At 38.7% G+C, this 72089-nt stretch overlaps 4 protein-coding genes, 1 long non-coding RNA gene and 1 pseudogene across 14 annotated transcripts in view; 1 reads left to right on the forward strand and 5 right to left on the reverse strand.

Moving 5' to 3' along the window:
* Nucleotides 1-226: 226 nt before the first annotated feature.
* Nucleotides 227-4049, reverse strand: LOC103716876 (uncharacterized). The gene is made up of 3 exons (XM_039122730.3): nt 3066-4049; nt 1395-1539; nt 227-966 (listed from the first exon to the last, which is right to left on the reverse strand). The coding sequence occupies exons 1-3, from the start codon at nt 3702-3704 to the stop codon at nt 458-460; spliced, it is 1293 nt and encodes a 430-aa protein (XP_038978658.2). The 5' UTR covers nt 3705-4049; the 3' UTR covers nt 227-457.
* A 10066-nt stretch (nt 4050-14115) lies between these two features.
* On the forward strand, nt 14116-21035 carry LOC103716858 (uncharacterized). 3 transcript variants are annotated; one of them, XR_005510087.3, is made up of 5 exons: nt 14116-14328; nt 17555-17628; nt 17783-18112; nt 20074-20170; nt 20340-21035. It is a non-coding gene; the product is annotated as an uncharacterized LOC103716858 (long non-coding RNA). The 3 variants fall into 3 exon arrangements; XR_005510086.3 differs by having other exon boundaries at nt 14120-14328; nt 20074-21035; XR_015976418.2 differs by lacking the exons at nt 20074-20170; nt 20340-21035 and having other exon boundaries at nt 14121-14328; nt 17783-18358.
* A 910-nt stretch (nt 21036-21945) lies between these two features.
* On the reverse strand, nt 21946-23917 carry LOC103716859 (dehydration-responsive element-binding protein 1G). 2 transcript variants are annotated; one of them, XM_008805035.6, is made up of 2 exons: nt 23146-23917; nt 21946-22842 (listed from the first exon to the last, which is right to left on the reverse strand). In XM_008805035.6, the coding sequence occupies exon 1, from the start codon at nt 23822-23824 to the stop codon at nt 23192-23194; it is 633 nt and encodes a 210-aa protein (XP_008803257.2). In that variant the 5' UTR covers nt 23825-23917; the 3' UTR covers nt 21946-22842; nt 23146-23191. The 2 variants fall into 2 exon arrangements, with proteins under 2 accessions (XP_008803257.2, XP_088574633.2); XM_088718507.2 differs by having other exon boundaries at nt 21946-22886.
* Nucleotides 23918-46823: 22906 nt separating this feature from the next.
* On the reverse strand, nt 46824-48004 carry LOC103716877 (ethylene-responsive transcription factor ERF027 pseudogene; annotated as a pseudogene).
* Nucleotides 48005-58330: 10326 nt separating this feature from the next.
* LOC103716861 (protein-ribulosamine 3-kinase, chloroplastic-like) lies at nt 58331-67926 on the reverse strand. 7 transcript variants are annotated; one of them, XM_088718508.2, is made up of 10 exons: nt 67742-67926; nt 66130-66283; nt 64092-64182; nt 63915-63989; nt 63749-63837; nt 63272-63390; nt 60492-60551; nt 60248-60388; nt 59701-59777; nt 58331-58675 (listed from the first exon to the last, which is right to left on the reverse strand). In XM_088718508.2, exons 1-10 carry the CDS (start codon nt 67884-67886, stop codon nt 58529-58531), a joined length of 1098 nt encoding a protein of 365 aa, XP_088574634.1. In that variant the 5' UTR covers nt 67887-67926; the 3' UTR covers nt 58331-58528. The 7 variants fall into 7 exon arrangements, with proteins under 7 accessions (XP_088574634.1, XP_088574636.1, XP_088574635.1 ...); XM_088718510.2 differs by having other exon boundaries at nt 64092-64223; XM_088718509.1 differs by lacking the exon at nt 67742-67926 and adding an exon at nt 65987-66065 and having other exon boundaries at nt 66155-66283.
* A 4074-nt stretch (nt 67927-72000) lies between these two features.
* Nucleotides 72001-72089, reverse strand: part of LOC120109018 (E3 ubiquitin-protein ligase ATL42-like) — a 3731-nt gene continuing 3642 nt past the window's right edge. Inside the window, exon 3 of the mRNA XM_039122751.2 lies at nt 72001-72089. This exon is cut by the window's right edge and continues 620 nt beyond it. The gene's annotated coding sequence lies outside the window, so the exon portion shown is untranslated.

Below are 72089 nucleotides of genomic sequence, written 5' to 3' on the forward strand. Positions count from 1 at the left end.
CCTGCAGTCCATCTTGTACATGGCCTTAGGCCTCTTATGCAGCTCATTCTTAGATCGTTCAATCCTACTCCTATAGTAGTCGAAACTCAAACACATCTGAAACAAAGATGAACTGGTCATTTGTTCCAATGTAATACAAGCCATGTATGCCGAGGGTTTTATTTGGGATTGATGGCAATCGCCATGTTTCCTTTTGATGTGAATAAAATTGTGCGAGGCGATCAGATTTTCAGAATTCAGTACCTGCGACATCTTCCTCTCATGGAGATCAGGGATAGTAGAACCATTTGAAGATAATTTTACTACAGAACTCGCCATTCAAAATTTGATGGTCTTATCAAAAAAAAAAATGGTGGATGTTACTCCTACTACTGTAAATCCCACAACATATACAGACGCTTCCACATTTCTAAATTAATTTAATTAACGAAGATCGTTAATTATAATACCAAGATACTTAATCTAGCACCAGCTCCCCTACCAACGACCCGAATATCACATCCACCAAATCCACGGCCAACTCCTCCTCTTCCTCGTGGAAGCATCTCCACCGTCCGTTCACCTCCATCTCCTTAATCTCCGCCTCTCCATCGATCCACTCCCTTGCGGCCTTCAATATCTCCACCGGCTCGCGTGCACCTGATGTTATTCTCACGTGCGTCCTGCATCGCGATGGACGGTCGTGATCGACACTATCGGAGGAGGACAGCCGTTCGATGAAGAAGTCCACCAGAAGCTTCTCGATGAGTGGGCCCACCCGAGCTCTAGCTTCGAGGTCCCAGAGTAGGTCCCATGCCCTCATCTCCACGGTGTCTATGTGACCGTCTTCTCCTTCGTCCGATGCCACGTGGTCGCTGGATTCCAGCTGGTCCTCAAAGGACGACAAACGATCTTCGAGGTCCATTGGTTCCAGCTCAGCAAGGCCCTCGAACCGTCGGATCTTCTGCAGCAAATGCAGCTTTGTTCCTGTACCAGATCGGAGAGATATTATTTTAGTATAATTACTTCCGACGCCGATTAAAGGTTAAACAAAAGCTAGGGAGGGCTTTTTACCCAGCACAAGGCTACAGATACGGTTTGTTTTTATCGGACGTCCTGACTTGAAGAGGAACAACGCGTGAAGCAAAGGTCTGATATTAACTTTTTTTTTTAATTTACTGAATGAAGACATAGGTTTCATTAGAATGTTGAATAGAAGGGGCCCAACTGTTAAATTAATGACTATTTGTGCCTCGATAGTCGATGTCGATGAATAGAAGCCAAGGTTTTTGATTTCTTTTTCCTTTTTTCATTTTTCAAGTGTTCTACAGGTGGCTAGTGTCTTCTGTGGTTATTACGTCTTCTTCAATGGTATGGCCGGAGACAATGGGGAGAAGATTGCAGAGATCACTTACTCTCGATATTGGCGAGGCTTTGCTGGAAGGAAGGAGAGGGGGAGGGCTCCTCTTCTTCCTCCTCATATGGAAAGTCCATCACAGACACCGGGCTTAGTTGCTCCTTCTCCTCAGACTGGCATCCTGGGCACTCCATCCTTTCGCTCTGTCCAAAAAATTAATTTGTTAATCACTGAATTTAAAGTTTCAACTTTCAAAATGTTTTGGAAATTCCAGAAAAGAATTAACTTTATTTTCTCCTATATATTTGTTTCTCAATCATTTCAAGCTTGCTGGACCATTATGTCCCTACATTCAAGATGGTGCACTGTTGTTGCTGATGAATGTATGTACGCTACAAGTTGATGCACCTAAATATCTTTATACAAAATAACGCAAAAGTTCACTTGAGTTTTAATTTGATTTTCTAGAAATACAAAAGCGTTAGCGTGCTATTGTGCACCAGAATACTAGCTCTATTTCCAAACGTAGCACGCGTGGCGGAAGCTTCCGGTTTTACGGGATTGAGATCTAACTTTGGACAACGAATCCACGTAGAAGTCCAAGAAAAGATTAGGCTACCGGCTAATTAAGCCCTTAGCGGTTACAGGCGCATCATTGGGGAAGATCTACAGCTTAAACTAATCCCTCGTGACCCGTACCCTGTCTCACCCACCGACCGGCTCGGTGGAGCGCAAAATAATTATAGCTTTTGCACTGCCCGACAAAATATACTAGCACCAAGAGACTGCGAATTTGCATCACCCACTTTCACTTTTATATGCCATACACGTACGCCCACTGCCTGTATGTCTCTCACTTCACCATCTTGTGGGCTTGCGCCTAGCTCTCCTCAAGGCAATTAACAATAATTGGCATGTACTGCTACTATAGTCCTACTAATCTAGTACTCTAGTACATTTTTAATAGTCTTGATCATTGAACAATCAATTAATTATGTAAAGCGGATTCATACTGAAATTCCCTTCATAAATGGCTTAAGATTTATTCTTTTTTGGCACTTGCATTTGCTCTTTATTGAAGTTATTGGACGGCAGAGAAGGATGGAGGACCAGGAGAGCACGGCATCGGTTAGTTCAGCAGTCTCATTTCAAAACAGCACCTAACTCGAAAAATTATCATGTGGATCAAATCCAGTGGTTCAGTTCAAATCCTGAGCCATACGTAAGGTAGAGGACAGACACATTTTTATTTGGCCTTGAATTGTTTAAATATAAAGGGTAATATGGCGAGGGACTATTGGGCTGATCCGGTGCATGTGGTCCACCGAATAACTAGACGTCTAACTTTCCTTAACGCCGTTTCCCTGCAGCTGGCACTCCCCTATTTGTCCACAATTAATGGCCCCATCTCACCAAATTTGAGCCGGAAACGCCACGGAGCAGAAAGGAACGCCGTTCGAGGCGGAAAAGCTGAGCCCGCGCCACGCCCGATGAACACCGTACTGACGGCGTGGAGAGCCCAGACGGGTTATCAAGAAAAGGGAACGGAACGAAACAGAAATGACGCAGCGAACAGGCGTGGCCCTGACGCTTCAGAATAGGGACCGCCCCCCCCCCCCCCCCCCCAGTGGTCCGAAATCCAAATAGTATTAGGCTTGAATTAAAAATTCAGGAAAAAATGCACCTAACTGTAGAGCCAAAAATTATTGAAGCATTAATTCGAGCTCACCTTGGGGGCTCGGTGGCCGGTGGGCGTCTCGACGGAAACGGAATCCCCACCGACAGCCATTCTCCCCGTCGGGCTACGCGGCGGCGGAGAGCCGTTTTTGTCGTTGCCGGTAACGTCGCCGGCAGCGTCGATCTCGCCGAGGCACTCGGAGCTACCGATAGACGACCGCAGGAAGGCCAACTCCCACCAACTGCTACGGCTACCGACAAGGGGGGAGGCCAACTCGAACGACTTCCTTTCCTCTCCTTCCTCCTCGAACGAACTTAGCCGTACAATGTCTTTGACCCTCACTCTAGTCTCGTTTTCTTCCTCCTTCCCTCTCTTCTTCCGGAAGCTTCCTCTAAACCGCTTCGATAGACTTCTGGTGAGGAATCGGTCGTGGCAGGACCGACACCTGGAGGAGGAGGCGCCGAAGGGGAGGAGCCTGAGGGCGTGGATGACGGCGGAGAGCCTCGTGAGGGTACCCTTGGATCGGGCGCGCACCAGCCTTCCCTCGCCACGGCGGAGCTCCGCCTCGAGGAGGAACCGCATAGTGGTCGAGTCGCCCCGCCGCAGCGTGCACCCTGACCCAGAGCAGGACTCCAAATCCGAGTCCAGCTCAAGGTACTCCTTGAGCATTAATGGCTTCTGTCCCGTCATCACCTTTAGTAACTAAAGAAATATCTAACCAGAGACTAAGAGAAGGGATCTAAAAGACCTGGACAGGGGGAAGGGTAGAGCCGGAAGTGGGTGGATGGGGCAGTGGCAACGGTATTTAAAGGGGGAGAAGGAATGAGGACGAAGTGAAGAGGTAGCTTCGGAGGCGGAGATATCTATCCAGACAAAGAACCTGCGAGGTAGGGGCAGTAAAATAGTCGGGAGCAATCCATGCTAACAGGAAGGCTCAGAGAGAAGAGGAGGAAGAGAAGAGAGGAAGAGGGGGGGAAAAATGAGAGAAGTGCGCGAGCGCGTGATGGATGGTTCTCTCTTAAACCCAGGGTGGCCGTTTTTAATACCGACGAGGTAGGAGCTGTTTGTAATTTTTTTTTTTCTTTGTTTGTTAGGTAGGAAATATTTAGGGCAGCCACGTCTGATAAATGGTGATTTGTAGTTTTGGACTGAATGGAGCCGGGCAGGGAGACGTCTTGCGAGCGCTTGACCCTCCCCACGCGAGCAGTTATTTTCCGAATGGAGCAAAGAGAAAAGCGGTAAAAAACAAGAAAACGTGGGAGAGGGGGTGAACGGGTGAAATTGTTTGGAGGATTCGAAAATCCGAACCCTGAAGTTGACATGTAGAGGGGACGCGTGGAGGGTGGTGGTAGGGGAAGGGCACGTGCGGATTGGGCGAAGCAAGCGGAAGTGGAGTCCGTGATCAGGATCCGATGTTCGAGCATTGTGAGGAGCAGAGGAACGTGGAGTCCGTGCGCGCGTGTCGGCTTCCGTCCTCCGCTTCCGGACGAAACGGGTTCGGGCCAGTGTTGCTTGCTTCGATGGACGATCCGCTGGTCCACTTGATCTAGGTATTAGCGAGTCCAAACAAACCAGATTTACAGGCCGTGATTATTTCTTTATTAATTTTATTTGAAATACATCCATATGGGAATGGGTGTTTTGTTTCCGCAAAGCTCTAGAATTAATCTCAATGAGTGAGGGAGGTTGGGGACCAACACCATCGCTCAAGGCTGCTTGCTGAAATGACTAGTCCCAAAGAGTGATATAACGATACGATTATGGTGCTTTTTGGTGCTCCAAATAAGATCACTATCTTGATCTTAGATCATTGATAATCTTTATTTCAAAATAATTTGATCCTTGATGATGTAAAACTACCGTATTTAAAGATCATTAGATATCCACAAGCAACTTGTTTAGTACGCCATGGAAACTCAAAATTAATAACTATATAATATCAAAACTATTCCTGATATATTCCATAAAATATATTTATTAATCATGTAAAATAATTTTGTAATATAAATATAAAGTGCAATAATATGTTTCTATTGTAATTTTAAAATTTAATCGAATAATAATATTATAATAATATATTATCATATAATATATCATAAATATAATATATGTAATATCAATATATTATATATTATATATATAGTATATTAGATATATTGATATGCTAATTTTTTATAATGGAGTGAGGGGCATTTTTGTTCCTAAATTTTGTCATAAGATCATTATCCTATAATGATCTTGGATATCCAACCTTAAGAACAGATTTTCTATCACTGAGCTGGATGGTGATTTGAGAAGTTGGGGTGATTTTGGATCACTTCTATATAGAATCATCACATTGCAACCAAATGTGGTGATCTGGCCACCTCCATTCACATTACTCTTGATCTTGGGATGATTACTCTATACCAAACACCCCTTATGGGAGCAGATTAGACTGCGAGACAACATAATCGTGAAGTTTAAGAAACAAATATTGTATCCAAAGCATCTTGTACTTCTTTTGATGAATTCGTGTAATCTCTCCAAGTGCTAGAGGGTTTTGATGAAACGTTGGTTGGTAAATTAGTATGATATGATGGAATAAGAGAGTTTTGCATCCATGTTTGGTGAGGTTAATTGGTGCAATCCCAAAAATGTGCATATAATGGCATAGGTGCTCCAATCAAAATCTTCTTCCTTTGTGTTCCAAGTTGAAATTGAGTGCAAAATTAATATTTTGGTTTCGGCAGCTCACCTGTCCATGCACCCAAAATCTACTTCTCCACTTTCTACCATAACTTGATTTGCATATCAACTCCCGCTGTCGCTTTACGAAGACTCATAAGCAATCATTGGACTCTCCCCCTCCAGTAACTTTTCATAACATAAAAAGGACTTTGCTGATTACTATATATTTGCAGTTGTGTGGATTAAACTATTATTCATACGTTACATATGCAGGCAATGAACAAAGAACAAGATAATCTCGCATCAAGAACAAGATACGTGCTTCTCGTCCGGCCCCCGAATATAAAGTTGGTGGCAAAGAAGAAACTGCCAGAATAGTGACCCTCCAAATGGCCAATAGAGAACAAAGATACGACGAAGAAAATAATGGACGCCCTGATGAGTGGGGCACCAAGATATATGCTTACTGGCTAAAGGGTAAAAGTTTTTGCTGCATATAGATGCTGCACGAGTGCATCAAGACATACGTGCAAGCGTTTTTTATGAGCAACGAGGCATCCATGGCCTACAGAAACACATCATAGAATACCACACAAAGACGTTATTGCTAGGCTGCTAGCTGGGTGGCAGTCTATACGTGTAGCCCTCTCACGGGTCCATAGCACTGTTGGGCGCCAACAACGCGTCCAAAACTAAAGCCTTTAAACCACACGGCTACGTCAAGATTGGAAGGCATAATAATTCGCATGATTGAGAGGAAAAAATTAAGAATTTTTTTTTATGAATATTCTTCGAAATATCGAATTTTATATGAATATTTTTTCAAAATTGATATTTGCATGTATATCTTTGAAAAAACTTTGTTATTGTTCAAATGCCCCTAATATAATGGTTGTTCTAATGGTGTTAAGAAAAATCAATTTTATATTAATTAAATTTAAAATAAAATTTTAAAATTATACTATTGCTCCTGTTTTCTTTTCTGTTATCGGGATCGTGATCTATTTGCATGTCTACCCACTAAAAGTATTTTAGTCATTTTAGTTTGAAACCATAAATTTTTTAACGTCGTTAGATAGCATTGGTACATATGTAAAAATAAAAATTTTAAAAAAAAGTAGGATAGCAAAACAAGTGTTTTACGAAGGTATATATGTAAATATTATTTTTGAAAAGATATTCATGCAAAATTTAATACTTAGAAGAATAATCATGCAAAAAAATCTAAAAATCAATTGGATTATTCCGTGGCCCCACGGTTTGTTGGTGCCTGATCAAGCCTAACGCTAGCTTCTCCCTCCTAGAGTACCAGGATAGGGGATTAATTCAATGCTAGTTGTCATGCTCTGTGCAGATACATGCACTGACTTGCACCATGCATGGTACTTAGATTCTTCCATTATGTTTATTTCTTTATTTATTTTCTAGTAGGATTATGTATGTTCTTTCCTCCATAAGAAATCAAGGCAGTGAAACGACCCCCTATCCTTCGTCAACTACAAACATTTACGTCATAAAGCTCGTATTATTTAAGTTTAGCACGTCGGCAAGTGGGACGGCGGGGCTTTACCAAGGGGATTGATCTGGAGTTGACTACAAACTTTACTCATGGTTAAAACTGAGATGTCAGTCACATCAATCAGTGATCAATATAAAGATTTCATTTGATCCTAGCCAATGTGGAAGGTGGCATGATTTTGAAAAACAAAATCTATTTTTTTTCCAGGTTTAGATATCAAGATCTTGAATTTCAAAATAAATATAAAGGGGTAGAAGATTTTGATCAATATATTGATTAATGTTAGATAGTCTTGATTTTTATCGATTTATAGTAAGGGTCAAGATTTTATATATTAACTAGTTAAATGCCCAATGGAGACAAAAATCTTGACGTTGGCCAAGTTGGAAAAATTGATGATAATTTTGTATTCTAATTTGAACAAGAAAATCATTTAAAGGAATCCGATGATATTATTTTATTAACTCCATGCTTTAATTCTTCACCTATCAAAGCCTAATTTGGCTATACCAGCCATATATCATACACATCTATTCTTTAGTAACAAAGGAAAGCAATGGTCTAATAACAATTTGTGAGAATCTGTGCGGGCATATGTTCAATTCTAAATCGGCTATGCACTTGATAGATATTGAGATATTTATATAGAATCAAAAAATTTAAATAATATTTTTTGGTTAGTCTTTTTGAGTAAGGTCATAAATTGTTATAAATGGTATAAGAGCATATCCGACCCATGGCCTATATAGATGAGGAATACTGCAACACGGATCTATTTAGGCTAACCACATGCTGATCGAGATGTTTATGATTAGATTTGAATTAATTTAAATTTTTGGTCTAATGAGGTCACTAAGGCTTAAATATAAGGACAAATATTTGCATACTTGAATTAACTTATACAGGTGACGGCTGACATATATCCAGATGCCATATGGCATGCACTGAATTTGGCATTGAAATGTGGCATGAGGCTACTATGCCATTCATGGATGGTTGTGAATTGGGAGCCAGCTCTTTCTAGGTTACGTGAGAACTCGAGCTCTACAAAGTTTTGGGGTATAATTCATATCCTATATTCTAGAGGCTAGGCAATATCTTCCCCGGGAGGAGCCCCTAATTTTTACTTCGCTCACCTTTTCTCGTTCCAGATACATATTTCATTGTGCTTCCAGCTCTCAGATAACGAACGCAAGTGAAGGTTGGTCAGCGTTGAGAGAAACCCATTGATTACCGAACCTTGCTCTTTCTCCTCGCCCAGATTCATTTGGATACGGTGGTGTCCGGTCTCGAAGTCTCCTTGTCTTCAATAGTGGTCCAAATCCTGCCCAGGTTGGAATGCTATTTTTGTTCAGGATTCGAGTACTGCTGCAAGATAATGGCAATGTTTTAAATGGTCTACCTGCCATGACGGGATTTTAAAGTATCAGTTCGCTGTCTTTGAACAGACTCTGTGCCCTTTCATGGGCCATTTTGACTAGCTGAACTGGTTAGACAATGGGTCAAGCCAGGTTCAAGTCAGGCATTTGGGGTCTAATCTATCCAAAATTGAACCATGAGCTCTACGTGCCAGTTCCGATATGAAGTCTGCGGAGGCTCGTCCACAAGAATCCTAAAGCTGACTCGCTTATTATCAGCCGTGCTTAATATTATCTGAACATTGAATCGAGTATTTTAATTCTGCTGGTTATTAGGAAGCCAGTCTTGATACAAGCCAATCACTTATTCCGAACGCATTGTTTGATTACATACCTAAACTCCTGGCTTCTTAAACGTGGTTTTATTAAAGACAACAGAAACTTCAATCAATCATATTGAAAAAAAAAAAAAACAAAAACAAAAACTTCAATCAAGTTATTGATCCAAAACCTACCTTTTTTAGAGCTATGAGAAGAAGTTTTGAAGGGAAGCAGGAAGAAAATTAGTAGGAAACATGTATAGGTTTAAATTATTTAGTGGTAGCCTTCCCTTTGATTAACCATTTAATCCATGGTTCAGTAACTTCAGTATGGCTAGCTTTGTTGATGGTTTTCTTGGTCTAGAGATGTGTCAGGGTGAACTTCCATACTGTTGGAGTATTTCAAAATTCCAAGCCTATCCTTCTTTTGTCGTGTATACTTTCTTTAGCCCAACATTGGAAAAAGATGAAACTCAAATGGTCTCTATATAGTCTTCAACCTTTTTAACCTGGTGAAGCAAAAAAAGTAAGTAGCCCATGCGTGCACAAGCCTGGTGGAGGTCCAAGGCAAAATTGGCAGATCCGATCCGGAAATAGGTTAACTAGGCACATCGCGCATAGGGAGGGACCCCCCTTGCCTTTTTTAAAGAAAATACCTCTTCCTTCTCTTTGTGAACTCTATAATCTTTCTCTTCCTCTCTGTCTTCCTGAGTGATTGTGGGCTGTTCGCTAGTGTCACTATATCTGCGAGTATACGCTTGGAGTGATCCGGTTGTTGTATCCTGGAGGATAGGCCGCCATGATCTGCTACATCGAGATTCATTCTCCGAGGGGCGCGATCTACTCTTAAGGACAGTAATAACACGCCTCAACCGATAAGTTGTTTCTTACAGCAATACAAAAACATGTGCAGGAAACCTTGCATGTTGGCTAGCCAGTTCTTCGCAGCTTCGTCATGCATATTCCAGAGATCTCGTTTGGCTTCGGATGTCACCTTCCAGTCAACTGGGTATGGATGAGCTGCCTCACGGGCAACCCGAGGGACTTATCACGCTACAGAACAATTGCATTGACCCTAAGGCTTCGTGATTTTTCCCGTTTAACCCTGGAATAAGTAACAAAATCCATTGAGCTATCCGGCACATTAGTTTAGCCCATTTATCCGGTCAGTGGCTCAAAATCTAACATCCTCAACCTGAAGGTTGAGACCGGAACACCAAGATAAGTCCAAACCCCACTTCAATAGGAACTCCCAGCACGTTGGCAAACTCATGGTTGTTAGCTTAATACGTCTTCAGACTGAATTGCACCAAGGACTTCGACAGATTTAACACTTTGTTCCGAGGGAAAGCAGTACTCTTTAAAAGCTCTGTTCATTGCAGCACAGTACTTCTAGGAGTTGCTTTAGAAACCATTATACAGTCATCAGTGAACCTTAATATTGGTTCAGCTATGTGAGTTTAAAGCGTTTGATTTGTTGCTGAGATGCTGCATTCTTAAAAGATCTGGACAAGGACTCAACACATAAGACGAACGAGTACGGTGACAACGAATACCTTGCCTTGCCGCAACCGAAGATTGGAACCATGAAGTAGAGCGGAATTGTAAGCCAAGGCTTCCATCACAATGTCTATTTACATCCCATCTCAAATACTTGACAGGAGGCTACGAGTAAGGGCAATGTAAACAAGATTAGATAAAATAAAGGCAAATGAAAATCATCTGATACTTCTTTGGTAGGATTGGGTTCGGCCACAAAAAGTCCCATTCGCAGGGATACATGTCGAAGAAGTAAAATTCAGCCATGATGTTGAAAGATCAACACTTGGCTATGAGATCAACCATAATACAAGGTACATAAAAATTGGATGGCTAGTAGTAGACTGAGGCAACCAGATTAGTTTCAAAGATATTCTCCAAGGTGCAAGAATCGTATTATAAGCAGAAGTAAAGAGTCCAATTCATAAATCCAAGTCGTAAATATCAGGTTCAACTCAACAGCCTTAACTACGACGATATTATCCATGTGGCAAGGCTTATAGTATTGCATTTAACCCTTATGAAATAGGTACATAGTACCTCACTTAATCTCTGCGAAGTAGGTCAATAATACCGTACTTAACTCCTGCGGAGTAGGTCCATAATACCTTAGTTAATTTCTGTGGAGTTGGTCCATTTTAATCAAGTTTAGGAACAATCAAAGGGCCAACTTTTAACCCTCACACGCAGGGTCAATAACATAGGCTAAGAGTCCAAATTCAATCGTATCAAATATCTTTCATAGAATAAGATATATCATATTCCAATCAATAAACATATATATATATATATATATATATATATATATATATATATATTAAGATCAATATAAAAATATTACCTCCAAGTTATGAATCTATTTTCTATTCAAAACACAGTTTAATGAAATTCATAAATCGCATGTAAATCATTTCATAATCTATTATTTGATGTTAAAAATTTATATTAATTAATTAAAAAATCTAGGTGTTTATACCACATCTAGATCGATTGTGATCTAAAGACAGATGTAGTAAAAGAGGTACGGGCCAAAATACCAAGGGCATAGGTTGAATAAATATAGTACAAATCCAAAGGAGCGAGAGTTATCCGCCTATGATGGTTACACCTATCTTTCCACTATTTATAAAATGGAAGGAGTGGGTAGTTACACCTATCTTTCTACCACTCATGATGTGAGAGGAGTAATACTAATTATTATGCATGGTAGTAGTGGGTGATGTAGCAAATAATAACAAGAAGGAGCATCCATGAGGGGTAGTAGCACCCATCTTACTAGCTACAAGGATGAAGGAGCCATATATAAATATTAGATCACAATGTTGAAAAAGGAGGATCTTGGATACATCAATCAATCTAATTTTATATTAATTATCTTTGCTTTATTTTGTACTTTGATTACTAGTAGAACTCTACCGTAGGAGCAGTTGTAACATTGTTTTCCTCTATTATAGCCCCAACTACACCCAATCCAACCTTGTCTATTTTCTGAATGGTTGTGCAATGGTAGCGAAAGTTCTTAAAGATTACAGTATTTGGAACTATGCTACTTTCTTTATCCTTTTTTTGATTATTCTCTTTCCAGCTACTCAAATGCCGATAGTACTCATGTGCATCCACCAATCTTGCATTGACTTGTGACCCCTCTTGACGAAAAAAGTTGTCAAGACTATGAGAGGTGGATCATTACTTACCTTGTGAGTATATAGATAAATCCAAATAAATTCTAAATTTCTTTTCTTAAATCTTGATTGATGAATTATATATAGTATAATACCCCTTCGCTAGACTTCTTGTCCAGAAGACTGCACCCCTTTACAAACTTAAGTCCCACAATTATAAAAGGTACGAGCAACTGCAGAAAAAATAGGAGTGGAGTGGGGTTGGCATCCGGTAGCCCGGGTTGGTCTAATCAGATAATGTAATTGGTGAAGTCGTGAAATGAAAGTCTGACCAAAATAATGATAATACAATAAAGGTTGATGGTGATGGAGTCAAATAGCGCCTCACGAGAAACATGGTGTGGGACGATTCTAAGTGGCCACTAGGGCGATTCAAGATCCCTTTACAAGGATTTGACCAAGATCATAGAGAAAGACCCTCTACTAGGATCTACCCAACCCAACAGAGAGTGTGTGTGAGAGAAAGAGAGTAGAGAGAGAAGAAGAGAAGAAGAAAATAAGAGAGGAAAGAAGAAGAAAGAGAATATGAGATAGAGGGCAACCAACTAGGGCTGCCTCTCTTAGGAAAACGAATGAGGTCGGTGGTGGCTGGTGGCTGCACTAGTGGGTCGCTAGAAGACTGGCGACAACAATCCCTGCGGCGGCTAGAAAGGAAAGAAAGAAAACATGGGAACAACAAAGCTTGGTATAACGGATATTCGATGACTGAGGCTCCATTGGGCAATCACAAATTCCAAGAGGCTTCTATTGCAGATTCGACGTGGCTGGATTCAGTACATAATAAAGCAAAAATTCGGTGAATATCTAAAACAAGGGAGGTGGTCTGGACTCGATTTTTGGCGAACCTTCACAGGAATCTAGGTTGATGGCTACGCTTCTCAACGGAAAATGTGGGGAGGGAGAAAATCAGAGGGGTGGAGGTGAGTTCCACCTTGCCTCCAACAAGGATTGGTCATGGTTGATGGGAGGCAGAATGGATCGTCCTGCTCTGGAGCCACCCAATTCCGGCCGAACAGACTTTAGAGTCAAGCAGGCTAAACTTCGGTCCCGCTAAGAGCCAGGCCGACCTCAAATCCCGTCGAAGCCCAAGACGACCTCGATCAGAGGCCAGGCCAACCTTAGCCCCTGTCGAAGGCCGAGCCGACCTCGCCTATAGCTGCACTCGCACGTGCACCCACGTTCGCACATGTAGCCGAACATCCCAGCCATGCTTGCTGCAAGAGCCATAACCTGCCGCACCTGCCAAGAGCCATAACCTACCGCACCTGCCAAGAGCCATAACCTGCCGCACCTGCCAAGAGCCATAACCTGCCGCACCAGCCAGCACCATGCCGTGCACAAGGACTGCCCAAACCGTGTGCTTCAAGCGAGCCCTTACCTTGGCCACACGCCACCTGGCCAAGACCATTTCCTTTCATGATGAGGATGGACCATACCTCAGCCACCTGGGCATCCTTGTGAGGACTATAAATAAGCCATATAAAAAATACTGAGGGACTTTTTTCCAAAAAGGTTGGATCAACTCTAACTTAGCCATCGGAGGCTCTTTGCTAGAATCTCCAGCCAAAACTTTGTATAGGTACACCAGAGCGTCGGAAGTGGCTTCCTTTCTCCGTTCTGGCCGGCATCTTCTCGGCTTCCTCCGGCGTGGTCACCCTCAGGCCAAATTTCAACCCCAACAATGGCCATAATAACGACGGCGAACGGTGACGAAAGCTTGAAGAAAAAGATAGGTGAGGAAGGAGAAGGAAGGGGGGTTTGAGCATGGCGGAGTCCTCCTTGGAGTTTGAGAAAGAGGTGCAGTCCACCTTTGTCTTGAACATGGGCTCTACCCCCTGAATAAATTTGGGAACGGGCTATTATAGGCATGCTCTAGTGCCAGTCTGGGCTAATAGGTCAGGCCTAGCTAGGGGATTATAGACCCATGGAAAAAAGGTGTATTGTGATCTCCATGCTGAAGCCAGGAGATACCGAATTTCTCTATAGTCTCGGTACCAAGCTAATAACAAAAATGGTCTTTAATCCACGCCGGCTTTGTCTATAGTCTCTAGCCCACCCATCTCTGAAGGCCCCAATCCCCTCTCTTAAGTGGCCCTCAAGTACGCCATTGTCTCTCGGCGGAGGCCTCCTCACCCTTTGGGGTCTGGACGACCCGTTTGCTCGTCGTCATTTGGTTGAAGTCTTGGAGAGTTGGCCGCCCGAGAGAACGAAGAGGGTGATGGCCTGGTAATCTCCGAAACCAGACGAAAAATATTCATTTTTTGATTGCTCCGATAAATTTAATTTCCTATTCCGTTCATTCTTTTGTTCTGTTATGTGATTGTCAGAAACCTATTGATTTTAAATGAATCGAAATCTTTGTCTCGTTTTTGTAAGGGAAGTTTCATAGAAGAGTGTTATTTTGAGGCCTATTGGATTTTTTTTTTCTTTTAAATTAGTGTTGGCCTTGCTTCCGATCTTGATTTGGAAGAGGAATAAGCATTTACCTCGGAGCATGGCATTCGGTTGCGTTCGTTGCAGCGCTTTCGGCTGCAACATATGGTAAAACTGATGAGCAGTTGTTTATGCCAGGAAAGCTTGTGGCAACATAATGTGTTTAATAGAGAACTGAAGGCATAAATGCAGAGTAATTAGAATTCGGTAATTATAAGCTCTACATCCTGGGTATTTTGAGTATTTATACAATTATGGCTATACGCCTGGATATAGGAGTTTCAATTTAGGCAATTGATCAACCTTTTGCAGGAATAATGTTTAAATATTGTCCTATTTGCTTTTCTTTTTTTAATGGCTTAATTGATGTCAAATTGTCGACTTCATCAGACCGATATTATTGTAATGTAGTGATGATAGCTGCTGATCTTTCATACCTCACTCTTGAATGCTTTTCTAGTCGGGGCTAATTGGCATTGGGAGATTGCTCTGCACGTTCTCAACCATCATCTAGATAGGCTTCATCACCTTTGGTTGTCTTTATCTAGTTACCGATCTTTTTTGACTAGTCGGTACATGCTTATGCTAATTAGGATGTTGAAGTTATTGAAAGGACCACAGCAATTTCAAAGGGACAAAATGATATATGTCTCAGGAGCTTGATATGACTGAATGCACTTCCGTGTAGGTTCTTGGTCTATTTGAAGCCCTAAAGTTTCTTATCTCTTGCGAATGGGTGTTTAAGATCAAAATATGGTAGGTTCTTTGGTCTTGTAGTGCAAAAACACAACTTGACATTGATTATGTAAAGATTCTTCATTCTGTTACCAAAAGCAAATTTAGCTCCAGTGCCCTCTTGAAGAAAGAAGGTTAGCATGCAAAGAACATATTAAGATGTTGTTGGGACTGAGGAGAGAGATAAACCACATAGCATTAAGAATTAACAAAGAAAATAGCATTAACATTGGAAGATAAGTATTGCAAAACAAAAGATAAACTTGGGGGTAAAAAGAAGGCATGAAGGAAATCAATAGATGAGCTAAAGAGAGGAGAGGTGAAAGCAGATATTAATTTGAGTATCTAGAGGTTTAGGTTGAGAACATTTTGGTGAATGATAATGAGATTATGGGAGGCAAAAAGTAATTTCTACAAATATTGACTAGGTTTATTTTTAGACAAATATATTTAGATCTCAACTTGGAGTTCAGTGATAGCTACAAAAAGGTTGTCGAATGGCAAGGTAGTGAGGTTAGCTAAAATGTCGATTGATGTCTAATAAATTGTGGGAAGAGAGACTAAATTTGGTAATGAAAATGAGGAACTGCCAAACAATTGAAGAAATATCATGTTACCCACTCATCATGAGTGGGTAACATGTGCAACATAAATAAAGAAAGAGAATCGACTCTTGATGTTCAAACATGTACCGATTATCATGCCATTTAGACTATAACAAGCACTGTGAAATTATGGGAAAGGTGGTGGAGCATAAAATAGGAAAATTGAGAATCATTTCTTCAAATTATTTTGTTTATGTGCCTTAATGTCTAACATGGAGGCCGGCTTCTTGCAGAGTCAACTGAATTGGATGCTTGATTGGAAGTTATAACCTATATGAGACGATCATGAATTATTTCCTCATTAACTGAATCATACACATTTGCGCACACACTTCCCATATTCTTCTATGAATTCCTTTTACTTAATCTCTTGTAGTGCCCTATGTATCTTTTGACAAGACTCTGTTACAGCAAATGTGTTTTGATCTGTAATCTTCCTATTTATATTTGCTTCCGCTGTCTATTTTTTGCATTGTATTGACAAAGTCTTCAATAATTCATTTCAGCATTGCTGACAATGTCTACAAATAAATCATGCAATTGATTTTATTTTCCTGAGACACTAGTGCAGTCTAAAAGATCGATTTCACATATAATGACCATGTTTGATCATATTTTGGGCTGCATCAGACAAGGGACAAAAGTCTAAAGAGGTCGAAATGATGGATATAAGAAGTAAAATGGAAGTAGAATAAGGGAAGAGAATAAATGGACTTTTGCACTTAAATCCAGACTTTTCACTCTATATCCCTTCCCTTATAAAATCAATTTTATGTATCTTGAAACTGGCCCAAAATTTTAATACCATACAGATTATTTCAAAAAATAAGCATGTTAATATCTAGGGTGATGCTTGAGATAACTCTCATCCTTTTGCCGTATAGTTCAATTCCTTTCTATATATTACGACCTAACCTAGTAACCATAACAAGGTGTTTATCAGCCACATATTGAGTCCATCTAAGTCTCATACATGTCTTATTTCCCAGAAAAACTAGCAACCTAGTATTAAGCTCAGCAGCCGACTAGAATAGAATAACCCACAGCCAACTCAGGCATTTTTTTGGCCCATTGTAAAGGAAATCTGAGTACAGAAATGTTTCCTCAGAAACCTTGATGCCCTAAAATTGTCTTTGGCCATGTTAATCACGTAGATAGGTTCTCCTAGCTCAAGGAATGACCATTGCTTATAATTCATCTTCAAATTTTAATGCAAAACCTGCATCATTTTCCTAATAGTTTCCCAAATTCTACTTAAAAATATGCTGCTCAAGTTTTTCCCTCTTCTTTTCTGGTTTTTGTTTTGTGTTTTCAGAAGATCTTGGAAAAGATTCCAACCCTTTTTATCCCTAATCTACTTCCATGAGAGATCTACACAATAAATTTTGGCCATAAGCTTCAGTCTCCACTTCTTTTTTGCACTTCAAGAAAAGGGCCTTCTTCCGCCATTCAATTTGGATTCCAGTATTGATGCGCGTCACGTTTAAATAAAATGTAGTACCATAATTCTTGGTGTTCTTTTTTTTTTCCTAATATATTTATTGGTTTTTCTTTACCACTTTTAAACCTAAATATATTTGCTTATTATTTTATTTCCTTCTTGTGATTCCTTGAATGAACTTTTTATAGCCTTTAAGATATTCCTTTATAATGCTCTTGTGCATATGGTTATTCTGCAGGCTGGTTTCTTTTCAAGTTTGAAATTAAAAATGTGGGAGAATATCATTACAGTTTGGTCACCCTCACAATCCAGGTATATAGTTCTGCAGTATGATGGTCAATGGGAAACTGAAACAAGTTGTTAATTTGTAACTTAGTTTGATTACTTCACCTGAAGATAGATATTTCATCAAAGTAGGATAAAGCCTGAGTAGCAGATAATACTTGTTATGCTTTGGTGTGCTTAGGCGGTGCTTTTGTGTGCATCTGAAGTGTAAGAGTCAACCATGGACTGACCTAATAAAAGGCAAAAGTGCAACAAGCACGACACAAGGCAATGAGGCAACATCCAGGTTGGCTCCTAAAGAAGTGAAAACAGTTTTGATGCTAATAAAAAATGTGAAGGCTACAGACAATTAATGATCTGGAAAGGGTGCAAGAAGGCAGTGGACAATGCAAAACCTTACTAAATGATGTGGCCATGGTGGTGACAGTAACCTGATACGTGATGTTATTGGAGTCATAATGCATACATCCTTGATGCCTATGTAGCTGCAGCTGCATCTATATTTACATAGGTAACGTCAATGCATGTGCTCCTAGGTTTTTTCTAGACTCTTTTTATTTTGTAAGAACATGAATCTTTTTTAGATGTTAAAGGTTTTAGATTTTTAAGGCAAATTGATATTGCTGTTCTGGGCAGAATATTCTGGGATGCTAAATTCTAGCAAAATAACTTATCTAGTGCTTTATATATCATCTGATTTCGGTAGAATGTAGGTGTTTCTTATGAGCTCAGCCTTGTAATATGAATGTACTATAAATCAGTGTCATCTTGTTCTTTGAGTAATAATTATAATCAGCCACGAACTATGTGCAGGTGATTGCACATAGCTATCAAGTGGGATTCCCCACAAATTGGTTGTCTCTGTTTTCCATGAATTAGCATCCCTAAGAGACGAAGCCATCCTACATACCTCCAAAACTAGGTGGCATTTCATGTAGAACTAGATGAGCAAGGTGACAAAATCGGTTGTGGAAAGAGAATAGATCTAGAGACAGAAAACAAGCAAAGAAAGAGGACACACAGAATTACATGGTCTGGCCCACAGTTTATGTCCACGGCCTGAGATGATTGGGAAATCTTCACTAATGGTGGAGAAAGTACAAAGAGGAGAGGAGAAAACCGCAATACAAAAGCCCTTAAATCTCATGAGCACATGGAAGCCCCATGATACCCTCAATGATGCAAAGCTGTAATCCCAAAAACCCTATGATAGGTGAATCCTATCCTTGTATGAGCACCTCAAAATTCAGATTGTTCTACACTGTGGGCCGAAGCCCCCATGGACTGAGGGCCTGAGTGGAGAGGCCCTTTTGGCAGTACCTCTAAATAAAAGCACCATAACAAAATCCATTACCCTACATAAGTGGGATGTTTTTTATTGGTTATGTCAGCTTTTATTGCAAGAGAGGGTTATTGCGGTACTTCATGTTGGTTGCTTGTTTGCTTAGGAAAATCTTTGATGTGCTTTATTGTGTGTTTCTTGTCCGGTTTTGCTTTTATGATTGCTCTTATTTTCAAAAAGTTTATTTGAAGCCTGATAAGGGTTCATTAGTAGCAGAAGGAAATTTTTTCCCTTGTTTATGCTGATCCAAAACCTTTATTTTATTATGAGATGGTATGGATCTTGCAGGTTCCCTTGGTTATAAATATGTTATTCAAACCATATATGCCTCATGGTTCATTTATATTTACTTTCCTGTTGAATTGTTAACTAGATGTGTGTTGCTTCACGACCTGCAACCTAAATTTCGCAAGGCTTGGATAAGGGTTCTGTAATACTTGAAAATTGCTGCCTCCTATCCACTTTGATGATCCTTCAGAACTGTGAGGTATTGGTTTGTCTCTATTGCAGAGTAGTTACTTGGATATGGACATTAGTGGAGACGTTTATAGGTGGTGTTGTTTGCTCTATACTGGTTTAGGTAGTGGTCTCTTGGAGAAAAATGGCTTGTTGGTACAGGATTGGAATCTAGTACTTGAGACTCGTAAAACAGAACTTAAATATTGAAAGAATAAATTATGGGGTCGAAATTACGAAGCTGAATCTTAATTTTACATGTTTAAGTTTGCAATCAAAGTTATATGGTCTCACTCAGGGAGGAAGAAAATAGGCCTGGCTGGGCAGCTGACAGTGGTAGATGTGATTGATACTGTTATTAAAGGGCATAAAAGCTTTATTTAAATGGTAAAGCTCGGGCCCGCAGGATCTTCCTTCTACACACCCACCAACAACCCTCTTCTTGAGACTTACTGACATGCATTTAAGTTAATTGTAAAAATGTTATGGCTGTTGTATGTTTTGATTGCTAACTTGCAGTCATTGTAATTTACCATGTTTGTATGGATCCATCGATAACTATGTTCACGATACAATAAATATATTTCAAATGACTAATATGCAAAGTTTCAGGATCTAAATTCTGTTATCATCTTATATTTACTTTTTGCATTGCTTGTTACTTAATTGTTTAGGTCACGTACCTTTTAGTTTTTCGGCAGCTGTACTGCAATCCAGGTTTCTGGCACAGAAATTGACCATCGACTTTTTCTATTGTTGAGGAACCATCAGGTAATCCTGCTTCTATTGTGGATAATTCACATACTTAATATGTTAATATATGTATACATGGATCTAGACATAGCTTCTTGTTGAATTTGTGGGAACTCTGGCACCAAAGTTTTATTCATTTTTCTGGTTTTCTATTGCTGATGAGCTTCTGGGCCTTTTGCTCTCTCAGCCTTTACAAACTGATACAAGGTTATCAAATAAAATCTGGGAACAAACCAGTTCTGTTGGTTCATTTATATTGGTTGCGATTCACCATCCTTGAAAGCTCTACTGAAACTAAGAAGATTAGCATTGAGACAAAAGGAAATCTAGACTAGGATGTGATAAGGCCAAGATCAGGACCGTTGACTAGTTGAATCTCATAGAACTAGTGCATTTGAACTGAGATCGCTACTAGTTCTATCGAGCTACTGAAGTACCAAATCGAGTAGAGCTGTGTCAGGAACGAGGATCAATGGGAGAATTTCCATAGCCACATGTCAGCTGATTTTAGCACTCCAAGAGAAGATTCACTGCGCTAGATCAGACTTTATTTCATGATGAAAATTGTGTCAAATAGGGAGTCCTAATATATGTTTTTATCTCTAGATTTCTTTTCTAAGTAAAAATTGTACCAAATATTTTTTGATACTAACTTCCATGCTGTGCTTTTTGCTTGTTTTATATCCCGATACATGTTGAGAGAATTTACCTGTTGGCTGCAACCTGTCCCTGCTTCACACTATAACAAGATAATTTTTTCTCTAAGATAGTGTTTTAACATTAACATTATCTGGGTCTCAGGGTGCTCCATACAACTGTTTATTTGTTCGTATTAAATCTTATTTGAGACCTTTCAGTCTTCTGCTTTCTTTTCCTTTTTGAAATGGTTAGATCTACCGCTTACGTTGAGGATACTGTATAGAGATGTCTCACAAATATGTTTGTAAGGATGAAGAAATGAGTTGTATCCAGCCTTCTCTTTAGTAAACTTAACCAGCATTTTGACTGAAGAAAGAATAGGGAAACGTGGAAATCAATACTCAGTCACGTATGAAATTGTTATTTTGAAAAAGTTGGCATCTCGGCTCCCCCGGTCCATGTTCTCCTAGAAAATTTTCTTAGTAGACGCGCAGTATACTCTTGTCTTGTTCCTTCAAAACAACGCCACCACGGCAAGCTGACTCAGCAGTTATCTTTCCGGAGAAATGATTTTCATCAATTACAGCCACTCGTTTCGTGAGCTTCAAGCGTTAAGCATGCATCATGCATCTTAATGCACTGCTATAAAAAAGAACGGTTGTGATTGATGGTGCCCATGCTTTTCGTGAATTAGCAGACCTCAAGAGATAATTTTTCACCATGAATTATGATGCAATTAACTATGATGGATGTAGTGGTCCATCACCTCCGCATTTGAAGCGGATTTTGGCAGTTACGGTTGCTACTGATTATTAATGATTATAACACTGTTTATAGAGTAAATTATAATTTCAAAATATAACATAAACATAATAAGTTAAAAATATCAACTTTATTCAACAATTTTTTTTTGAGAAGAGAAGATGTATTTTTAATTGTAGAAATACTATATTGCTAAATGATCTCAATTTTTTTTTTCTTTTTTGATTATGATCAAATAGTGAGAAGATAGTTATTATGATGCAAGTAGAGAGCATATCAAATACTTCCAAACTAGGCTTCTACGCACGTGCTTGACAATTAGGCACCAAATTTTCATTGGAGCTTTCCTTAAAAGCTTTTAACAATGCTAAACATGAAACCACACGATTAGGTAAATCAAGATTGATGTTTCTTTTGAAGTGTCAAAAGCCACATGCCAAAAATTATAAGCCAAGTTTTTCCAACATTAAGATTGTTTTCTGATGATTGTGATTTAAAGTCAGGCTTTCATGGTCGTGATCCGATTTCTCACAGAAACCTCTATGAAAGTTCTTAGCAGGATTTGATAGAAAAAAGACCGAGAGCAGACGGCCTTTTGTCTTGGACTCTGTCAAAGTTGCCAACGAACAACTAAATATGCCAAACTAAATACGCCAAATCAGCTGCCACACATGGAAGCAAATAGGATCCGCAAGGACGGCCACCGGTTATTCCGCCACTTTATGCGGCGTCGGTGGATGCGGAGGTCTGGCGGCGACGCCCCAGGTTGGTGGACACTAGTAGACGCCCGAGTACTCCTTGCGGCTGAGTGGGGCGTGGGCTTATTCTCCAATCTTGGCGATCCATGGTGCAGCGACGGCGGATGGCATCGAGCACAACCGGCGGCAGAGGTGGAGGGTTGCCGGCATCGAACTGCTCCGGTAAGATATTGGTTGACGGCAGTGATGGGTGGCTGGAGGTAGCGGGCGCACGGTGTATTTGAGACAAATAATTCAATGTGATTTGTTTAGAAAAGGGGCGTGACTATGTGACTGTTAACTGATGACTATGTGTATTTGACTGTTGACTATCGACACCTTAAGGTTTATATTTCTATCATATATAGGACAGGGCCATCAAATGCTCAGACAACAAACGGACCTAACCCGAACCCCTCTTGCTCTGAGAGCTCCAGGTTGCAAACTTGGCAGGCTACAAAATTACGTGGCGCGTCATGGTTGCTGCACAAAATCATGTCCCCGGTGGGCTCCACGCTCCACGCTATATCTGCTCATAGACTGGATATTGCCCTGTATAATTTGTTGTCACCGTTAGCAGTTCCCAGCAGCAACAACTGCATGATTGTACTTTGAGAATGGTCATTCACGCATTCAAACTAATCATGGAAACATATTGTCTCCAGACTACAAAACTACACGCTATTCTCTTACTTTGCTTCGGCTATTTTTTCCTTATCACTCGATCACTGTGTCATTCTTAGCATGGCTATCTTTTTTCTGGGGAAGCTAAGTATCTCTCTCTCTCTCTCTATATATATTTTTCAAACAAATTCCTCCTACCTTGTACTGCATTTTTGAAAAAACTATACGTACCGTTCATTTTAAATTATACTGTGCAAAAAAATTTGCGACGCCAGCTTCAAATGGAGTAGCTCCACAGCGAGACATCGCCGTTGCTCACCTCCTCGTCGGCGTAAATTGGCGGCGGCTCCATCAGCAACCCCGCAGCCATGTCCAGATACCCTTGCATCCCAAAATTGAGTCCATCATCCATGTAAAACGGGTCATCCGCCGCCGCCAACGACGGTCCCGCTATAATTGCCATCGCTGCATCCTCTCTACTCTCAGCAGCGTCGCGCTCTGTCTGCGGCCGGAAGGCCTCCGCGGCCTCCATGGCGGCTCTCTGGATGTCCTTTGGGCTCGACGATGTAGGAACGCGACAGAGCCACGCGGAATCAGCAAAGTTGAGGCACGCTGACCGGCCGCGGAGGGCCATGGCAGCCACGTCGTGCGCCCGTGCCGCCATCTCGGCGGTCGGAAACGTCCCGAGCCAAATCCTCGACTTTTTGTTGGGCTCACGCACTTCGCAGACCCACTTATCGGCGTTGCGGCGCCGGACGCCCTTGTAGACCGGGTGTCGCGTCTCCCGGAACTTGGTCCGCCCAGCCCGCCGCTTCGGCGGTGCTGACGACACCGTCGCGTAGGCCTCCTCGTCCGACGCCGAGCGCTGGGCGAGCGGTGAGTCCATGGAGTAGTCGCTGAAGCTCTCCATCGCCGGTTTCTCGGGGACTGATTGGGTTGTGAAATGTTCTGAGTTTGAAGTTTGGCAGTGGCAGTGACTGTGTGTTTGAGGTGGGAAAAAGGGGGTCGGAGAGTATATATGTAGGGGGAATCAGGTCGTTTTCTTACGCGGCACACGGTATGCCAGGTTGGCGCTGGCAAGCTGAGTGGGATCCAGAAGGGCAGGACTTCGTAAGGACGTGACTTATGGGCGGGTTTGTCTTTCGGGCTAAGCGAAGCTTGTTTTGGTTTTGTCCTTTTTGAAAGTATGTAATGGCTGGCAACTCGCTATTGGAGACTGGTTCCGACTACCAGGAGGAAGGGAGGATACAGTGGAGGTCTCGGTTCTTTACACCGTACACGGCGTGCACCACGTAGCCGTGTAATCATAAACGTTCGTTTCTGCAAGTGATGATGCGCCCATACGAGGGTTTGATATATAGATGAGGCCTAAAAAATCTGGGTAGGTGCACCGGATGCGAGGGCAGGGCACGGGCGTGTGGCTCCTTGACGGGGTTAATTGGGACTCGGGGAGGGCCCAAGAGATGGACCGTTTCCTTGGCGGTGTGCTGTAAATTGGAATGGGTTACCGGATATGGGCACGTGAATGGTCCACAATTCTTGGATATGGTGGGCCTCCAGAGATGGGTATATGAATGGTGCACGTTTCACGTTACCGAGTAATGGTTCGCCAAGTTGCGGACTTAATTTCACGAGTTTGGGGGTCCAGCAAATCTTGTAAAATCCAATCTGTGAGAGATTCGTGCGACTTTGGCAGTTCTTCTTCTTCTCTTTGCGAGTGCTTTAGGCAATTTTCTTTTCTCCATCTACATAACTTCTTTAGAGTAGTCAGCCACATATGAGGCCATCCAATTCATGGCACCATTAGCCTCTCTATATAGCAAATCCTGCAACTCTCGGTTAAAGATTTTTTTATCATTTTCTACTAAAATCAGCTGTCATGGCATATTGATTTATAAAAACAAAATCTGGAATTGAGATTGCGGAGAATTTGTAGTCCGGGAGGAAGCGGCACTCGGTCTCAGCTGGATATTCACTTTAGTAGATTGATGATTGAGGGTTTAAAACTTGGTTGGGAGAGATTTGACATATGGGTCCCGATTTAGGTGTGAAATCAAGCTCAATTTGAAATATTTGATGCATCTTTTTTCTGGTGGAAGGGATAGACATACCCATATCATAATTATCCAGAAATTATTAGTGATAAGACCATCCAATAAGAAAACTATAATAGTTGCTGCGTACAAAGGTGGGACCAAAAAGGTAAACTCTAGCGCCACCCCTTTTGCAATGATATTGGAATAAAAAACTTGCAGTTATGTGCAAAAATTATAATCATGCCATAGCATCGGTGTATGTTATGCTTTTAGAATAAAATTCTTTAGAGGATTGTTTTTTTGATGGTATCATACAGGCACAACATTTTAACTACTGGCCTATCTCATGAGCATCTAAGGAGTCATGCATGCATCCTGAAAGTTGGCACTAAAGTGAGTTGTTAACAACTATTTTTTTTCTAAAACTTAAGTTGCAAATAATTGATCAACAATGTATGTTAGGCATCAAAAGCCACCATTAGATGTGGCCTGGAGGGGATTTGAATACTTCTAGCAAGCTCAGCACTATATCATTTGATCTAAAAAGCCTAAGCTCTTAGTTAATGTTAACCGTGTATATTCAATCTATGATAAATTACAAATGTAGATTAATAGACTTTCAACGTGCAACAAAGTTTGCAAACTGGCTTACAAGAAGTTGAGAATAGGGCGTGCTAATAATGCACGTTGATAATGTGTGTTTTCTAAAATAAAATATTTTCTTTAAAATTCTCACACCCAAATTGATTCAGAAACATCAAATTATCTTGTAAACATTTGTAGAAGGAAAATAAGAATATTGATGACAATAGTATTGATGTGGCAATATATGACCAAGATGATATGGTGCGACCAGATTCATCTTACTTATGATCTATATGGCGACCTTAGATTCACCTCAAGACTTTCTAAGACATTCTAGTCCGGACCTCCTAGCCGATCTAAAAGCGAAGATGAGCAGATTAGAAATAGCTGACCTTCAGAGTTGAAGTATTTCAGCTTCGCATGGTGACAAGTCGGCTCGGCAACAAACCTGAGTCTAGTAGAACCTTCTCACGACGGAGGCAGCTTAACTCTTTCATCTAGATGCACTTATGGTCCCAGCAATTCCATTGCATGCTAGGTGACTACATCATATTTCTAGGTTATTATGTCACATCAGCAGGTTGTTATGAGAAATTATTAGATGCACCAGATCCATCATAGACTTATAATAAAATTATCTCAGGCTATATTGCTATTACACATAAAAAAGGAGGGACAATAGAGTGAATTCATCTTAGGTCCACAGTGGACTTAGATTACCTAATAATTTTTTGATTGTTACAGCATGATCTCGAGTTTGCTATGATATGATTCACAAAAGATTTGAGATCCTAGATGTAAATCAACCCAACAACCCTCCATGAGAGGTAATCCCCCAAAGATTAAAGCATCTCTAATATCGGCGTTACCAAGCTTTCTACTCTCATTACCTTTTTATTCTTCCTACCAAAAAATTATCTCTAACTTAAGCATCAAAGAGACTAGTCAAAGCCAATTCGATGAGCATTCTGACTTTGTTTGTTGTCTTGAGATCCATGAAGGTAGTCTACATCACCAATCCAGGATCGACTGCAACAAGTAATATTTTGTTCTTTTAGATCTTTGTTTCTTTCTACAGATATAATTTTTGGAACAAAAATCCTTTGATGGCGTCACCAAAGAATGTCATATTAGATAGGCTTCTTGTTTTTCTCTACTTGGTGCCCATGTTAAAGGAGAAACCCCATAGTTGCATCACTATGGGATTCCCCTTGCTAACGGAGTCCATCAGTTCCATAACTTAAAAAAAAATAGAAAAAGGTTAGATGATACACAGAATAAAGTACACAATTAGATGATATACACCAAATAAAATAATCATCCAACATTTCAATACACACTTTTAGGTAAATTGATACTTAGTTTAAAGAATATGGTGTTCATTAGTGCATACTACATGGTCAGATGCATGATACACACCTTTAGGTAAATCGATATACAATTTTCAGAATATGATATTTACAAATACATGCTACATAGGCAAATAATACACACTTAGTAAAATAGTCATCTAGTATCCAAATATGTACATTTAGATATATCGATACATAATTTGTAGAATGTAGTATAGGTGAACACACTTAGCTTTCCGATACATACTGTAAGCTTATTTAATACATAGCTAGCAGTAACTCAATCTATACCTTTAGGTAAATTAATATGTAGTTTATAGAGCATGAGTAATACAGGCCTTTTTGCCCTATTTGCTAGAGCAATTAATGTATATCTTTACTAACCTTTTCACTCCATATAAAAAACCTCTTGGTGCATGCACCAGAGACTATCGCATAGGACGTGCTTTTTATATTAAGAAGGTACATACATGTACACATATGAACTTGGTCTTTATTTGCGAAGGTAGCACCATTTTTCCTGCATCTTTATATTAAGAAGTAGAGGTCTTTTAGCTGGATTGTCCACTGTTGCTGAAGAATCTTTTCTTTTCTTTCCAAATATAATTAATATTTACGAATTATATGCTAATCATTTTGAATTTCAGCGAGCATCCTGTCATAAAAGGTTCTTGGTCATGTTTAGATCATGCGGACACGGCTTGAAAGTTTTGGAAAATAAAATGTCATATAATGAGCACATTAAGGAATATAAATCAAATTATTAAATTCAAATAATTATTTGAATATCATTTTAGAAAATATTTCTGAATAACCACGTGTATCTTTGCTCCTTTTCTTTTTCCCTTTTTTTTAAACATTATCCCTTATCCATCTCACCTCTAATCCTAGATGTCACTTCTTTGAAGCATTAGAATCATTCTTCCCGCGGCTTCGCGCAGCGTCCGGAAGACAGCAAATGCGTACCACCAGGCGAAAGTGACGCGCAGTACAAGACAAACCTGGCCTTTTCAGGTTCAGCCACCTTGCGATAGTATATTTTACTGATACGGATAGAGTTTTCTAAGACAGCTGGAAACCCATTGCTTTTTTTTTTTTTGCACCACGCACACGCGAACGCGTACGGGCACGATGGACGGTGGAGCCCACCGAGGGATGCACCACGTTTGACCACCAATTGAACCTGGGAACTCGTGTTCCCCACCAGCTCGATTCTGGCGTGGACCCCATCCACGGACGAAAACCATATCTGCACCTGATTACTGACACGTGGGCCCTTTTCCGTGTGGGCCTCGCGTTGCAGCTCTGAAAAAGAGGACGGCTGAGTCTGCACGTATCTTCTTCTGTGAGATTGGAAAGGGCCACCATCCGCCACCCACGTTTTCTTTGTGGGGCGCAAAGTCTGGTCAGATGACCGATCGGATGCTGCCTTGATCCTCTCTCCAGTCTCCGCTATAATATCTTCGAGGTAAATTGTAGCTGTCTTGGTTGGATGAGAGGCATGAACTCCATGTTTGGTAGGTGTTTACAAGTGTGATGCATTGAAATTATCAAGAATTTAAACTAACAAGTAACATTAAACACATTTTTTAAGAATTCTTACTCCTTTTGGATTTTCTTCTTTTTTGAGAAATGGAATGAGAGGGCTACCAAGTAGGATTGGACCCAACACCTAACAAATATAATTTGAAAACATACTATAGTGCATCTTGCTTACATATGATACTTCCTATCATGTTAGCGTGAACAAAAATCTCACAAAGGAATTATCATTGCTCTGCCACCAAACAACCTGCAAATGAGGAGTATTTCTACCTTTTAGGTTCGCAGAATTTCTTTTTGAATGAAATTTATGCATTATCGGCGCATATCTTTTGATAATTGACAAGCATAATGGATCTTCAAGTCCTTAAACAATTACTTTGCGCACATTAAAAAAATAGTTAGGTTTCTCCTGTTTCACCCCTTCTAGGATCTAAGATTTCTTTTTAGTTTGCTGGCAAAATATGTGTCCCTTATTGCATTAAATTTCAAAAGAATCTTTAGATATCGAGATCTGTTTGAAGAAATCAGAAATTTAGGTAGCTTTATAGTTGCACATACTTTTATGACGAGCATTAAAATTCAATTTCAAAAGATGCACAAGTAAACAAGCAATAAGAATGAGGAAACACTGAAGTGGTTAAATGGTAAAGTTAGGAAGAAAAGAGTGAGAAATTGGCAAATCAGAGATGGTTCTATATTTATATCATCCATGTTTGAAATTGTATGGATATATGCAATGCAGACCATCAATAATCCCAGCTATGAAATAATTTATCCAATTTGTGCCAAGAGCCTTGAAAGATAAAACTAACATATAAAAAAAAAAGAATTTGTATAAAAAAAATAATGATGCTAAATGATGCTCTAATACAAGTGATTGGTAAACAAAGATGATTCTATAAATATGTTAAAAGTAATATTAACTCTCAATTTTTTCAAAACCATCCCGACCGACCAAGGACACCCCATGGCATTACAAATATTTTGACTTCTAGACTGGATCCAATTTAAAGTCTCAAAATTTGTTATTACCCATATAGTAAAGTTTGCATGAAGAACATTGATTTCAGTTATTCTTATTGCATTAACTAAATGGCCATGCCCCTCCGTTTCAAAAAGGGCATGGAGTTCAAGTCTTCAATCATGCCATATCTCGAGATTTCGCCTCAAATATGAAGAGGAGAGTTCCCCCTGGTGAAAATCCCAGATTTGAGTTTTAGACCAGCCCATAAATTTATATTTAAGTGGGACTCTCTCGTAGCTTTATAAAAAACAAAAACAAAACAAAAAAATCCAAAAAAGAGGTCCCATGATTTACCAGGATTAAAAAAAAAAAAAAGAAAAAAAAAGTGCCTTACTGTTTACTCAGGTCAATAGTGCTATCACCACCCAGAGGTGCAATTCGATATAGGGTTTGTTATTGGTTTCGTTTTCCTGCTCAAGGATTTGGTTGACGTTACCAGTTATCACCATTAGCTGTATCTTAATATATTTCACTGCCTGGGATTTGGTATCATGCTCTTTCCGTGGAGAGAATCGCTCTACCTAGAATGAACAGGTTTATGTCTCTCGCCTGAAAGAAGGTAGGAATCATCTCCTTTCCCAGAAATCTACCATTGAATCGGTAGCTTCGAGATCTTATGTAGACTGATAATGAAAATATTTCGGATTCTGTGCATGATGCAATTCAATGGTCAAGCATTGCGAAAAGAAGATCAATTGCTCTCTCGTATGGAAGATGCAACCCGAAGGCACCTAGAATTGTCCCCAACATGATTGCATTCATGATAGCAATGCATGCGAGCTTGGTCGAGCCCACTCACAGCAAAAGAATCGGAGCTACATAGCTTCGCACCAGTACTGACTCTCGCCCCCAGTACTATAGTTTGGGGTAGAGCCCAACAAACTGCAAATATCTAATTCAAGCCCAGTAAACAACAAATCAGCTAACAAAATATCTGTCAGTGATCCTTATGCACAATCTTGCAAGATTGAAGCACAAAATAAGGAACCAAGATAATCTTCTTTGAGGATCCTCATCCAGGTCCTTCTGTAAATTGGAACTCATTCTCATCTCAAGATGGCAGTGCCTGCTTTGGTAATTGGTTTTCCAGCATCAAATTTTTTGTGCAAAACATCAATCTAGCTCTTAATTTTGATCCTGTGTCACCTCACTCCAGAATCCATTTCCGGTGTACTTGTGATTCCATGCACTGGTTCCCCCGCCCTGCAAGTCCTGTACCTCGAGCATAGTATTCGCAGCCAAAACCCACAAGTCAATAAACGCAATAAAGAACTCACAAAGTTTGTCAAGTCAAATGAATGTTTGAGTTGGACCTCCAAATATAATATTGTAAGCATGTCACCGCTTATGGATCACATCGTGATAACATTTCATCACTTGCATGGAGTTGCTCTCAGAAGTAAAATGATTGTAATACACAGACTTCAGCAGTAAACTTTCATCAACCGAGGAGGCTAATCATATTATCCTTTCCTTCGGCAGACATCAATTAGGATTTCCCCCTTTTTTTTTCTTTTCTTTTTTACTAAATTTATGTACTGTTGAGAGTGGGATTTTAACCCACACTTGCACAGTCCGAAAACTTAACCTGATCTTCAGCAACATGTAGCCAAACTAGCAGAATCTGTCGCGTGGAATTTCGGGCACAAACTGTTCCAGGCCCGAAGAATTCGATGACGGCATTCGCAGCGCGGCGGCATACTTAACAAAGAAAAAAAGAAGGAGCGGCTTGACCATACCTTCAAGGGGGAATTTGGTAACCCCAACAGGATCACCATGGTGATATAAGATTTTCGGTGATCCGAATACTGGGATGATTTAATCCACAGTGATTTAAGATCAATGTATTTGGTGAGCCATGATCTAGTAATTAAAAATCTCCGGATATCCATGAGTAACTTGTTTGGTATGGTATGGAAATCCAAGATCACCGACCACATAATACCGCAAATACCTCTGATATATCTTAGATGGATTTTTTTTTTTATGTATTTTTAATTCTCATGAATAAAAAATGTAAGTCAATATACTAATTCCTATAATAGCTCCATAATTTTGTCACATATTCTACTTTTAGTAGCCCTTATCATATATTTATTAATCATATCAATATATTATAATAAAATATTAATATTTCTATCAATATATTAATTATTAATATATTCTATAAAAATATATTTATTACTTCTACAAATTATTAATCTTATAAAAATATATTATTTTTCATTATAGAATTAATATTTTATTTATACTTATAATAGATTTTTTAATACTAGTAATTATTTTGATTAGAAAAATAAGGTAAATAGGAGTAATATGTTAAATATTTTCATTATATAAATATAAAAAATATAATAATATATTTTTACTATAATTTAAAATTATTCTTAAATAATAATATGATTAGCAATATATTATAATATAAGATATAATATTAACATAATATTATATATATATATATATAATATTGACATAATATATTGATGGTATATTGATATATTAATTTTTTTACTAAATTGAAAGGTATTTTTGTCTTTAATTTTCAAAACAGGATCACTGTCCTAGGGTGATCTTAGATTTCCGACCTCAAGGACGGGTATTCCATCATCGGATTGGGCGGTGATTTGAGGAGTGGAAGTGATTTAGGATCACCGCCACGTAGAATCATCGTGGTGCAACCAAACGCGGTAATCTCATTACCTTCACCCACATCATCTTTAGGAACAATCATCCCATACTAAATGCTCCCCAAGAGGATGCGGCGGCGTGGAAGGCTGTGGAGGCTGAGCCGCGGCGTGGAAGGCCGTGGAGAAGCTGCAGTGCTCGGTAAAATTTCTCTTTTGTAAGTCGTACACAATTTACATCCATATATATACAATACGTTAAAGAAGAGTCTAGTACTTTTTCAGCATATCATGTGTCAAAGCTGTGCACAAGCATGCCGCTATTTGTTTTTTTTCTAGTAAATGCATAATTACCCAATCGTACCAATTGGTCAGCTTAATTTTGGCATTAATTTTGTAGGATTCCTTTTTCAATAAAAAGAGCTGGTAGACCCACTATTTCATTTCATAAATTGGAAAAATAAGTGACAGCAAAATGAACTTATTTGTCGATCTAGACAAATCCATGAAGAGGCATGTAAGGCTGGGTCATGGCTTTGTCAAAGAGATACATGGATGAGACACAAATAAATTTTTTTGATATTAGTAAAATTCATAATGTGCTTTATATTTCTAGATTGGATTCAGATTTGTTTAGTAGGGGGCTATTTTTTGAGTGAGTATATTCTATTATTTTGAAAGATTCAAAGTACCTTATTTATGGAGATAGATGAAGAAATGCATCTTTTGTTTGAAGTTCCCTTTAATAAAAACTATAATTATTTTTTCTTTACATATTACTATTAAGGTATCTTTCAATGATAATTGCTTATGGCACTATAAAGATGTACATCTTAGTTTTAAAGGGCTAAATCTATTGCATCAGAAATATATGGGAGCACGATTACATTTAATACAATAAATTGGCATGATTTGTGAAAGTTGTAAGCTATAAAAGCATCATCTAGATGCATTTTCACAGAAAAGTAGTTGGAGAGCTAAATGTTTGCTTGTTTGGTACGTGCAGATGCAAATGGTTTGATGCAAACACTATTATTAAATAAAAATTTTATTTTATTATATTTATGGATGATTACAACCGGATAACTTGGATTTATTTTATCAGAAGAAATCTTAAATATTTTGTAATCTCAAACTTTAAAAATCTCATAAAAATGAAAGTGACTGCCTGATTAAATCTCTTTGCACCGATAAAGGAGGATAGTTTGTTTCTAATGATTTTTATTTTTTTAAAGCTAATGTTATATACAAGCAATTGACAATTAGCTATTCATCTTTAAAAATTGGTGTAGCAAAGTGCAAAAACAGAAGTTTAGTGGAGATAGCAAAAACCATGCTAAAAGCTAAAGGACTCCCTAAAAAATATTGAGCCAAGGCAGTATCTATAGTAGCTTATATCTTAAATAGGTGTTCCACATCATCTTTAGAAGATATTACCCCTATGATGCATGGACAAGATGAAAGCTAAAGATAAATCACTTCAAATTCTCTAGTTTGTTTTGCTTATATTCATGTTCTCTCTCGAAAAAGATAGAAATTGGATGTCAACCCTATTAAGTGTCTGTCTATAGGCTATTCTGAAAGAAGTAAAGCATATAAATTTTATAATCCTACTATAAATTCTTTAATTATTAGTCATATTGCTATTTTTAATTAACAAAAAACATCAGAGTGGAAGGAATTTGTCCAGGAAAATTCTATGTCTATTCTAGATGATGTACCTTCAGTATAGTTGAAGCAAATAATAATGATGGAAGTCCTAGTCCTTTCGACAGTTGAAGTCCTACTTGTTGAGCTAAATCAAGTCCTTATTTTGGTACTATTTAAGAAAATTCCTTTATAGAAACACCTCCTAGAAAGGTTCTCTCTTGTTGAAATTTATGAAAAATATCGGTATAATCAAATTATTGAGCCATGCAGGTTTGAAGATGCAGCATGGTCCAAGGATTGATACATGACCATGGATGAAAAATTGCAGTACTAAAGAAAAACTATGCTCGAGAGATTATAGGTCTTCCTCGGAACAAAAAAGCTATTAGTCTAAAGTGAGCCTATAAGATTGAGTACAAGTCAGATCGATTAGTTCAAAAGCTAAAAGCATAGATTGTGGTGAAAGAATACCTACGACAGACAACAAGATATTGGTTTTTGATAAGGCGTTTGCTGCAGTTGCTAGATTTGATATTCTTAGAGCCGTTTTGACCGTCTTGAGTTTAGCTACATATGTCCAATATTTATGAATTTGATATAAAAGTAGCTTTCCAAATAATTTTTATGATGGGAAAGTATATATTAAGCAACCACAAGATTATAAAATTGAAGGATAAGAGAAAAAGATTTATAATTTAAGAAAATACTTTATGGGCTGAAGCAAATAGCTAGGGTATAGCATAGGAATATTGATGCATACTTTGCTCAAAATAGATTTCATTTTAATGAAAGTGAGCACATACTCTACATCAAGTCTGGAGGTATATATATATATATATATATATATATATATATATATATATATATATATATATATATATATATATATATATATATATATATTTGATTAATTGATTATTGAGTTTATATCTCATATGATTATGGTATTTGAGACGTCAGATTTTGGTTTGATAAATTATTTTTTTGGTTTAGAGGTGAAACAATGTTTGCAATTCTTATTTGTCAAGAAAGGTACATGATTGATTTACTTGACAAATTTCGAATGAAAGATTGTAATCTGCTTTAGAATGTAATGAGAACAGATATAAAATTTTCTTTGAATGATAATAAAGAGAAAGTTGATGTCAGCAGGTACGGAAGTTTGATTGAGTGTTTACTTTAGGAGGCTATTTAGAGTGCCGAAAGGGAATCCACATGCATCTAAAGCTATAGGTGTGGGCCGGTCTGTTTATTTGGATGTATCATGTATGCAACTCAAATTGTACAGTATGTTGAGTTACTCATTTGATTTTAACTCAAATATCTTGAACTTCATCGTGTTGCCTTTGTCCCACTCCCCTCCGCCTTTATTGCTGCCGCCCACCACTTTTGCTCCTCCATATTCTCGCCCTCCTCATTTGCACCTAGGTCCATGTCAGGGCTCCACTGGCACTTTCTATGCCGACCTCTTCGTTTAAAATACTTCTGTCTCTGTATATATCGAGTGCTCCAACTTGGCATCTACTCATAGGTGTATGATGGAATATGTGTCTAAGTTTATTTTTTCCCTAACTCTTCTCCAAATACAAAAAATGATTTTTATTGTAAGCCAGCTACTACAATTTGAGTTGCTATGTGACTTGAGTTCTAGTATAACTTCATCTACAGGACTCCGAGCAACCCCTATGACAAATATAAGGTTAAATATTGTGTAGGTGACATGTTTATTATCTATATTTATGTGGAGTTCAAGTAAAACTCATTGGGAGCAAAGACAATTGAAGGATATCTGAAGGGGATAAGTGACCATTATTTATGGTGCATGAATGCTAACAATTTTGAATTTTTGTTGTTGTTCTAATAGTGATTGGTTGAGTTTAGTAGATGATTGGAAGAGCACTACTGCGTTTGTCTTCAACATTGATGTGGGGACTATTTGTTGGTCCTCAAAGATGCAGCACGCAACAACGCTATCATCTTTCAAATCTAAATACATGACAGTCACTGCAGCAATGTATGGATGCTACATTTATTAGCTGACCTGAAACATAAACCAACAAAAGGGATGACTATCTGTTATTACACTCAATCAATTATTGTGATTGCAAAGAATCCCGTACATCACAACCATACAAACTGTATCAAGATTCGACATCATTTCATTAGTTAGCAGATTGTTAATGGAAATATCCAGCTGATCAACTGCACCATCGAGGAGCAGGTCATTGATATCTTCACTAAGCTTTTGTCGTTGGAAAATTTTGTATTTTGCCGGAACAAGTTTGGCGTGAAGGAGTGAAGACAACGCAGACTTTCCCCGACTCCCAGCTTTTAGAATCCAACTCGGAGTCCATAAAGTGGAACTCTGTACAATGGAGCTGCGCCTCTCAGGATATTTTATTATTTATTTAGAGAAAGGTTTCACTATTAGCATGAGAGTCAAAGTCCGACTTTTGTTCATTTTTTCCCAGGTTATTCTTTGCTTTGGTTCTGTATATATAAAACCATGTACTATGATATATCAAGGTAGAGAGTGAAGAAGAAAAAATAGTTTATTCTCCACCATGTATTTACCACTAACGCAAGGCATCTCTTTCTCTCCTCCCTCTCTATTTTGTTTTTTTTTCCCTCCTATGTATGAGTCCTGTACACAATAACTGGTGTACAGTGATGTGATAATATTGATCTTGAGATATCACATGTAACAAAAAACTCTAGCAATAAAAAAAGGCAGGGTACAAAATCAAAGCCGAAAATTACCCACGCCTTAAACCAAACTCCTAGCACGGTCAACAGAGGATGGCATGCAGAAGGCTGAAAGATATGGGAGGAGAGAAAGAGGATTAGTAGAGGATTAAATCAATGTGCACGTCAAATGAGCAATCTATGCGAAAGTAATAGAGGATTATATCGTAGCATAAGATTGCAAATAAGCTGCATGTGATGGCATTGCTTTACATTAACATAGCAGCATGAAATTTTCGAAAACGATTCTCTTTTCTTTTTTTCCTATTTTTTTGTCCCTTTAGATAGAGTAGTAGGTTTAGATAAGTAACAACAGCCAAACTGCACCACAATATTGAAACCTCGCGCCGCTTAAATGGGAATAGGATTGAGATAAGTGAACAAAGCTCCATGGGAACCAAAAGAATACTATTTCGTCTCTCCCTGCCAACCTGCGGAGCTTTCGGCTGCATAGAGTAATCTTATTCAGCCATGGAATAGTCGAATGTATTAGGTATAAGTGGGCTGTTCCTCGCTTAGTTCTCGCTCTCTTTTTTCTTTTTGTCTTTCTTTTCACTGTGATAAGGAAGGTATTAGCTAATCTGGTCAGTGAGGCCTAATCTCATGGGCCAGGCAACTGGTGAGGTTGAGAGCTAATAGTTACTAGGCCCACATAAAAGCCCACATAGCAAAGTACATTGCTTGAATCGCGCTTTCTTTTTTTTTTGTTACAACGGCTGCTCATCCTACCCTGATATAGGTGCAGTTAATAAATAGCGCTTCATCTGAATCACATAGGCTGGACACCCGACACCGCTGTTAATCATTTTTGAATCGTACCAAGTGGCTCCCAACCATACTGGTTATCTTTTCAGATCAATAATTTTGGACTGTATAGTGGCGCCTAGCATCCTCTCTCTATCCGTGTGTGTGCGCGTGCCAAGAAAAAGTGCTCCGTTTTATCCTGATCCCTCTCAATGTCATATTCGAGTCCTTAAGCAAACTCCCACACTTTAAAATGTGTCTCACAGAACTGAATCTCAAAAGAGAAGTAACCAAGTTTGAACTGAATTATATTAATCTCCTTTTTGAACTTGCACCAAAAAAGGCTCTCCTTTTTGAAAGATGAAGTCGCAGACATTTGCGGCGTGCAATAAGGGGAGAGATCGCGAACTAGATATCAAATCTTACACAGCTACTAATTTCAAAGAAAGGAAAAAAGAGACAATCTTTCTTGACATTGACTTGTCAGTAACAAATCCTGTAGTTGAATATACTTTAGATAGAGTGGACCGAACTACACAATCTATGATCCAAACCAACTTGTGCTTGAAAAATCGCCTTTAGGTGATGGGCGGATGGCACAATGGATCTTCGCTTTCGCTTTGCTAGGTGTATTATTCTATAACCCTTAAATATTAAGATGAATTCAAAGCTATAAGCACAAGAATTGTCAGATTATTCAAGTTGTAAGCATATCTTGATGACATATTTGGTGGTAACATCTCTCTTTTTCATATATATATATATATGTATATATGATGATAATATCAACTAATTTGCAATGATTTTGTCATTATAAGGTGCTTACAGTTATGCTGCCTACAAAAGCTTCTAGTTGCAAACTAGTAATAAAGCAAGGGTGATGCTTCTAGAGAAGCCAACAAAGTAGGACCTTGACAGCTAGAATCAAGATGTCAAAGACAGAAAGGCCTCCTTGCTGACATGCTATTCTAAAGCTAAAGCTATCTCCACAATGTACATGATTGACACTATACAAAACCATCTTGACACTTGCACCAAAAAAGATAAAAAGAAAAAACCATCTCTACCTATCCCTTGTTTTCTAGAGCTGCAAAAAAAATTAAGATTATGACTAGGGCATTCATACTAGGCAAATTTAAGAGAAGTAGAAAGCTTTCTTGTGGACTTTTCTAACATTTCTTATGCAGATATGCATCTGGTACTTCATTCATAAATTCTAGTTTGAAGCATCATTTTCCATAACCCACAGCAGCCAGCAATGGAAACACATTGCTAGGTTTCTATTTAACTATGGCATATTAAGGTTTATAAAAATTAAGCTTTCTTCTACTTGTTTTATGAAAAATATATTAATCAATTTATCAAGACTACCATTGCAAAATAAAGATGCTGCTTTTTTTAGAAACACATTGTGCATGTCTTAGGCATATACTACCTCTTTTCGTGTTTGTGTTTGTTTTTAAAATTTCTATCAACCTGTCCAATGATTAGCAATTTAGTGCCACTCTTTGGAATTATTGCCACGGCATTTCTCCCATTAAATCTTTAAGGTTGTGTTTGATACACGAGATAAGCGGGGAGTTATCCATCCAAATGCTTCAAAAGGACACAGAAAAGCCTTAATTGAATTAGACGACACTCTAAATTTGGATAATTCAGTTCGGCCAAAATAGTAGAATGAAATTTTTTAGGAAAATTTATCCCTCCGAATCACAATTTTGCATATAGCACTCTTTAAATATACCAAAAAGTGAGAAAGAGATTTTACCCTTACGATAAAATTTAAATAATTATGAAAATTGATGCACTTCCCCATTCCTCTGCTTATCCTTCCCACCAAACACCAAAAAGCAACTCTTTCCACAGAATAGACTCTCTTGTCTGCACAGAAGAATAACCTTCAAAAAATTATCTTTTCTATCAAACGAAGCCTAAAGAGATTGTCTCTAAAAACATATTATCTCTCATAACATAAACTTTGTTCATGCATCCTAAAAACAATCCAATGCAATTTATACTAATTCTTGTCATCTGCATAGAGATAATGAACATAAAACTACTCACTTTTTGCCTTGCCAAAGTAAAAACACTAACATGCCTTTCATAAGATTTTCAGCTTGCATTTTTCATGGTCCATGCAGACTTTCAAGCAGATGGATGGACAATAACAAACCTTTAGTGAAATCCTGATCAAAGCTCATAGGATATTAAATCGAAGAATCTACAATCCACCCTTCCAATTGATTTTGTTTTATTTTTAATCTTTGTCAAATGAAAATTATATTTTAGTGACTATTTCATATTTTCTCTTGATCTTTGGATAAGTGTGTACAAAACATGTATACTTACGTACAAAGCAGATGCATTTTTTCTTTTTCTTTAGATAATATAAATATACATATATAACAAGCCTATTTGTATCTGACTAGGTAAAGGACTACAAGTAAAATAGCAATTAAACCAACAAAATGAGAAGAAGATCGATGTTTCAAGGAAAACGGGAAGGAAAGAACTCTGGCGGACACTCTCCACCAACTGAACGAATTGAGGCATCTTGTGAGGGTCTCACTGTGCCCGCTCGAAGGCCCGAAGACGGCGGCCTCCTTTTCCAATCCCGACCACCTTTTCTTCGCGAGAGGACGCGACGGCTCCTTTCGGCCGTCGTTCCTGTGGCCATTGACTTCAGCTGTTCTTGCTTTACCTTTATGATCTAAAAAATCCCGAAAGGTCACTTCCCACACGCGCGCAGGGTTGGTCCATTACCCCACAAAGAGAGGAAGGACCGCAGAGGTCGTCTTTTGGCGAAACTGGGGGCTCTTTGTCTAAAGGAAGGGCAAAGTCAACAGGCCAGTGAGGATGCCTTGAGATCGTGTAAACCTTCTCCGCCTACGAGCCCCCACGTAGCTGTAACGCATGGTATTGGTCTGGGTGACGTAGCCATTAGCTTTTCATGCTGGGACCACTGGCTTTTGGTAGGCCAGAGAAAATCTTCAAAAGAATGTTCGTAATTTCAAAATAACGAGGTCCACTGGATGTTCCGGAAGCCATACCACACGTGCGGTCCACTTCCGTTGATCTTAGGATATTGATTGGGGCACGAATCTTATGTGTTAAACTACTGTCATGATCTAGTGTATACGATGATTTCTCCGGTCGGCAGCCTATGGCTATGTAGGGTACTGCTTGTCACTGTTTTCTACCATAACGGTAGATATTTATTGTTTCATAGCTCTTACGCCTGCAAAGTTTTCAGTTAATTATGCTTGGGTAGGTGCAGAACTCGATTCGTATGGGTGATCTCTAGCAAATACTCATGCTATGTATGTGTCACACGCATATATATTTGTATGTATGTAGTATTATCTTGACAAAATGAGAAAAAAGAAAAAACAAGATAATTATTTAACATAATAATATCTTAACCATTTAATGCCATGATCACTTGGACATTGGCTAGTTGTTTGCTTCAAATGATAACTAGAGTGTGGCATTGATTCGATTGGATAAGGAAGTAATTTTTTAACCCGTTGAACTTGAATCTCTGAGTAAAATCATAAATAATAAGAATTTTAGAATGCAAGGGCCTAAGTTTTTTACTTTTATTGATGTTTCATGGTCAATAAATTATGGTATATATCACTCATTAAAAAAAATAGAATCTGTGCTCTTTGTTTCTACTCTTTTTTAGAAGTTTTAGTGGTGAAGTTTAAAGTCTATACTTTTTAATTTTGCTTACTCTACTCATGTTGTCCAAAATTATAGCATGTGCTCATTATTTATACTAACAAAATTCTTCTTATTTGAGTTAGATTTTTCTTCTAGCTAAAAGAAAAGAAGATGCAAGTTCTCTACTATTCTACAAAAATCCTCTCTTTTTATTTGAGTTAGATTCTTCTTCTATTTAGAACAAGTTGAAAATTTTTCTCCTTTCATACTAGTAAAATCTGGTCCAAATCCAATTGGATTTCTCTCCAAGTTAAAAAAGTCACAAATTATCAAAAATAATATGCATATTATAAAATTTTAACTTCTTGACTCCTAGATCAACTTCTCCTTCAGTTGTACCATTGAATTTTTTCTACTTTAAATGTTATATTTTCTAAAATTACAGTTTTCAATTAAATCTTGGATGTGGTGGATCTTGCTTCCAAAGCTTGTCCAATCTATTTGAAGTGGCCAGCTTGTTAATAACTAGTTGAATGATCCTTCTAGATTAAGGCTCTCCATGTATGAAAAATTTAAAAGTCCCAATTAATTTAAAATAAGATTTGGGGTAACGCCTGCTTTCTTTTTTTGTGATCAAGCCTCTTAATTTTCTAATTTGAATTCATCTTCTGTCTTAAAATATACATCTCTTCCTGTATTAGTAGAACAAATTTCTCATCATCCTTAAGTGTTGAGATAATTTGATGCTAGAAGCCACAAGAAATAAATCTAAAGGGAACAATCGAGTCACAAGCTTTGTGAGTTGTACAATCTTCTCCTTCAAGTGAGCGAGATAAGACTTCACGCCGTTATCGGCTCTAGTAGAAGCCATCCCTCTTTTGTCTTTCTATACAGTTCAAGTACGAAATTATTTTTTCATTTGCTTATGCTACTCATTTGTTTGAAACATATACTAGCACTTCAAAGAGTAAGTAATTGAATCTAGGCTCTAATATTAACTTGATCTGATTGAGAAAAAAAGAAATTCCATCAATCTGTTGAAATCTAATCTCTAGAGTAGAATAATACGTAATAAGAATTTTAGAAAGCGAGACTTTAAACTCCTTTGTTAGGATTACAATGGGTTAAAAGTAGTGTCTATACTCTTTGCTTTATCTTCTATTTTCATTCTTCAAAATTATAGCATATGTTCTCTATTTATGCTAGTGAGACTCTCCTTATTTATGTCAGATTCTTCTTCTAACTAAAAAGGAAAAGGTGCAAGTTCTCTACTATTTCATAGAGCTACATTCTTTTTATTTGAATCGAATTTCTCTTCTAGTTAGATGAGAACGAACACCTCCTTCTTTTAATGCTCGTGAAGTTCAATCCAAATTGAATTGGATAAATATCCTAATTAAGAAAGAACATAAACCATCAAAGATAAAAATAATTAAAAATATATTAATTTTGAGTAGAAGCTGAATTTGACTTCTACATCAACTTCATTTTTAGTTGTATGACCAAACTTCTTTCGAGATTAAAACTTATGACCTATCAAAGTTTTGGTACTCAACTAAATCTTGGATGTGGCAGATCTTACTCCTTCATCTTATCCAAACCTACTCAAAATGGCCAGATTGGTCCGTGGAAAGTTAGATGATCTTTCTAAATTGGGCATATATAATTAGGAGTGGTAATTTATAATCCGATCCATCAAATTGACCCACAAACGACTAGCTTTAACTAGGTTCTAGTTTGGCATAAATAGATTTGGGTCATAAACAGGTCAACCATTTAAACCTGTTTATTAAATGGGTTGAGTTCAGGTTTAGACCTTTGACCTATCTAACCTTCTTTGATTTGTTTAATAATTGAGTCAAGTCATAACCTGACCCATTTAATCTATTTAAGATCTATTTAACCTATTTAAAGCTTGCTTAATATTTTTATGCCTTATTTAATCCGATCCATCTGACCAGTTTGGATTTATTTAATCCATTAAAAACCCACTTAACCTATTTAACCTAACTTAATCTACTAATAAATAGGCCATGCAAGTCAATCAGATTATCCGTTTAGTAAATAAGTTGGATTTAAATCTTAATTTTTGGCCTGTTTAATAAATAGATCGGGTTCATATTGATGACTTTTTGATTCGACGCATATCCGACCTAACCGATATCCGATCCTACCCAAGCCAATTGCCATCCCTATGTGCAATGCATATATTTACTAGACATAAAAACCTAAGGCTTCATAGATGATGCATTCTAAAAATGTATTATAGAAAAGCCTTTCGCGTCGCTTTTGCTTGACCATAGGTGTCCAAAAAACTTGTTAATATTTCGTTTATGATTTCAATTGTTTGAGGCAACATGCACTTGAAGATGCACCACTAAATATTCAAATCCACAACCTTTGGTTGCCAAGTAAAGGGGTATGACTATTGCAACAAACCCAATTCACCTACTAAAATAATTTATAAGCCACTCATATTAACCAAAAAGCTATGTAATTAACAATGTTGGAAGAAATATTGGGCACCTCGACCTCGGGCCAGAATTAACCCCTTGACCTCCGGCCAAACTTGCCCCTTTGACCTCGGACGTAAGCTAAGAAGAATAACCTTGGCCCCAGCCGAGCATCCGACCGATCGAAGTGAGCTACCTCGGCCGCAGTCGAGGAGTCGATCAGTAAAGGAACCATCAGCCAAAGAGAACAATCTACACATGTCGGTAAGAATTGACAATTCCAATTATCGACAGTTCTGGAAGCTCGCAGTCATAGCAGCACCACGGTTTGTGCCTCACCAGTGCTGCCTGCCGCCCACACGGATTGGCATCCACGCTTTGGCCGTACTATCGATCGATACTTGGCCATCATTGCATGCCGCATCAAGCCATATAATGACAAAATGGGCCCCTCTTTATAAAAAAAGCAGCTTGAGGGACCATGTATGAATGCAATATTACTCACAGAGACCACACTTTGCTGAACTTCTCTCTCTTTCATGTTGTTGCTTCGTTATTATAACTTAGGCATTGGAGGGTCCTCCGTCGGAAATTCTCCGGCAAATGGACTTCTTGCAGACCATCTTCGAAGGAACCCAGCACCCGACGTGTCAACTGACCTGCTCGACCCGTCTTCAACCAACCTCAAGGTCGTCCAAGTTGCACTCCCACGTCGGTCTGGATTCGGCTGCAGCAAGCTATATCTAAGGTCTTGCATATACAAATCTGGCTTTCAGATGTGATTTAAGCCTTCCAAATGAAAAGCGAGGGGAGGTCTGGATTCCCCGAACAATGTCAAATTAAAGAAGCAAGCTACACCAGCGGTTTTGCGGTTGTAAAGGACAGACATATTACATCTGTGTGTCAGGACTAAAATACCCATTCAGAATGCCGGGACAATTCTATGCTCTCAGCATTCATGATCATTCTTTATCTCCTTTAAACAACAGCGAGCAAATGAGTTTGAAATGTTACTCTCCTCTTGAATAGCATTATGAAAGCGCTCATTATGAGATACTTCAATTTGCTTATTGAAGCCGCTTCTTTAGGTTGGACATTGGATAAGAGGAGGTTATGCTGCAATAAGGGCTTTGAAAGGTGGCATCTACCGTCTATGGGTGCTTTAAATATGCACATCTATTATGGCTTTCACCTTCGCTAAGAGGTTGATCTGAAGTGAATTGTTCACACAACAACATCAGACCAACTTGCCCATTAGATAATAGATATTAATAAAAATATCATCAAAGCAACAGTAACAGATGCAAACAGTAATCAATGTTTCTACTTTATTCTTTAGGACTACGTGCAATTTGATCTTGGTCTTCGTAAAACTTTTCCATCCCAAAATTTGAACTCTCTTTGCTGTCACTGCTATCCCTATTTGTTTATATGGTATACTTGGTAAGAAATACTAATGCATTTTCTTTTTAGTTCTTTCTCTTTTTTTTCCTCCAAAAATAAGTTGTGAATTTCTATTAATTTTGTGACATAGATTTTACAAATGTAGTAAAATGATTACAATATAAAATTATTCTTTTTATACTTTATCTTAACTGTTTTAAAGATTTATTTATTTGTTTCTGATATCACTCCACAGTCGATCCAATAGAACTCCAGAATGAATCGGTATCCATATGGATTGCAAAATGTTGATGATGACAATAATGACCAGCACCCCAACAACAACAATGATATGCTTCAATCATTCCCAGTCTTTCTTCTATTGTTGTCTTGGATACCTTGAATGTCTAAATTCTTTGAAGGGATTTAAATATCTGCCTCAAAAAACCTTCCTTTTCAAATTGACTAAAATAACATGGAAATTGTTCCATTCTCTTTTGATTTCTTCTGGCATCAATCGCATGGGTAACAAAAGCATGGCAATGACAGCATAATGTAAATATACAAGCCATTATCTATGTCTTAAGTACTGCATGCCGTTCCGATGAGATACGGCCGATACCACATTGCCAGGCCTTTGAATTAGTTAATAATTTGGCATGCCATGAAACACATCGTTTTGAAGGCATTAGCCGGCATGCCGATAATATCTCCTAATGATTGTACCAGCTGAGTCCAGAATCATGTATCAAATTCCGTGTTCAATATCAGGGCTGGGAGCTATTAGGGGTTTTCAATGGTCCTACATCGAGCCTTGTCTGATCCGAAGCCAAATTAATTCTCTAATAAGCTCATTATGTGGTTTTCACTTCTTAGAATCGGCAATGATTTTTTTCTGACCTCTTTTATTCTTATAAAGGGGTCAATTCAAAGAAAAAACAAAGAAATTAAATACAACTCCAAATTTTATCAATTCATTTTGAAATGCAATTGATAATTTTCTGGTATTTATCTGTTGGCTTAGGGTATATTACTTAACGGATTGAAAACCTAACATAATAGGTGATATTATTTTGGACAAAATCACTCCTATTGCCTTAAGCCATGGGACAGATTAATCCAATATCAAGTTGACTAGGAATTGGGGTAGCCTGACTACAATGTCCTATATTTGTCTCTTATAGATGGATTCTCTGGGGAAGCTCATAGTGTTTAGCCTTCTGGAACTTGTACAGGCGGGGAACACCTTAAACATGAAAGGTATAATTACGGTTGCTCAAAGTTATGGGCTTCCGGACAACTTGATCAGAAATGCATCATATGATTAAATGGGTTTGCAGTGCTTTGATGATGGGTAGGGTCTTCTGGAAATAAATGCTAATTTGCCTTATGTTGGTGGGAAATTGCTATCATTCATCAATGTCCTGAGAGTTTGTGATTCAATAGATAAACCCTAGCTAAAAAAATAATAAAAATAAAGAAAGAAAGGGAAAAAAAAACAATTTGCAATTCAATAATCAGGAAGTCCTAGCTAGCTATATCCTTGAGAGCATCAGCGTAAGTATTGCATACATATCATTGTAATCCTGAACTGTTGTCTATGTTGATTGTTAGAGAATTTAATCAAGCAAGAAATGCGGGAAGAAATATGTGTATGTGCTAACCCTCAACCTCTATACATGCATGCAAGCATCTGAATATTATAAAAGGGTTAAAAAGAATTTGAATTTGCAATCATCCATACCTCGATAGCTTATAATCTGGAGATAGACCATGTAATGCGACGTGAATCTATGAGCTTGAGCCAGGATCTTGCATCATCCATCTGCAAATAGGTTTGTTCCATATGTTGCGAGGATAGAGAAGAATAATGGAGCCAGCTTCGAACAGTCTTTAGGGCTAAACTAGTAAGTACTTGTCAAAAGATAAAGGATCCTTTTCATATCAATCTCGTTGAATTTTCCTTGCGAGTTTAGATGGTAGCTCCCACGTAGACCTAGAGTTGGATACTTCGGAATCCAATTCTCCTGTATGACATAGGAAAAATGTGTTCCCTTCACACTAGTTAAATTAAGAACCACGCTCTCCACCAAAACCCCAGGTACCATAGAAAAACTAGAGTTTACAAATACTATTATAAGTACCAGGAAAGCATCAACAACCATGACACAACACCTCATACACTATTATTGGAGCTCAAGTAGTTCTCATGCACGCACTGAAACCATAGCAGCCATTCCAAAAAGGTCTACAGAGATGGCTAATATGGGAAAACGCAGCTGCCCCTCTTCCCTCTCCTTATCCCTCCTCGCTCATAGTCCTTTAGGAGCCCCCCACCTAACATCCGGCCTGCTAATTTTATGGATAGCTCCATAGGCTTTGTCCCTCCGAGACCTCCGGCGAGTCATCGGAATCAATCGGGCTCAGCCTCGGCGGACTCATAAGCATCCCCTCCGCCATGTTCGCCAACAGGTTGGGCATGTCGAAGATCTCCTCCTCGTCGATAAACTCACCCTCCTTTCCCTCTCCAGACCGGCTACTGCCCCCCGTTTCGCTGCTCCCCGGAGCCCTCGACGCCGCCGCCACATCCTCCTGCCTCTCCGGCCTCAGCAGCAGCTCCGCGGCAGCTGCGGCGGCTGCAGCACGTATATCTGATGGCGCGGCCGACGCGGGGGTCGGGCGGGACGAGATATCGTCGGGGAAGTTGAGGACCGCGTCGGCTCCCCGGAGCGCTTGCGCCGCGACGTCGTAGGCGACGGCCGCCATCTCGGCGGTCGGGTACGTGCCGAGCCAGATGCGGTTGGCCTTGCGGGGCTCGCGGATCTCCGACACCCACTTGCCGCTCCGCGATCGCACGCCGCGGTAGCTCGGACGCTTCCTGGCGGCCGGGCGGTTCCTTCCCACGCGGCCGCCGGTCGGGGTGGGTGGAGGGGGCTCGGGCTGCGGTGCATTGTCGCCGTGGACAAAAACGGGCTGTTGTTCGGGTGGTTGCAATGGAGTTGCCCGGTCGCCGCCATGCACGTCATCTGGATTTTGCACGTCTAAAGGCGGGTGGTCAGCCATATACGTATATGGATACTAGATAGATAGTTATTTATATCCTATATGTAAAATATTATATCACGTTACAGGATAAGATATGGTCGGGAAGAAGATGGAACGGATGGAAGGAAAGAGGTTTTTGCGTTAGAAATGTCAGAAGTTGATATATGCTTTTTTTGTCTGGAATGGGGAGTGGAGAATGGAGGATAGAGAGAATGGGGTGGACTGGAAGTTGGTGAGGGAGAGGAGGATGGAAGGAATGGGCATCTTAAAGAGACGGCAAGAAGCGTGGGGTTTCCGCGGGGACTGGGTTGCTTAGGGGCAGCGAGCGGGGTGCTCTCAGGGCGGCACGCGCTTTGGGCGCTCGCTGGCAATTTGCTGTTGCCCGGAGGGTAAACCATCTCGGTTCACCTGTTTGTCTTTAGATATTAATTATTACCCACTTTCGCCTATCAAATCACATATGCCCTAATGATTATGTCGCCTGTCCCGGGCCGCAGTTCTTTGCGTGGTTTAGACTTGCCATTGAAGTATCCAAACCACCTTCTATTTGTATAATCTATTTTCGTAGGACTGAAAATGGTGTAATTAATGAAATTCGGATTTTAAAAATTTTAATTAATGTAACTAATGGATTTTTTTTAACATACGTAAAAATAATGATAATAGCTTTCACGTATTCTTCCGTTACAAATTTACTAAAAATAAATAATTCATGATTATTTTCTATATATCTAATAAATAAAAATAATGATATTTATTGTATAAAGTTTACTAAATTTATTGATATTTCTATCTATATATATTTTATTTTAAATATTTTTTTAGTATTTTAATATAAATCAGGTTAGTCCACCGATTTGGTCTTTGTGTAGATTTAGCATCTATGTTTTAGATTCTTCGTGATTATGTTATTTATCTTGTCTAGTTACCGTAACATAAATTTGGACAAATAAGAGAGATGTGGGCCACAAGTTATCTATTAAAGATAATATTTTTTATTAAAAATATAATAGTTATTTTATTTATTTTTTTAAAAAATAGATGTTTAATTAAATATAAGTTATTATGGAATATGCTATTTGTTACGGGGGAACTCAGCCACCATGCCCCACGTGACCAGCACGCGCACCCTAGAAGACTACAGCTGCCCCTTGATCCAGTAACCCGACCCCGAGTCGGATATCTTCGGCCTCGCAGCCCGACCCCGAGTCGGATATCTTCGGCCTCGCAGCCCGACCCCGAGTCGGCTGCCCCTTGATCCAGTAACCCGACCCCGAGTCGGATATCTTCGGCCTCGCAGCCCGACCCCGAGTCGGCTGCCCCTTGATCCAGCAGTCCGACCCCGAGTCGGATATCTTCGGCTTCGCAGCCCGACCCCGAGTCGGCTGCCCCTTGATCCAGCAATCCGACCCCGAGTCGGTAATCTCTCGACAACGACAGGCTGTTCCCCTGAAACACGCCGCGACCCTCTGCTCCACTACTCTCTGCAACGGTCGTATCCGGCGCTGCTCCACGATCTCTTGTAACAGCCGTACAAAGCGGAGCTCCACTACGCCCTGTCATGGCCGTACCCAGCGCTACCCCACGACGCCCTGTAACGGCCATGTCAGTGGCAACTCCATCGTGCCACACGATGACCAACCCCCCAGAAGGACCCCCCAGCCTGGTATATATGCGGCTGGGGGGAGAAGGGGGGGTAAGCAAGAACTTCCAGTGCATTCTCTTACTTGCTACTATTATCTCTCCTTCTCCTCCAATCTCCTCTGACTTGATCGTCGGAGGGCCCCCACTACCCCAGTGGTGGTGCGAGGCTTGCTTGCAGGTTTCCCGGTGGAAGGTGGAGCGCAATCAACACCAACCGAGGCAACTCAGACGGAATCCCGTTCACACCGCTGTGCCAATCGTTCTCGGTTTGGACCACCAGCAACACTATTTTTTATAATTAATTAAAAACGACGCGGATTGGTCGTGTGGTTCGCAATCGGCTTTGCAATTGACGACTTCCGTACTACGCGAGTCTAAATGGCAGAGGAAAGTGAAATGGGTGGCTTGCTTACCACGGCATGCGTCCGAGGACAAGTTGAGTGGAAAGCAGTACGCACCCTCGGCGAGCATTAAACTGTCACCTCACGTTAGGTTTCATCCAAATAAAGCCAATCCAACCTGTTTCCCTTTACCACGCTGAGCTCGAGTTGGGTTTTGGCTTGAAAATAATCACCTGTTCTCAAGTTGAGTTAGATTGAAGAACAAACCCAATCCAACTTGACCTGACTAAATTTGATAAAATGTCGCCTTTGTATATTTCATTTAGGTCATATTTGGATGCTGGTAAAAGACGAAAAATATAAACATACTCCGACCACCAGCCAAACACCCTCTAAAATAGAATGGATAAACTTATTTGATCCGAACTAAAAAGATGCTTAATTTGTTCCACTAACCATGGGAACACCAATCAAATACTGAAACATTCGTTGTTTGGTTGATTGGGCAGTTAATACCAAAGGTTAAATGTATTCTAGGGAAAAATGAGTATTTGGCATCCAAAAACAACCTTAGTTATATCTTTAAACTGATTGAGTTATAGAACTGCATAATTGCAGTTCTATAATGCAATGCTAGCCCAAAAAATGTTAAATCTTTTCCGAATTTTAAATTTTTTTATACATCCTACCCTAGTCCAATTAATCCAACTCACTCTAGCTTGGTCACTTATCCAACTTGGAACAAATTTAGTTTAAGATAGAATTGGGTCGGTTTAGAGACATTCTACCACAACGTCGTCCTGAGTTGGGACTTGGACAGGTTGAATGAGCCTTGGCCCACCAATTAACCCACAAAAGGTTGGCCTGAGTGTCCTTATGGCAAACAAGCAAACCTAACTAATTTTTATCAAACGATCATGCAACCAAATTTAGTTTAAGATGGAAGCATAGCCAAAAACAAAAAAACGTAGTCCTATTTAGCTGTTCTGCTCCACCCTCTGGTTTTCTCAAGGTGAACTTCGATGGCAATGTCTCAGAGGGTAGCAGCAAATTTGGCATGGGTTTTGTGATTAGAGACCAGGACTCCAAGCTAATTGCAGCCGGAGGCTGGCCCCATTTTTGATGAGTCAGTCTCAGTGGCGGAGTTGCATGCGGTATGGAAGGGTCTCATTTATGCCAAAGTGCACCTGGGTGCGCAGCGGATCTTTCTTGAAGGCGATTCGGTTACAGTGATCGATTGGATCCAGAGCATGCGTGCCAGAATAGACTTGCACCCCTTAATCAATGATATTTGCTATCTTTTGGAAGAGTCTAACTCCTTCAATATCATATATGTATTTCGAAAGGCGATCAGTGCGGCAGACTGGGATACCTCCTTCACAGCACATCACTCTAGAGACGTCATATGGAGGGCATTGGAGCAAGTATCATTGGCACTAGAGCGCATTTTGTATTGTGATTATTTCGGGCATACTCACGGCCGGCCATATGTAGTGAGATGCCGGTACATTCAAAAAAAAAAAACACAAAAAAACAGCCATGCATAAAGCATGTCACTAACGGATGGGGACAACTCTTTTATCTCGGTAATACAATAGTTTGTGGGCATGGGGTGAAGAGCACATTAAATTCAAAAAGTTTAGAGATCCACGGCTCTCTCTGATAGAATGCAAATTAAAAGCAAAGGCTGAATAAAAACCTAGCTAAAACTAATGTGATCAGCAATTACGATTACCATAAATCAAATTCAATCGCATCCACAACCAAAGGCCATCGCCACCAATAGCGATCAAAAGCAGTTCTACGAGAGGCCACCTACCTTCCAAACTTGTTGCCTCATAGCAACGGCACAAGGAGATAACACCCCAAAATGGCCGTGAAAATGCTCCTATAGTCCTAATAACTCTTGCACCACCCCAGTCTTTTCATTTAGGATGATGAGCCCCTCCATCAGTAGCAGGAGATGACGAACCCCCTTCCAAATCTTCTCACGAACTCACACGTGAACCCTTTTCTAATTATTCTTTTTACTTCAGACCTCTTTGAGAAATTTGGTAAGACTACACTAAATCCCATCCGCCGATCTGTTGGCTAGCAGGAAGGAAAAAAATCCTCCATAGATTTTTATTTTTTTTTCTTCCTCCCACAGAAGTTGGGCTAGAAAGGTATTGGATTGACACGAGCCTACTCAAATAAATAGTCCACTCCATGAATCCAATAAAAAAATCAGACCAATCGTGTTAGATTTTCCAAACAAGCTCTGAACTTAACCCATTTTCCTACACCCACAACCAACCTGCTTCAGATAACTAATGCATTACCTAGCAACTTAGGTAAGAAATAATGGAATAACTGCACTTCCAGTAAATCTGGACAGACGATTAGTGATCCCTTATCCAATACAATTTGTGACATTGACTTCCAATTCCAAGAAGGGATATGAAAGTGGAAGCAAATCTCGATACCTGCATTAATGATTCAAGTTTGAATTCTACATTCAGAATTCAGATCAAAACTAACATTTTCTGTAGTCTTTGCTGGGCATTTGATCGTTCAAGAGTTCCAACCAATTAACAACCCTAGCTTTACTCCCCTTCTGCCATATAACTGAAGATCACATCCCAACACAGTGAGAACTGTTGCAAAATAAAGTTGAAGCAGAAATAAAACTAAACTATTCTACTTCGATAAATAATAGGCAGTAATAGGCTTAAAAATAAAATAAATAAAATAAAAGTAAAAGTAGGAAAGATGGAACCCGAGATGCTGAGGCGTGGTATGTTGGTCATTTTCCTTGAAGTAGATTTCGCCGCCTTACAGTGCACTAGGCTTGGATGGCGTTCTACTCCTGAGATACAACAGCCTCTCGTTCCTTCTGCCTCGATGATTTGCACGGATCAAAGAAGGCTTCGAACCCAGAATCAATATGCAGCAAGCCCGTTTAAAAAAAAAGAATTTGGAAGAAATATTTTAACTGGTAGGAAGAGAGTAGAGAAAGGAAAAGAATTTGGAATCCTTTGCTTTTTGTCTAAAGAATTGTATTTTTTCTAATCTGTAGAGGCCTTCTATTTATAGACTTCTACAGACGTATGGCTATAGGGCGCGTCCTTTTGCGTGAGGCGCGAAACCTTCGTGTGGACGGGCGCGACGTCCTCGTGGGCGCGATCCTTCGCGTGGACGGGCGCGTTGCTGCGCCTCTTTTACGTTGCCTTGCAAGGACGTAAAAGCAGCAAGAAGGACACTAAAAAACCGGTGGGAAGAAGGACTCGAACTCACAACCTTGTGAGAACAAACCCCACACATAAACCAACCATACCACCAAAGGATTGTAATAATAATATAAAACATTTAATCATTAATAAATACAACAATCCCCCACCTGATTAAATTTTTTTTTTTTCAAAATTTTATAAAAATAGTCATACCGGGCTTTTTATGTCACGACTTCAATAAAGGTAGCTTGCGGCTTTGAACCTTTACCTAGTGAAAGTATACTTTCATCTGAAAGGAATAGTGGTAGCTAAAAAACTTTGAACCAAATCCTTTAGTTCAAATTTCCATATACTTCACTCATGACAAATGCAAATACTGGGTTCATCATAGGTGGTGCTTTTTGGCCTCATGCACCAATATCTCAGTTTCATGAGCGCTGTAGGGGTTAAACCCTTATCCCCATAGACTGCGGCCACACAGTCACACTCACATAGGTGAATCCTCCAAGGGTGCTCGCAGCACAGCACCTTGTCATAGACTCGGACTCATTCAGAATTTTAAACTCTTCCGTATACCTCTGCTGTGTTTAGCACTCACATCATAGGGAGAGACCAAATGACATAAAGTCATTTTAATAATAGTGCTAACTAATCATTAAACAACTTGTTTTTCCCGTTGAACCTTTCGTCTTGGGATCTCCAGTCAGAATAGGTTGGGCTGCCATTGTCAATGATTCTTTATGGGTTTCAGTCCCATCCCCCTTGATGTTTCTATAACTTTGCTTCTAGCTAGTCCTTTAGTCAAAGGATCTGCTAGGTTACCTTCAGATCTAACAAATTCCAAAGTCACGATACCATTTTTAATTAGGTATCTAATTGTCTTATGTCTCACACTAATGTGTCTTCTGTTTCTTTTGTTATATTCAGTATTTCTACAAGTATTAATTGCAGCTTCATTGTCACATAACAAAGAGATAGCAGGTATAGGCTTTTCCATAATAGGAATTTCTGACATAAGATTCTTAAACCATTCTGCTTCTTGAGTTGCAGAATCTAAGGCTACAATCTCAGCTTCCATAGTAGATCTGGTGATCACAGTTTATTTGGATGATCTCCAAGCAACAGCTGCACCACCCAACATGAATATGTATCCACTAGTTCCTTTTCGGTTCACTGAATCAGTGATCCAACTAGCATCGCTATATCCTTCAAGTACAGCGGGAAATCTTGAGTAATGTAAACCATAAGACATGGTACCTCTTAAGTATCTAAGTACTCTGTCCAGTGCTTCCCAGTGACTAAGACTAGGACAACTATTAAACCTACTGAGTTTTCCTATAGCATAGGAAATGTCAGGTCTACTAGTATTTGCAATATACATCAGTGTCCCAATAATCCGAGCATATTTTCCTTGGGCCACTGGATCACCTTTGTTGCACTTCAAGTTCAAACCATGTTCATAAGGTGTACTCACTGGTTTACAGTTGTACTTATCAAATTTCTTCAAAATTTTTTCAATATATTGTGATTGATCAAAGATTATACCATTAGGTATTCTGGTAATTCTGTTACCAAGAATTACCTCTGCCTGACCTAAATCTTTCATATCAAAATTATTAGATAAAAAATTCTTGATATCAGTTACAATATTCATATCAGTACCAAAAATTAAGATATCATCAACATATAAACATAAGATAACACATGAATCATTTTCTAACTTAGAATATAAGCATTTATCAGATTCATTTACTTTAAAGCCATAAGAAACAATTATTTCATCAAATTTTCTATGCCATTGCTTAGGAGCTTGTTTTAAACCATAAAGGGATTTGACTAACTTGCAAACTTTTCTTTCCTGTCCCTGAGCCACATATCCCTCTGGCTGTTCCATATAAATCTCTTCCTCTAAATTACCATTGAGGAAGGCAGTCTTGACATCCATCTGATGGATAATCAAATTATGGATTGAAGCCAGTGTAATTAAAGTACGGATAGTAGTTATCCTAGTCACAGGAGAATACGTATCAAAGTAGTCAATACCCTCTTTCTGAGAAAAGCCCTTAGCAACTAATCTTGCTTTATATTTTTCAATTGAACCATCATGTCTTAATTTCCTTTTAAAGATCCATTTACAACCTAAAGCCTTACTACCAGGTGGTAAATCAGTTAGAAACCATGTTTCATTAGTCATAAGTGAATTCATTTCGCTATTAATAGCTTCCTTCCAAAACATAGAATCTAATGAGTTCATGGCATCTTTATATGTTTTAGGATCATCTTCAACCATAAAGGTATAAAAATCAGATCCAAAATTTTTCTTTTTCCTAATTCTTTTGCTTCTACCAAGTTCATTAACATCAATAAGTTCATTTTCATTTTCATTAGAAGGTGAACTACAAGATGCATTATTAGATCTATCTATTATATGCTTTTCTATTTTATTCTTAAAAGGAAAAACGTCTTCAAAGAAAGAAGCATCTTTAGATTCAATTATAGTATTCTTGTCTATGCCATTAATATCAGAACTAATGACTAAGAATCTATAAGTAGCACTATTAAGAGAATAACCAAGAAATATAGCATCAAAAGTATTAGGTCCTAATTTTCTTTTCTTAATTAAAGGAATATTAACCTTAGCCAAACAACCCCAAACTTTTAGGAAGCTTAGGTTAGGTTTTCTTCCTTTCCAAAGTTCATAAGGAGATTCATTAGAACCTTTAAATGGAACTCTATTAAGCAAGAAACATGCAGTAAGCACTGCTTTCCTCCACCAAACCTCAGGTAAACCTGAGTTGGCAAGCAAAGATCTTACCATATCTTGCAAAGTCCTATTTTTCCTTTCAGCCACTCCATTAGACTGAGGTGAATAGGGAGGTGTTACTTCATGTAGAATTCCATTAATTCTACAGAATTCATTCAAGTTATTAGAGGTGTATTCTCCTCCTCTATCTGACCTGAGAATCTTTATTCTCTTGTCAAGTTGATTTTCTACTAAAAATTTATAAGACTTAAATATCTCAATTACTTCATCTTTAGTTTTCATCAAATAAACTTGACAAAACTTAGAATAATCATCTATGAAGGTTATGAAATACCTTCTTCCCCCTTTAGTCAAAGTTCCATTTAGTTCACATACATCCGAATGAATTAATTCTAATAAGGTGGAATTTCTATTTACCATTTTAAATGGTTTTCTAGGTTGCTTAGACTGAACACAAATTAGACACTTTTCTTTTTCATCTAATGAAACATTAGGCAATAAACCAGAACTAATCATTCTTTTAATAGTATTATTATTCACATGTCCTAATCTAGCATGCCAAAGAAATGAAGAACATACTGAAAGAATAACTTTATTATTACTATAAGAAGGAATATCCAAAGGTACATCATTCATTTTATTAATTACATATAAGCCATCACACTCATAGCCTTTGCCTTCAAATGTTCCATTCTTTGTTATAATCACTTTCTTAGATTGAAATAACAAAGAATAGCCACTCCTTATCAGAAGAGATCCACTGATCAGATTCCTCCTTCCTTCGGGTACATGGTACACATTAAATAGAGGAAGTACATTCTCAGATGTAAGCCTTAGAAGTACTTTCCCAGTTTCAAGTACTCGTGCCGAGGTAGAATTTTCCATAGTCACTGTTAGGCCGCTCCGGACCTGATAAACAGTAAAAAGGGTACGATCAGTACACATATAAACATTCGCACCTGTATCCACTAACCAATCGGTAGAATGAATTGCCAAATTTAACTCTGGACTTAAAATTACATACCGATCATCAGTACTAGTAGGACCAGTACTGGATAACACCATGTTGGTTTGTGGATTGGCAGGTTGAGGAGGTGCATGTTCATAGTTCTGATACTTCTTCTTCTTCATCCGGCATACTCGTGCCATATGACCGGATTTTCCACAATTGTAGCAAATCGGCCTCCGATCATTCTTATTGATCTGTTGTTTTGGCTTCATAGTTTTTCCTTCGTTCTTAGGTCCACCCTTTTCAAATTTGGAGTTTTTGAACCTATAGGTTTTATTCTGGCCTTCCACAAAATTCACCTTAGTTAGAAACTCAGGGTTCATAATTTGCTCATTGTCTTTCTCAAGATGTTGCTCTTGGATCCTAATGGCAGATAGTAGGGTTTTCATGCTCATTTCTTCGGTCTTATGTTTTAGAGACAACCCAAATTCTTTCCAAGAAGGTGGAAGCTTGTCAATGGTACAAGCAACTTGAAGGCTCTCAGTTATACCCATTCCTCTTAAGCCTAATTCATGATAAATCACTGTTAGCTCATAGGCTTGGTCAACTATGGGCTTTGTGTCTACCATCTTATAAGACAAAAATTGACTAGCAGTATATTTGTCCATTCCGGCATCTTGGATACCATATTTTTTATTAAGATCATCCCAAATCTCCTTAGAGGTTTTCAAAGTGCAATAGACATCAAAGAGGGGATCAGAAAGATAGGACAAAATTCTACCCCTACACAGGTAGTCTTTCTTCCTAAATTTCTCTAAATTACAAGTCCTAGCCGGTTCATTCTCATCCTCATTTGGAGGAGAGTCAAAAATTATGAAAAATAATCCAAACGTGGTTAAGAAGATTTCCATTTTCTCTCTCCAACGCTTAAAATTAGTTCCATTAAACTTTTCAGGGAGAACCGGATCACTTGCATTGGCCATTGGGGTAACTCTAATTACTAGCCTATTATACGTAAGGAGGAAAATCTACTTCAAGAATGTTGCAAAATAAAGTTGAAGCAGAAATAAAACTAAACTATTCTACTTCGATAAATAATAGGCAGTAATAGGCTTAAAAATAAAATAAATAAAATAAAAGTAAAAGTAGGAAAGATGGAACCCGAGATGCTGAGGCGTGGTATGTTGGTCACTTTTCTTGAAGTAGATTTCGCCGCCTTACAGTGCACTAGGCTTTGATGACGTTCTACTCCTGAGATACAACAGCCTCTCGTTCCTTCTGCCTCGATGATTTGCACGGATCAAAGAAGGCTTCGAACCCAGAATCAATATGCAGCAAGCCCGTTTAAAAAAAAGAATTTGGAAGAAATATTTTAACTGGTAGGAAGAGAGTAGAGAAAGGAAAAGAATTTGGAATCCTTTGCTTTTTGTCTAAAGAATTGTATTTTTTCTAATCTGTAGAGGCCTTCTATTTATAGACTTCTACAGACTTATAGCTACAGGGCGCGTCCTTTTGCATGAGGCGCGAAACCGCACGGTCGTAAAAGCACTTGCTTTTACGTTCGTGTAAGGCTCGTGGGAAGAAGGACTCGAACTCACAACCTTGTGAGAACAAACCCCACACATAAACCAACCATACCACCAAAGGATTGTAATAATAATATAAAACATTTAATCATTAATAAATACAACAAGAACCTTCATATCCTTTTTAACTTGCACATTGTCCAAGCCGATAGAGTACAATACACAGGTATACAGACAACCAGGTGAAAGTTTACCACAAAGGATATGCAACAATCGCAAGAGAATTTGCATGCAGTGAGGATTTTGTTTTATATCATACACCATGTCTAAGCTTTTAGCATATACAGGTAGCCATTGATGATGGACAAAGCCGAGGACCGGTATCCTGACCCAAATAAATTATAGTGATTCAAGTAATGATACAGCTTGTACAAGTCCCTCCTATTCTCAAAGCCAGGCTGTTTCGGCATAACCTGTATTAAAGGAATAAAGAAATTACTTCAGAAAAGATGTCAGTTAAACTCCAGAAAAAAGTATAAATGATTGCACATAGGAGGCTCACAAGCAAAGCACATGAGGGAAAGAAAAAAAATTAAAACATGCTAAAGTGAAGATTGTGTATCTCCAGGTGACAGCATGCATTCTAACTTGTTAAAATGATCAAGATGATAATACACATGCTCCTATTATTATTATTACTATAATAAAAGGATTCCACTGTTATGTTCATCCCTCCAGCAAATTAAGAATTTCTATAATTATAAAAATCTAAGGGCTCGTTTGGTTTGCGGGAAGCATTTTCCTTTCTATGAATATGGAAGCAGATTCATAGGAAAAAGATGCCTAGGAAAGTACTTTTGGCATGTTTGGTTGACCATGGAAAAATGACAAATTTCCAAAGTGATTATGTTTGGTTGACCATCCACTTTCCAGGAAAAGTTATGTATAATTTATTTTATACCTTTAATAAAAATTAAGTCTTTAATACCTCTTTAATGCTGAAGGGCCTTTTTGGAAAAAAATAAAAATGGAGTGATTCCCGCCTCATGGAAAAGTAACTTTTCCATGTTTCTCATGGGAAAGACTTTTTCATAAAATGTGGAAATCATAATTCCATGGGAATACAACTTTTCCGTCTCTCTCATTTGAAAACTCCAACCAAACAAGAGGCATCTCATTAATTTTCCGTTGACCACACTTTCCCCCCTTCTTTTCCCGCGAACCAAAAGAGCCCTAAGCTTACTGACTTGCATAAAATGACTCCCCAAGGGAATCTTGCATATAAGAACGCTAAAGAAGCATTGCCTATTTATTTATCTTGAAAATTCATACTATTGACAAATTTATAATCAACAAGCCAAAACCCAATCACTCGCGGTCAACTTTACACATTCTCACCTGATTCCATATAAAACTTTTCTGTACTAGTTCCATTTTCCAGTAATCACCAAGTCGTTTTATACTTAATTTTATACATAAAGGGAGAAGAGAATGATACCTCAAAATAGGAATTATAAAATGATCCACCAAACCCAGCACACCATGACATTCCAAATTCTGCCTCATTGTGCCCATCTGTATACAAAGACAAAGTTGAGATTATGATAAGAAATAAAAGCCTTCCAAGCCATATATCCTTGCATGCAGCCTATAGTTTTGTTAGTTTAATGGCTCCATATTTCAACATCGGTAAGGTAGTCCAGTAAAACAATTTGTACTTACAGATTATGTAGGATCATGCAAGTCCCAGAAATGGAAATTTTATATACCCTTGTTATGCATATATGCATACATGTGTGCATTATGTACAATTGACCATTACAAAATTAACATATACTCATCGTTCATTGTTTTATAATTGTGTATATTCCTTTCAACACAAATTTCTTTGAACATTTTGAGAGTCCATTATTCAATTTCTTTTCAAAAATTATGATCAACGATCCTCAAATAGTTCTTAATTTATTCCTTGGTTCGTCATCAGATAATCAAATTAAAATGATTCAAACTTACATGTGGTATGAATAAATTTGATTCAAACTTACAGTAACATGCTGGATCCAATATAACCGGATCACCATTCTCATCACGACCGATGTTCCCACTCCACAAGTCTCCATGAAGTAAGCACGGTTCAATCACAACACCTTCAAAAAGGGGTCGCATATTCTTTACTAACCTCTGACCTGTCAAAGTGCAATTCAAAGAGAATACATCAAAAAATTAATCCTAAATATTTCAAAATGAAGTTTGAAAGACACCATGGGCCAGGTTTATTGAAGAAGTTGCCTGTGTCAATCCTATGAGTGGCAAAATTTGACCTGTCCCTGCCAACCCACACGAACCCACCTGCAATAAATAGGTTTCATTTGGGCCTTCTTAAAGTCAGATCGATTCTTGGTCAACCAAAAATCAACCCGAATATAAATGAGTGGCTTTGGGTATAGCCCTTGAATCCAATGGCTCACCTGGGTTAATCCGGTTGGAAAATAAACGGCTCCTAGATCCAACATAGTTGATAGTTCTTTAATTTTTTCTATTCAGCTTGGTTTTTACTTAAAAACAAGAAGGTTACAGAAAGTGATGGTCAAGGGGGTTCATGGGATTTGGGATGTGGGGTTGCACTTTTGGTAGTTTTATCTTCAGTAAGTTTATGACTGTCATATATCCTAAATTTCTAAGTTTATTGTAATGACAAAGATATATTTGAAGTTAAATTTGATTTTGTTTTTTGTAATTTTTGTATACCATGTTTTCTTTTACCTTTTAGTCATATTTACGATTGCTAAGTGAAAACTTAAATGGGTTGGTGATTGTGTATGGGTTTACATAAATGGGTCAGGTATCGATTGAGAGTTTTTTAACCTGAACATGACATGACCTAAATCTGACCCGACCCGACCATTGCCGCCCCTAACAAATCCAAATGCCATTAATTCCTGCTCAAGATCAAACCTTTTAGAAGGGGGAATACCTTAGATAATTTTTCCAACTGCTGCCATCCAAGTCTTCTTGGGACATGGTGAGGCCAACTTAAATCTAAATACCAAACTTACTGAAGGTAAAACCAGCTTGGATTCTTAGATGGTGAAAGGGTAAAATTAACTTTCTGAGACATGTTTAATGTTAGGACTAAATTTATAGATTCTAGGAACATTGTGATAGACATGCAATTTAGTTAAAAATGAACAAACATGTTGTTTAGAAGTAGTTAAATACAATATTAGACTAGAAACCTACACATGCTCTGCACATAAGGAGAAAAGAGATAAAGAATGCATGGCCCACAAAGGACCATTATGATCCGTTGGTCAAAACTCTTTATGGCATTTGAGATGGGGAAGCAAATCCGTGAAATCCCCACTTTATCATATCACCACCTTTTCTGGGTGGATTAGAGAGAGAGAAGTGGGGATTTGAGAGGCTAGTAGCAACTGTTAAAGCCTTTCCACATTTGCACTTCCTCACAGGAACTCTAATAAGTACGAGGTTATGTAGTATTGGGACTCTAAGAAAGTGATAGTGCCATGTTTTCTTTCTCATGCTATTTGTTATCTAATCAACCAAGGAATACATTTATTGGAACTCCTACTCCTAACACATGTTAGATTCCCCTTTTTTTTGACATGGTACCTTCTCACCTAATTTCACATGAGACAGTTGAACATCCCCCAAAAGGGTGACAGTTAGTCACAATGATGGAAGAGAGTTCCCGTTATACATTTGTTGGAAATGATATGATGAGTTAAGAGTTTGAAAATTTAGGATTATCTCGGGTTTTTAAGGGGTTTTAAGAAGAAGATTATGGAATGGTACTAACCAATGAAGATAGGCAATCTACAATGAATTTGCCACCATGTTGTGACTGGCATCACAATTTAAGGTTTCTTATGATCACTGCAAGAGGAATAAGCATAAATACTTTCTTCAAGAAATGAGAATAAAACATCATAACTTTTTCCACAAACTGAAGGAGATCAGTCATTTCCATTACATACCAATGTAACAATCTCAAAATGAAGACTTAATCCAAAGCAAGCTAGTATTTTCCTCGACTAAAACATCATCAAACAGGAGCTTCTCCAGTCTCTTCCGATGCAAATAGGTTCTGCAATCTCATGTGAACTAAATAACTCATATGCCTCACTTGGACTGTTTAATTAATAACATGTGATCTGACTCCCAAAAGTCAAAAAATATGGTCATAATCTGAGAGTTGTTTTATATAATAATTAAAAAATAAATTACCTTTAAGAGTCTTTCTCACAAACTGGCACCTTTCCCCTGATTCTTGCTTCTCCTTTCTCTTCTTCTTCTCTTCATCACTTTGTCATCCTAATTTGTAATATTCACTTGTTTTGTACAAAAAATTGCCTTCAGACAGGATATCCTCTGATTTTATCTCTTTTCCTTTCTTCGTAAGTAGCTACCAGATGGCAACTTATTATCTCTGTAATTCCACCTTCTTCACTTGCTAGCATTTAAATATGTATTCAGCATGCTTTCACTCCCATTCCTTCTTCTTACTTTCTTTTGATTATGTTTTCTTCCTGCTTCTTGTTGATGTGAGTTGCATTACCTTGGTTCTTTTTAGTCCATGACAAATGTCTTGCCTTCCTTTCTTTTGATTAGTTTCTTCTTTGCTTCTTATTGTCGTGAGTTGCATCACTTTTGTTCTTTCTAGTGCACGATAAATTCTTGCTTTACCTCAAAAATGCTGTCCTCTCTAGCTGGGAGAAAATTTATGACAATAACTCCTCTAGTCAAATATAGAACCATTCCCAATCTCTCAACAGTTGCTATTCCTAACAAGAATCTGCATGATGACAAATGATGCTATTTTATTTATTTTCTTCCATTGTGGATTTAACTTCTCAAGCATTTTCTGGAACATCCAAAGCACGTCTACCATACACAGATTTTGATTTGATGGGGTTCATGGAAGAGAAAAATAAACAAGTTTTCTACATATTTGGATGCCAACAAGGTGTTTATAATGTACCATATCGTTATTCACAAAAACTCAAAACAAAACAAAAAAAAGCAAGTTGTCTCAAGAACTGAAGCACCTTTTTCATGGATAATGGAATCCCCATACTGATCCAGTGCCAGCTTTAATTGATAGCCCAATCTGTGCTCAGCAAAAAACTCAATCCAATCTGAAGACCAACTGTTTATCTGGGGAGTACTACAGCAAGACAGTTGAAGGTGTCAGAGCATGGCAACGAAAATTAACAAAATATGATTGGTCCTTATGACCAGACGCAAATAAGATTAACATTATGAACAATAGTAACACAGTGGCATGTTCAACATGTTGGGAAGAGGAAGCGTATAAGCAGAAAACTAAGAGAGTCCAAAGATAAAAGAGAACGCAAAACCACAAAATAATTTAGGACATGAAGGAGAATAGTGCTCCATGACCACTTTGCAGGATTTTTTACAAGAAGCAGGCTAATGCAGGGATATTTTTATGCATGCAGATGGCAAGATCTTCAGAGAATTGAAAGTATTTTAGTTGAAACAATGTTCAAGAGAGGTTTCACCTGCCAATTGTATTATCAACATCAAACCCAAAGCCCTTCTCAGATTTCCCAGCTTTATGCATTTCAGCAAGCTTTTGGCCTAGAACCGACTGAGGACATATATGTCGTTAAACAAAGTTAATCTTCAATGCTAGCTTCTAAGTGAAGTATAATGAATTAGTGTCACCTGACTTCCCCTGGAAGATCCAAACTTGATAAATTCCATGATAATATAGGAGCCACCAGTTGGTAAAGGTCCAACCTACAAGACTTCAAATCATAATAAGTTTTCTTTTACAACTAGAGGCCTTTCAGGGTGAGAAACTGTGCATGCTAAAACAAGAACAGGATATTGTTTAATTACCTTATACGGCTTTGGAACACGAATTGATTTGGTGGCATACATTGCATTTAAACCAAGAGCCTCTCCTTCAAACATTGATGGTCCAATTTTTCTGAGTCAAATTGTAACATAACTGAGGTTTTTCTCAGCTCGCTGAATAAGAATTGCTTGAGTCATAAATAACGCGGTATAAAATACATATGACTGAATTTTCACATGTCAAATTGAGCTGGTTTTGTTAATGTATACACCAGCACAACAAAATTATCATAGAAACCATAAATTTCAGAACTCAGAGCATGCAAACATCAAGGACCATTAACTGATATTATATTTAGAACAGAAAGCCTTAATTTTGCATGCAGATGTATAGAAACTTATGATTTTATGGATGTTGTTAAATAAGGCTTACAGCACTTGATTGTTCATATTCAAATGTTACAATTTTTGATCAAATTAGAGAGTACCAGAGTAACAAATCTAGTCTGACAATTTTATCAGCAAAGCAAAATCTATCTGAATTTTTTCAAGTTTATGTAAGAAAATTTGCTCGATCCATTCATGGAGAGTTCTCGCCTTTGAGTTTTGCTAGATTAGCCTCATTTTAATCAAATAGGCTTTGTTGATTGATCGATGTAAGAAAATATTGGCGAATGGGCCATGAAGTAAATGCATTATGTGGTAAGAAACACTGGTTAACAACACAAAAAGTAGAGGAATGTTTGTGACACATTTGCATATATACGGTTGCCTACAGAGTAGCATCCAAAACACCCCATAACTCAGCATTGACCCACTGTATTTACTTTTAAACTGAGGATGCAATGATCATTCAGGAAAGCATTAAAGAAATAAGATAATAAGCCAGTTAGGGAGAGATAACAGATATGTATTAGAGCAAGTTGGACCTATAACCTAGAATGTATTAACTATACCCATCTCATTCAAGACTAGGAGAATTCTTTGAGAACAGCATTAATTTGTGTGTTAGGAAAGTTACAGAAAAGAAAATAAGAAGGACATGAATGATAACATTTGAAATATTGTGACTAGATTATGAGTTTGTAGCTGCATGTACACAAAGGGCATGCTTGGTGTTGCTTCAGCCTTCTAAAAAGAGGAGAAACCAAAGGGTAGGTTTCTAGCTTCTCCTAAAAGTATTTTTTTTTTTTTGACTTCTCTTCTTGCAAAAGCATTTTTCAAATAATACTACCAAACACTTATTTTTCTTAAGAAGTGCTTATTTTTGCTTTATAAGTCGCAAAAGCACCTTTCTTAAACAAGACCAAAGATGCCCTAAGAATAGAACGATTTACAGGAGAAGACTGATCCAAGTGGGCTGCCTCCTCATGAATTTCAGATAACCCATTCCACTTGTTCTATATTACAATTTTTTGGCTTCTATGACATCGGTCACTAAAAATAAGATGAAAATAATGATAAAAGCCAGTCTTTCCCATCCATTTAAACATGTCCATTCTATAACTATCAGATTCTCATCAAAAGGGTGACCTTTTGAATGGATATACAATAAATTACTACTGTTTCACAGGACATCATGAACTCTTGAATTCCTTCTATTCTACCAAGATTCTCCAGTATACAAAAAACCGCTATGCTTTCTCTTCTTAATATGTTAACTTGCAACATTGTCCAAAAAAAACAAACAAGCATTTTGCCTAATTACAAAGTTTAGCCATAGGAGAACTAAACCAGAATATCTAGTTTACAAATATGACTGCAAGTTCTGTCCATTCAACATTAAAAATTCTCTTTCATGGTATATAAATAGCACATTAGTTTTATAATTGTCTCTATAAACATAACAACTTATGAAGCCTTATTTCTTCCAAGTATCACATAATATCTTTGATTTTCTATTGATGGTGAATTTCTAACTAGTATCATGTACCTACAGTAATAACAGCATGGTCAGAAATTGATGATTTCAAAACTCTCTTTCCCTTTTTTGGAGCTTGCTATAGTTTCTCCTAGCTAACAGAAAAAAGAAGGAAATGTGAATAAATTTTTGTAAGTGAATATATAAAACTTGGCATGCCTATTTGTCTTAACAAAGAAAGAACCAGAATCTGTATCATATCGGCTTGCATGACTGACACAGCCACCCCCAATGGGACTAATTCTCGTAATCTGAGTGGCCTTTCCTTCTGTGAGAATCCATTCACGAATTGGGTCATCACTCATAGCTGCCACTGTCAGTTGACAAACAAGCGAAGAATGTTATTAAATTATAATCAGAAGTCCTATAAATAAATTTATGTGCCCTGTAAATAAATTTATGTAATGTGCAGGATTACCTTATTTAAAAAGGCAGCATTTAAAATATGTACTATAAGCACAATTTAAATAATTTGATGCTTAGCATGCCATTTTTGAACATTACATGTCAAAACTTTCCCTAATATCCCAGCTAGGAATTAGTTCAGTTGCATTAATAGGGAAAAAGTTACATTGCCATCACTACACATAAGAGGGAAAATGTTGGAAGTAGTCTAGAAACTAGCCTTAAACCTCTTTGCACTAGTAATAACCAGAAACACAGATATTATATAATGCTTTTAGACTCTTATGCCATACTAATAAGTGACAAGAGATATGGAAGCTGATTATTATTTCACATCAGTTGCAAATGCATTCTATAGAATACCAAAAAAAAAAAAGTGGATAAGGTGGATACATGCTTGTGGAAGTGTTGTGGGCCATGCACACAAGATGAACTTAAAAGACACGAGAATGTTAAGCTTGAACACATAATAAATCATAGATAATAGAAACCTTCAAGGGTGTGTTTGGTTTGCGACCAAAATTGGAATAGGAATCAGAAAGGTCGTATTCCCCGACATATTTGGTTCGTAACCGTATCAAAATTAGAATCGGAATTGGAATATTTTTAAGTAATTTTTTAAAAAATCAATTAATCAAAGGGATATTCTTAAAAAATTAATTTTTTTAAGTAAATATGGTGGAATGGGATTTGGGTTGGGGGTTTGCGGAGGGGTGGGTCACTCGTTCCCATTCTAAAGCCCAACCTCCCCCAACCAAACATACCCCAAAATAAGAACATCTGAGAAAGATTAGAAGCTGCATCAACAAAATAGTTGTTAGCGAATTGATTAAGTTGGTACACCGGTGGAGAGGGCTCGACTTTGTGAAGTTTCAAAAGACAGAGGAACACTTAAAAAAAAACATGGATGGAAGTTGTAGAGGTTAGAAAAATTGCATGAAAAGCCTTGAAATGAAACACCCACAAAGAGGGATCGATACAACCAGCCCTAAGGATGGATATTCCAGCGATGCAGCGGCATGCGTGTGAAGTATATCTGATGGGCTGCAAATTTCTTGTTTTGGTGGGACTATAGATAACTCTTTAGCCGTTATTCGTTTAAAAATTTTGCAATAGAGCACATAATCCTCGATAAAACGTCTCTTACCCAAGTAAAGATTTCAGAAAAGCAAAAACAAATGTATTTGTACAACCTCGCTGCTTAATTTCATGTAAAATTTGAACACCAAAAAATATTAGAACAACCTCATAAGAAGAAACAGATCAATAAAAAGAAGCTTTCAGTAACAGTTATATGGCACAAAATCGATAAATGCATAGCAGAAATCATAGAAGCCGTTGGGGGGAAAAGGAATTAAATATGTACTCGGGCCGAAACAGGGCTGGTACTTCAGTTGGCTCTGATGAGATGGCCAAATTTGGAGTCGAGGGCTGGGCCTGTGTTTGGGGAAAGGAAAGCGGCGAGAGCGAGGGAGAAAGAAAGGGAAAGAGAGGAATCCCACGTGCCCCATTTATCTGCCGCCACGAAAACCAGAAAGGAGCAGGTCCTCTGACTCGTCATCCCCTTAATATCGGCCGCGGGACTGGCTGCCGACCGCCGGTTCGGATTTTCCGTGGTGGCGGTCTTTTTTTTGACATGTTGGCATTAATGTTGTGTCGGGGCGAAAATGCGGGCTCATCCATGGATGGCACTGTCTATTTAAAAAATGGCCTAAGACTGCCTGCCGACTAGAAGTATGCTGGAGGAGGAGATGAGGGCTTCTCCAATGTGTGTGAATTGTCCAGAGTTGGTGGAGACTGTTAGCCATGTGCTATTTGAGTACCCACGGACACCTCAGGTTTGGAGGAGGGCATCTTTTTCCTTACCAAGGCTTACTTTTGGTGTGGGGGACTTTCTAAGATAGGTGAGGATTGCTCTACGATCTCCGAGCACTGCAAGGTGATGTATTGCTACTATCTACCTGGCGTATCATATTTGGCTGGACAGGAATGTCAGTCTTTGAGGGGAGGAGTGCTCCCATGAGGTCTGTTGTAGAACGGGCTCTCTGTCAGGCATTGGAGATTATGGAAGCTGCTGAGTTTGATTCATCTATGATGGCTAGGAACATCTGGGACCTCTCTTCGCTACCACAGTGCCTAGGTTTGTCCTTGTTTCTTGGGAGCCCCCACCCCTAGCCATCTAAAGGTGAATTTCGATGAGAGTCTGCTCGCCGGTGACGATCGGGCGGGAGTGGCTTTTGTCATCAGAGATCATGGCGCCAGGCTGATTGCCACAGGGGGTTGTCGCTCTTTCGAGGCCTCGACTTTTGGGGGCGGAGCTTAAGGCAACATAGGAGGAGATTTTCTATACGAGATATGTTTTACATATTGGTTGTATCATTCTGGAGGACGACTCAGCCCCTGATGGCACGCCTGAGGGAAGAGGGGCGGAAGGAGGTGGAGCACCCTCTTTTGGACGACATTCGTCGGATGCTACGGAAGTGCTGGGTTCTTCAGATCAGGCATGTCCTTCGGAAGGCATATCAGGCTGCTGACTGGGTTGCCTCCTTCGCTGCGCACCACTCTGGAGAGTTTTTTTGGACTCAACAGTGTTCTATTTCTTTTGCCTTATCTTATTTGTTTGATTCTGATGTAGCTGGCTGTGCTCATGCTAGGACAGTGTGAGCAGCCGATTCGCAGCCCCCCCCCCCCCCCCCCCCCCCCCATCTAGATCAGGATAGGCTTTGAGACCTTTTGACTCTTGGCATTCACTTCGTGCAATTAAAGTTCCAATATTCTCCGCATTATTAGAAAAAATTTGAATTATTATTGATTGTTCTCTTGACAAGTGATTCTTCGGATTATTTTTCAAAAATAAACTTATCAAAACTTTTTAAATTATTCCCCAATTATATACAATTTATTTACAAATTATTCTTAGCTAATTGGAAAGTTTAGCATGACACAAATTACTGAGTGATACCTTCTCTTCTCTGTGATGCTCCAGCCTTCCGCTTACGCATGATCATTTCAAAATTTTGGTCCGTCGAGGCAAAAGCTCACACTCAAGCTTCTTCCTATCTTTGAAACTCTAATTTTGATGGGAACGTGCCCGCCGTCGATGATTGGGCGGGAGAGGCTTTTGTGATCAGAAACCATGGTGCTAGGTTGGTTGTGGCGGGGGATATCGTTCCTTTGAGGACTCGACTTTTGGGACGGAGCTTAGGGCAGCATGGGAGGAGATTTTCTATGCGAGATATGTGCTGCAGGCTGGCTGCATCAGTTTGGAGGAGGATTCTGCCTTACTGATCGTGCGTCTTCGGGAGGAGGGGTAGGAGGAGGTGGAGCATCCGCTTCTAGGCGACATGCGACGGATTTTACGGGAGTGCCAGGCTATCTAGATTAGACATGTCCTTTGAGAGGTGAACCAAGTTGCTGACTGGGTCGCCTTGTTTACTGCTCACTACTCGGGAGAGTTTCTTTGAACTCAGTAGTCCTCATTTTCTTTTGCTTTGTGTAGGCTTTTTGCTTCTGATGTAGCAGGCTGTGCTCATATTAGAGTAGCATGAGTTGTCGATGCACCCAAAAAAAATCCCAGTCCTTGACTAAATCGCCACACTCCTCTATTTCCTCGTCGTCTTCTCCTTGTGGCGACCTCGACCACACTTGAAAAATCTTCTCCTAGTTGGACAACCCATATTTCTTCAGTTGCAATACCACGATTCGAGGCCCCAATCCATCCGCTGCCCTGTCCTTCTTCCACATCATGGCCCATTCCGGCATCGCAACCATTCACCACAATTGCCCCTTTATGCTGACAACCTGCACTCGCTTGTAGGCGCCCGAGCTCGGCATTGCGAAACGGTTCGAGTGGGGCTGGACTCTAGTGTATTTGTGCTCGATTGTTTGATTAAGGTGGATGAAAATTGTCAGTTGTTTCGAAGATGTACACAGATCATTTGATCGAAACACCTTCCTTGATGCCGTCTCGTGGAATATCCTGATAAGAGATTATTTTCATAGACTCTTTACTACGCAGCCTTCCACAACTGTCATTAAAAGATGGATGACCATCAGACAACATGCATCATATATGACATGGCACACGCTTATGGACTATTTTGTTTGCTGGCTGTCTATCTTCTGATAACTGCATAATACTCTACAGTGCGGCCTGCACATCATAGAAAATTTGTGCCCTAAATTTGATTAGTTTGAGGTGATGAAAGCAAGGAATGGGAGGCTTGATAGGTGGCTTGTTCTTTGTAAGGTGATTTGGAAAGAGGATAGGGATGCTCCATTCGGTGAACTTGGTTTCTTGACAAACAACCTTAGGTTGATCATTCGCGATCCTTGGTATATGTTGAGTGTGGAGATTTGGAGTCGGCATGGAGGTTTTTAATGAGATGGATGAGGGATACTTGTTAACATGGACTACCATGATCTCGGGTTTGGCTAACCATCCTACGCATATAACATCAGCAGTGTTTGTCCATTTGCAACAAATCTCATTGTAAATGATGGTATGGACCATCACGGGGCCGCTCCCGAATAGGTGAGATAAGCATGGCGTGGTTCGGAAATCCCGAGGCTGGTATGATGGTATATAATACTTCTTGAGTGACCGGGACGCATCTGGGAGCTTATTGTCTGCTAAGAATGAGTTGTAAGGGGCCTGATTCACATTATCCTAATATAGCGGTCCCTTTTGGTTATATTGTTTACATCATTGACTTGCTCATAAGAATGAGCATTTACAACCTACCTCTAGCAGATTATAATTTAATAATTTTGATAACGCCGTGAAAAAATCTAAGTCTGGGTTGGTGAATGGAATTGTTTAGACACTAAAAGCAGACCATTTCAACTCTTATCCACACCTAACCTCAACTTCCATTCTCATACAATTATTGTTAGGCTACTGATTTCGTATGAGTGCTATTACAAAATGCAAAAAAAAAACATGGATAATCAGTTTCCTTGTCAAATAAAATTCATCATCGTCAAACACTAAATAAATTCATAAATTAGGTGAAAAAGTTATCCGTAAGCTTCCTTTCTTGACTTCCTAACCTTTCCTTCCGTAGTTATTTGCAGGAAATAAAGGTGAGGAACAAGAAGAGGGACATAATATATACTACAAGAGAAAATGTCTGGCAAAACAAAATGCAACTGCACATGTAATGAGCTCTGAAATTTTTAAATCCTAAGAAAAAAATGTCACAATTCAGAACCTTATCAAAAAGACTAGTCAGAAAGTATTACTTGAGTTTCTTAATCCTATATAAATACCTAAACTTGACCTAGCAAATAAACGAATTAGGACATAAAACACAGTTTTTTTTTGGCAATATATTTTTAAACGTCACGAATGATCAACGCCTTAAGCATGCTTGACTTTGGAATCTCCAAAAACAACAGTATGTTCAGCTGACAAACTGAGTAGAATTGGAAAGTTTTCAAGCTATAAAAGGCCAGGCCAAGTTCACTCTGGACTGTAAAATTTGAAAAGAATGCATAAGTTTGATTCTCTTCACCTTAAATCTTATTATTTCATCTCTCTGGAAATAGGTGGAGTCTGGTCGTTAGGATTGTGTGCTCCACAGGCATCATGATATTTAAGAAGGCATCAAGTATTGCAATCAATGAACAAGTAAACAATCTCAAAGTATTGTACATAATCCAAAGTCACAAACTTTACAGATTTGCCCAGATGCCAGACCGCACCTTTTAAT

The sequence above is a fragment of the Phoenix dactylifera genome, chromosome 3, assembly GCF_051530095.1.
Source record: "Phoenix dactylifera cultivar Ajwa chromosome 3, Ajwa_hap1_PhDact_Kaust_v1.1, whole genome shotgun sequence".
Lineage (NCBI taxonomy): Eukaryota > Viridiplantae > Streptophyta > Magnoliopsida > Arecales > Arecaceae > Phoenix > Phoenix dactylifera.

Bases quoted from the DNA above. Each gene is read 5' to 3' on its own strand.
- LOC103716876 (XM_039122730.3), bottom strand. From the start codon at position 3,704: ATGACGGGACAGAAGCCATTAATGCTCAAGGAGTACCTTGAGCTGGAC. The intron at 1,540-3,065 runs GTGAGCTCGAAT...TTTTTTGGACAG, and splicing joins CCGGCCACCGAGCCCCCAAG to AGCGAAAGGATGGAGTGCCC. The intron at 967-1,394 runs GTAAGTGATCTC...GATCTGGTACAG, and splicing joins AAGCCTCGCCAATATCGAGA to GAACAAAGCTGCATTTGCTG.
- LOC103716859 (XM_008805035.6), bottom strand. From the start codon at position 23,824: ATGGAGAGCTTCAGCGACTACTCCATGGACTCACCGCTCGCCCAGCGC.
- LOC103716861 (XM_088718508.2), bottom strand. From the start codon at position 67,886: ATGGGGCACGTGGGATTCCTCTCTTTCCCTTTCTTTCTCCCTCGCTCT. The intron at 63,990-64,091 runs GTAATTAAACAA...GAAGTCTTGTAG, and splicing joins GTGTTCCAAAGCCGTATAAG to GTTGGACCTTTACCAACTGG. The intron at 58,676-59,700 runs GTATCATTCTCT...CCTTTAATACAG, and splicing joins TTTATAATTCCTATTTTGAG to GTTATGCCGAAACAGCCTGG.